The sequence below is a fragment of the Gorilla gorilla genome, chromosome 6 (assembly GCF_029281585.2).
Source record: "Gorilla gorilla gorilla isolate KB3781 chromosome 6, NHGRI_mGorGor1-v2.1_pri, whole genome shotgun sequence".
Lineage (NCBI taxonomy): Eukaryota > Metazoa > Chordata > Mammalia > Primates > Hominidae > Gorilla > Gorilla gorilla.
The window spans coordinates 61301293-61373381 of record NC_073230.2 but is presented as its reverse complement, the minus strand read 5'-3'; the positions used below and the strand labels follow the sequence as shown (position 1 = coordinate 61373381).

Sequence of the window (72089 nt, the reverse complement as noted above, 5' to 3'; positions counted from 1 at the left end):
GATTAGGGATTTTGAACACCACTCCCTGAGGTGGTTCAGAGAATGACCTTGTGGGACAAGATGTGGAGGTAGTGATAGCAGTGAGAGTATGACCGAAATATGCCAGGTGAGAAAGAATGCAGTCATACTTGGGGCAAAAGTGAATGGACTCAATTTAAGCAAAGTCTGGGAGCATAATTGGTTCGATTTGGTAACAGTTTGTATATAAGCATCAAGGAGAAGAAGTAGGGGAAGTTACGAAAGATTTATCTCATCAGCTGCATGGATAGTAGTGCTGATAACCAAAACTAAAAATATAAATAGGGACAGATTATAAGGGGGACAGGTGAGTGTCCCATCCTCGAAAGCTTATTTTGGAGGCTGAATATTGGGAGAGAAATCTAGGCTTCAGTATAGATTGCACAATCAGGATAGAGACTCATGACAGTAAACTCAGAGGCTGAACCTTGGGAATACAAAGATTTAGGCCACACATAAAACTTGTAAGATGGAAAGGCCAGCATAAGATAAACATACTAAATTTGACATTACAGGAACCAAGAAGAATGTTAAGAAAGCAGAAATTTTCACATAAAGCTAAATTCAAGTAACTCATAGTAAAAATAAAATAGATATTATTTTTAATGTTTTCTAGATTAAGAAAATGAAAGATCATAGAATGTACATGTTTGTATAACGTTATACTAATATATAGGAAATGAGCTTTTAGAGTAACCTATTTTAAACTTTAATATGTTGGCATTATCTTAGATTAAGTTCTAATTTTCTGGAATGAGAATTCACCCAGATTTGATCTTACTAGGATACAAACTTTAATGACTGGACAACTAAACATGAAGTAGCCCTTGAGAAAACAGTGATTTTCATATAATTTTTTAAAATTTCAAAGACCTTTAATAGAGTGAAATTGACTCATACACAGCAAAATTGATTACTTTCCTGTGACTCTTTTTAAATTTTCATTTATTTTGAGGCTAGTGGGAGATCAATGTCAAATTATATAATTGTATGATGTAAGAATGTCATCTCAGCACTCCTCAACCACTTGTCTGCCCAAAATTTTGTTAATTAATCATGCAGACTTTTAACTTAGTATTTAATAAATGAACTATAGTTTAGTAGCCTTAGGTTTGTCCAGCTTCATGCCATCAGCCACTAAATATGTCTTAAACATCTGCTATTTGTGAGAAAGTACTAGGTGTCAAGGTACAAAAAAATAATACACAGTCTTGGAACATAAGGGGCTCATAGTGTAGTGTAAGACATAAATGGAAAAGTGAATTAAAAAGGAATAATAAGTAAAGTATATTTTCATAGGAGAAATGATAAAAGTAAATAAAACAGCAAAGCCTAAGAGAAAATTATGAAGACTACCATTTTTAAAAGGAGAAGCCTTTATAGTGATGATAATTTTGGGGTTGTAGAGTTAACCTAAAATGTTAGCAGGTATCCACCCAGCACATGTGAGGGTGGTAGTGGAGGGTGCTGGGCAGTCCAGCTTTCCAGGCAAACAAGCAGAGTAAGTAACTCAAGGCAGAAGCAGGAGCCGCCAACACTGTCCAGGTGGTCTGACCATCAATTATGGCATCCAAGAGAGTCACCAAACAATTCAGAAGACAGGAAGAAGATTCACTTTCTTCATTTTCAGATATTTGCACTGTTGGTTTTGAACAAACTTTCTGTTTATTATTATGTCCTGTTATATTCTGAATGAATAAGACACAAACCTGCACTGCTTAGTACATCATGCTTGTCTTGAAAATAATATGAAAAATGCTGATTAAAGAACTTTTGCAAATATTAGAGAAAAGCATAGCAAAATTCATATGTGTATACTTCAGTTCTTTAATCTAGTCATGATTATTTCATCCTTACTAAAATCTTTCTTTCCCTGTTTAGAATACATGATAACTGATATATTAAGGACATCATTAAAATTTTATTTAGTTTGATACAAAGTAAGAAAACTTTTTGCAATATTATCTTTATTTACTCAGGTATTTGCTTTCTGAAGAAATTATTATTAGCCTAGTAATTATATTCACAAACAAGAATTTTTTGTAGTACTGACCTCATTGTACTATTAAATGGTAAATCTTTTTGGTTTTAATAAGGCGATTACAGTGCAAATATAAGGCTTCAGGAGTATAATCCCTAAAGAAAATATTATCCAAGAGCACCAATGTTTTCGTGTTGAACTAGGAGTTTTCCTGGTTGCAATGGTAAGTGAATAGTAACGTCCTGATGCCTTGATCTGTAAGTCAGCAAATTTTCCAAATCTGATTTTGGCACATGCCATTACCAAATTTAATTAGACATTTATTAAACCATGCCTAACAAGAGTGCAGAAAAGAAAACTAGTTTGAACTTTGCTTCTGGTGCCAGTAGCATTATATAATGTGGTAAACACTGGTAATTGTGTTTAGTTCAGTAACACTTTTAATTATGATTGAGCTCTCCTTCAGAGTCTATGGATTTTACTGATGCAAAATAAACAGCAGAAAGCCAAATGAAGGCAGTCTCATGGATTTCCATGGCCTAATTCAAGTACAGATACGTTGCTTCCCCATGGTGGCCTTAAGCAAAATAAGCTACGTGCTTGTAATTTCATAGTCAGATCCCTTTTTGCTTTAAATATGAAACTAATACAATGATATCTTTAGTCTCTGTATATCCTGTGAACTTATCTTTGTGTCTGAAACATAATAGACACTTTATTTTTGTTGGCCAAATGAAGAAAAATATAGTAAAATAAACATATAATGCAGAGAAAATAGAATGTGTTGACTTGGGGTGATTTGACTACTTATGAGGTATAGACAATGATGGTTAATTACTCAAATATTTAGAACTAATTTCCTCCATGTCTTTCCATCTTTAACTCATTAGATTTCCCCACACCCTCGCTCATGTTCATTCTAAAATGAGAAATGGAGAGCAGTATTAATAGCCCTGGGTCTGCGGATCTCCTGCCTTCTGACAACGTTTATTTCCTTTAGAACGTTTTGTCCATATTTGCTAAATACCTAGTGACAAAGTAAATCAATGACACAATTAACTGGCATCAATCTTGAGCTTTTTTAGTTCATCCTCCAGGACTCCTTCTACTTCCTATGAAAAAGGCCGTTTCAAAGGGAAAGACATCTGTCATGTGGGCTTATGTTCTCGCTTCAGTATTGCTGAATGAAACATGACAAAAGAAATGATGTCAAATCAATTAAAAGATAATAGTTGCACTTTTGTGTCCTTATCATGCTTCAGGTTTGGGTTTAAGCATCTCTGGCCAAGAGATATAGGCTCATTTATAGAATGTTAGCTAATGGAGTCAGTTAATGGAATAAGGATCTGTATAAACTAGATGAAAAAGAATCAAGTGTCTGCACTTTCTGAAGAATTGAGAGATGCAGAGCATTTAATTTTGTGTTGCTGATGGGATCTTCTTTCTTGAGTTCCTCCCATTTTTACACAAATGAACATTAGGATTGTCAGGATATCCCCCCAGAACATAAAATGCCCTGAATCTGCAACACTCTTTACTCAATAGGAAATTACCAATAAAAACCCACAGCAGCATGACAGAAAACACCCAGATAATGCTGGTGGAAATAACATTGGAATCAATAACTTTATTTTTTTGTGAACTCAGAAATTGCATAATCCCATCTGCTGTCGGGTGTCTCCTTTCAGTGCAGCTGCTGAGAACTGTCTGCTCTCAGGTTCAGGGAGAAGCTTGTATTTGCTCTGTTCTTTGATATCTATTTTCTCAGAAATCAGCCTGGAGACTATGTGTACACTAGCAGATGTCATTCTTAAATGAATCAGAGCACATCCTATTTTGTATTTAAAACATTTAAACATCAAAATTCAGAGTTTTGTCTACATCAGAGGAGGGTTAGGCGAAATATTTACTATAGGTTTATAGATGTAATTATATTATCCCGGTGGCTGTTTAAAGTTAAGAGGCTTTCTACTTGCATCACAGATTAACATTCTAAGGTTTTGTAACTGAATAACAACAATAAAAATTGCAAATGAAAATACTGCTTTTTAATTCTAATTTGAGAAATTCAAGAAATGTGTCATTTTGATGGTGTTTGCTTTTGCATAAAATGAGCTTTATTTAAAAATAAATGTCATTTTTATTCTACTGTTTAGGTGAATTATATGTACTCTTCTTTTTCTTGCTAAAATCCAGCAAGATTTTACAGTGTTCCAATGTAATAAATATTGTACTCAACATGTGGCTCACAATACAATCTGTTAAGCAGTCTGTGAGATGGAAAAACTGTGAAATGAAGAGAATACACACCAGACATTTAAAAATTGGCTTAAATGAATCTTTTCTATCTCAATGCAGTGACAGCAGAGCACAGATGATTTGGCTTTGGGCGAAGTAAATCAGCAACAGAGAAAAAGTCGCTCATTTGACCTGAGTCCAATTTTGTCACGTGTTCATATATCACTACTGACTTCTACGTTTCCATATTAGCAGAATGGCAGTCAAGAATAAAAGGATGTGATGCTTGCCTTACGAGATGAGTCCGAAGGAAGAATTCGTATGTCAACTATATTTTAGAGTCAAAATTTAATGAATTCCTATAAGATTATGTTCAGGAATCGATGAAAGAAATTAAAATTGTATGAATCTAAAACTGCCTGTTACAGGTGATTTGCAGGGATTCCATGAAGGCACATCTTACTCAACATTTCAGGTGATATCAAAAGTAAAATGTTTTCAGGTAGGAGGTGCACCAGGAGCAAGGAGGGGAGAGGAATTTTGTGCTAATTCCTGAAAAGCGAATTTACAGGTTTCAAGAGCAATCCTTGAATCTTGGCCCACTGTGGCCCAAAACTCCATGCTGTAAAACTTCAAGAATCCATAAAGAACAATGTGTTCATGCTGAATCAGAGTAGTATCTGGTAAATATATTCACTTTTCCTCTGGACAGTAAAAAGTGAAATGTGGAAAATGTTTAGCTAGGAAGGTTATAAGAAGATGTGTGTGTGTGTGCATATGCATGTGTGTATGTATGTGTTTGTGTGTGTGTGTGTGTGACAGAGAGAGAAAGAAGGGAAGGATGGCTCCAATAAGTAGCCAAAAGAGTAGAACTCAAAACTGAGTAAAACAGGAGGAAAAACCTTAAGAGATCTAAAATGTTGGTGCAAATGGAGTTGGAAGAACTAGAACCTACCATCATAGCTCACACAGGTTGAGGAGAAAAAGAGCAGGGGAATCACCAAGTAAAAATAAGTCTTTAAAAGAAAGAACAGAACACATGTCAGACATACACAAAGACAATAAGAATATTTTGTTCATTTTTGTCTGCAAAAGACAGAGAGGCTGAATGGTGCTCTGAATAGAAAACTGTTTTCCTCCAAGATGGTATTTAAACCCAGGATTGAAGAAACACTTGAGTCAACGTCAGTGTTTCTAAATATATGTCATAACTAAGAAAGTCAGGTTCTCAGTTAAGCTCAGACTGTTCATGATTTTGACACCTGGCTTTGATGCAGTATACACCTGAAGCCAGTGCAATTATGTAGGACGGAGAACAGTAAATTTCAATATATTTTCTTTTCCTTACTGAAACTTCAGTAAATAAAGGCAGATAGTAATTTTAAAATACATGCTGGTATCCCCAAGAGAGAAATAATTTCAAGCCTTTTAATTAATCTTAAATGTTGCAGAGATTGTTTATGATTCTACCATATAACCATTTTTTAAGTATAATAATATATCATGCAGTGCACTGGGTACTCCAGGGAGGTGTGTCGTGAATATGGTGTGGTTTGAAGGCACAGCTCAATACCCCACGTGCCTAGGGAAATTCCGATCCAATTGGAGAGAAAAGATGCTTGTCTGTAATTAATAAATAGTAGGTTACTACACTATCATTGAAGGGATATTGATTAGAAAGCAAGTGTCCTAATTTGACTCTTCCTGGTTATTTAGCTAATCTAACATGAATTAATCTTTCTAGGTTATGGTTACTTTGTTTTACCTATAATAAGATTTACTTATAGTACAATTTACTTGTTTAAGGCCTTCTGACATACAGGGCACACATTTTCTCTATTGTAGTGGCTACAGGTACAGCCGTGCACCAAAACGCCTTCTGCCACTCTCTACTCAGAGACCTCAATCAGCAAGGCTTCCACAGAGCAAGCAAGTCTATCCTCCAGGCCAGTGGGACTTAAACCAGGTGTTCACCTTAACGATGTCTGTTTTATACCAGTTTTGCTGATGAGGTCACTAGACTGCAAGTGGTGGGACGGGCAATGAGATTTCACGCAAGCAGGGGGATTCCAGAGCTCTCAGTCGAAAACACTAGCTCTACTGAGATCTCCAAGGTGCTTGGAAAAAAAAAAAACAAAACAAAACCAAAAACCAAACAACAACCAAAAAAAACCTCTATACAGTAAGCATCCATTCCCCCAGAAAGATAAGGTCCCTCAAAGTCCAAGGCTCTACTTTTAGCAGTGTGTGTGAGTGCTTGAAGTCATTTCAAAGTCCACAAATGTGACTGACAGAGAGGACTTGTATGGCTCTGCCAAAAGCCTCATTGGCCTCACTGAGCGAGAGCACATGCACACTCCGTATACCACCGACAGCCTGCTCCTCGTCTTCCTGCGAAGAGACTTCCTTTCACCTCCCATCCAAGTTGGTGTGCTCTCTAGACAGATTTCAAAATGTCTTGTATTATCAGTTAGGAGCTCACAAGAGTTAGAATTCAGGGTGAAATTCACAGATGCCTGGTTATGGAAAACAGTGTGGGTTGTGAAGGCAGGAAAAAGCTGAAAGTTTGGCTTTCTAACTGCAGATGAGTCTCACAGGTGTTCTGTGACCTCAGCCTGGCGTGAGAGGGGAGCAATGAAGGGCAAGTTTTTTGTCCTTTGCCAGACATTGAGTATTGAAAATCAGGACAGATGGATTTTTTTCAAAATAAAGATTTTTAGAACTCTAGAGTTTTATTCCAGAGGTTTTGTAATTTGGGAAGGCAAGGTTGGAAAACATTAAAATAATTTTTTAAACACTAAGTTTTCTTTACACAAAGGATAACAGATCTGACATCAAATATTTTCATTACAGGCATTTTATTGTGCATCTGAGATACTGCATTTGTTTACAAATTGAAGGTTTGTGTCAACCTGTGTTGAGCAACTGTGTTGGCACCATTTTCCCAACGACATGAGCTCACTTTATTTCTCTGTCACATTTTGGTAATTCTTGCAATATTTTTTACTTTTTCATTATTACTATATATATTATGGCATTCTGTGATCAGTATTCATTGATGTTAATTTTAATTGTTTAGGGGGGTCATGACCCACACCCACATAGTACAGTTAACATAATACATTAATGTCATGTGTGTTCTGACTGCCTCACCAACCATCTGTTCTCCCATCTCTCCCTCTCCTTGGGCCTCCCTATTCCCTGAGACACAATAATATTGCAATTAGGCCAACTGATGACCTCTAAGTATTCAAGTGAAAGGAAGAGTCCAACATCTCTTACTTTAAATCAAAAGCTAGAAACGATTAAGCTTAATGAGAAGGCATGTTGAAAGCTCAGATTGGCCAAACACTTAGCATCGTGTATCAGATAGTTAGCTAAGTTGTGAAGGCAAAGGAAAAGTTCTTGAAGGAAATTAAAAGTGCTACACTAAAGAAGGCATGGATGATAAGAAAGCAAAACAGCTTTATTGCTGATAAGAAGAAAATTTTAGTGGTCTGGATAGAAAATGAAACCAGCCACAACATTCCCTTAAGCCAAAAACTAATCCAGAGCAAGGTCCCAACTCTCTTCAATTATGTGAAGGCTCAGAAAGGATAGAAAGCTGCAGAAGAAAAGTTTGAAGCTAGCAGAGGTTGGTTGATGAGGTTTTTAAGGAAAGAAGACATCTTTATAACATAAATGTGCAAAGTGAAGCAGCAAATGGTGATGTAGAAGCTGCAGCAAGTTAACTAGAAGCTCTAGCTAAGATCATGGATGATGGCGGCTACACTGGACAAGAGAGTGTGAATGTAGATGTAATAGCCTATAATGGAAGACTTTGACATGTGGAGCTTTCACAGCTAGACAGGAAAAGTCAATGCCTGACTTCAGAGCTTCAAAGGACAAACTTATAGCATGATGTGCTGATTATTTTAAGACAACTGCTGAGACTTACTGCTCAGAAGAAAATTTCTTCCAAAATGTTATTTCTTATTGACAATGCACCTGGTCCCCCAAGAGCTCTGATGGAGATGTATAAGAAGATTATTGTTATTTTCATGCCTGATAACAAAATGTCCATTCTGCAGCCCATTGATTAAAGAGTCATTTTAACTTTCAAGTCTTATTAATTAAGACATACATTTATTATTTAAGACATACATTTCATGAGGCTATAGCTGTCATAGATAGTGATTTCTTTGATGGATCTGAAGAAAGTAAATTGAAAACCTTCTGGAAAGGATTCACCATTCTAGATGCCATTAAGTACCCTTGTGATTCATGAGAGGAAGTCAGAATATCAACATTAACAGGAGACTGAATGATGTTGATTCTAACCTTCATAGATGACTTGATGGGGTTCAAGACTTCAGTGGTGGAAGTATCTACAGCAGCAGAAATAGAAGCGAATCCTGAAGATGTGACTGAATTGCTGCAATCTAATGATAGAACTTGAATGGATAAGGCGTTGCTTCTTATAGATGAACAAAGAAAACGAATTATTGAGATGGAATCTACTCTGAGTGAAGAGACTATGATCACTGTTTAAATGATAACAAATGATTTAGACTATTTTATAAACTGAATTGATAAAGCAGCAGCAGGGATAAAATTGACTCCAACTTTGAAAGAAGTTTTGTGGGTCAAATGCTATCAAACAGTATCTCCTAACACATAGAAATACTCTGTGAAAGAAGCAGTCAATTGATGCAGCAAACTATACTGTTGTCTAATTTTTAAAAATTGCCATGGACACTGTAATCTTCCGCAACCATTATCCTAATCTGTCAGCAGTCATAAACACCAAGGCAAGACCCTCCATCAGCAAAACATTACAACTTGATAGAGGTTCAGATGATCGTTAGTATTTTTTAACAATAAATTGTTTTTCAATTAAGGTGTGTACATTGGGGATTTTTTAGGCTTCATAGAATATAGTGTAAACATATCTTTTATACATTGGAAACCCAAAACATTGAGTGACTTGCTTTATTGTAGTATTTGTTTTATGGCTATGGTCTGAAACCAAGCCCATAGTATCTTTGAGTTGTGCCTGTGTATGATATTTATGATGTTAATGAGACTTATATTTTCATCATTATTCTTTTAAACGTAATAATTGCAGGCTAAATATTATTTAATACTTTTTTAAATTAAATACCAGTTAATGAAATGGTAATAAAGAAATAAACATGCTCATGAAAAGACATGCAATTTCTGTAAACTAAAACTTTTAAATGTCTGCAGGGTTATGTGGGGGAGAGTAGAGTCATTTCAGCTTAAAACACTGAAAGTCTGTGGTTAATACTTTAATTTCTCAATTTTTTTTCTAGGACATTTGAGCTGATTTTAGAGTGATCTATTATCAATTAAAAGTATGGCAAAAACTGCAATTACTTTTGCACCAACCTAATAGTAAAGAAGTGAATAAATTACAAAAAAAAAAAAAAAGTCCATTGGTTTTGGGGTTAGAAATTGTGTCTTTCACCCTGGCTCTAATTCACAATGTGGCCGGGGACAAGGAAATTATCCACCTTGTGCAGGGCTCCATCTCCACCTGAGAGCCTCTGATCTAGGCGAGCTTACTCAGGTTAAGTCCTGTGGCTGGTTCACAGCTCTTCCCTCCGACCATGGTACAATAAGAAGCATTGCCTTCTTTGCCTTATTCCAATTCTCCTATTTCCTTTCCTTTACAGTTCACTGCTATAGCTGATATCTGTGAAATGAAACTGCCCAGCTATTCAGTCCCCATATCAGTTAATGCTGCAATTAGTTCTCTGATGACGATGCTATCAAAAGTCAACAAATACTGAGTATTGCATTTGGGTAACACAAAATGAGCTAGGACGTCCCCTCAGATTAAATGATGGTTTCAAACTCAGAGGATTTTATTTCTTCTTCTCCTAGTGCTTTTTCTGTACTTCCCTTCATTATGTTTCTTATTAAATATTAAGGGACATGCCAGCCTACTCTGATTTTTCTGCTCATTATGTTAATGCCACAGAGAATTTCAAAACTTTTGCCTGTATAGTTCAACGAATAAGCATTTAAACTAAACTACTTGATAACTAAAACATAATGGCCAGGCAAGACCAAACTGAAAGAGTGAGCAAAAAAAAATCACACTTGAACGGAAAGCAAAGATACTTGCTGGGAAGATAGTATTGGCAAGCACTATAAAAATCCTCTTAAGATATTCATTGTACTTATATCTCATTTATATAGATAACAACTCCAATAGACAAATGTGTAAATTATATGTATGAAATTAACTCAAGTGATTACTAAATACTTTTCATCAAAACATGTTCAAATATACTCTTGATTCTTAAACTGCATATATAATTATTACGTGCTATTTTAATTCTTTAAAAATATTTTTGGAAAGGAGATCTTGCTTTGTTGCCCAGGCTGGAGTGCAGTGGTGTGATTATAACTCACTATAGTCTCCAACATCTGGACTCAAATGATCCACCCACCTCACCCTCCTGAGTAGCTGGGACTATGGGCACATGTCCCTGCAGTTGGCTAATTATATTTTTGTTATTATTTCATATGGAGATGGGGTCTTGCCATGTTGCCCAGTCTGGTCTTGAACTCCTGGCTTCTAGTGACCCTCCCGCCTTGGCCTCCCAAAGTGCTGGGATTATATGCATGAGCCACAGTGGCTGGCCCCATTTGCTATTTTCCTTTTGTAAGTATACAAAAAAATGATTTTGAGCTTATGCATTGCTTCTGTACATTGACATTAAGTGGACTGCTGGGCTGGACTTCCAAGAGTCTGTTTAATGATGTGGTGATCAATCAGCTAGCTATTCCCTTGAGAAAACACTTCTACTCAGCAAACGTATTTGTTTTCATCACAAAGGATCTGTGTAAGAAGCTCCCTCTCTGAGGTTTTCTTGGAGCATTGCAAGTGAATGAAGCCTTACTTTCAAAGAGACGATTGAAAGAGATGTGATAATATGCAAAATGTATTTCACTAATTTTTAAGATATTGAAAGAACAAGGCTAAGTCATTTAAATAACAGTGATTAATGACAGGAAAGGGTGAAAGTTTGAGGGAGAAAACTGTCAGTGTTTGATGGATCATGTGAAGTTTTCCTCTGGGCAGAAGCAGATATGTAAACAACAACATCACAGTGCAGGGGGTATTGGCGATATGTTGACTGTGCTGAGCTTGTTTCCAGCTTATGGCTATATTACAAACAGTGATGCTATTACAATATTTGTACAGGTTTTCTGGTGAAAACATACATGCATTTCTAGGGTGTGTGCTTAGGAGTAGGATTTCTGGGCAAGCGAGTATATGCACTTACTCAGCTTCAGTAGACCCTGCAAAACAGTTTTTCAAAGTAGTTGTATGAATTTGAACTCTCACTAACATAAAACTCCTTCCTCCAGACCCTCACTAAGACTGGTGTTTACCTTTCTAGCCTTCTACATGGGTAGATAGCCGTATCAGCTGCTAATTTAAGTTTGGGTTTTCATGAGTAACCAGAGCTGTTAAGAACATCTGCTTTTGTTTATCTGCTACTTGGATATCTTCTTTTTCTTCTCCTGTTGGATCCTTTGCCTTTCTCTTATTCATGTGAAAAGGGTAGCTACACATTCTGAATTTGAGTCATTTGACAAATACCTGTATTGCAAATGTCTTCTTCAATCCTGTGTCTTGAAACTGTCAAGCTTAATCCTATGATCCATCTCAGGCGAATGTTATGTGTAGTGTGAGGTAGGGGTCAATACTCACTTTTCATTTTCCTCTGGATAGCTGACTGTTCCAGCACATCTTCTGAACATTTATTCTCACTGTAATGAAGTGAAACTCCCCCATGTTTTTTCTGTCGTTATTGTTTATTAAATTAGGTGAAATCACATGTGTAAGCTTATTTCTAAAATCTCTATTTAATTTTATTTTTTACCAATACTTCATTGTTTTAATTACATTCCATTTCAATAGCTATGATAAAAAATGTATAAGTCCTCTAAATTTCTTCCTCAAGATTTACTTAACCTTTCTTAGCTATTTTTTATTTCCATAGCATTTCTAGTATTGGTTTTTCAATTTCTACAAAACTGGATATCTTGCCTTTAACTTTTGCTTATTGTTTGAAAAATAAAACTTTAATTTTATATTTGTTACAATCTACAAATCTTACTCTTAAAATGCCCTCTCTTTCATGACATTAGACAGGCTATATAAGTATTAGAGAAAATATTTAATAACTTAGGGTTTCTTAATTTGCTTTATTTATAAATCCAACCTTGTACATTATCTCTAATTCATGTTGGCTTTCATGGATAATAGAGTAATTAATTTATGATTTTCTAAATTTTTATTCCATTTTCCAAACAAATTATTAAATAAGTTTTTTACATTACCTATATTACATATTCTGTAATATTGTGAGGACAGGAATTTTTTGGGGAAAGAAATGAGAGATGATTTTTTTGTTAGGGATTATATAGTGGAACCAGCGAGATGACTGTGGTGGTCACTCCTAAATCTAATCTTCTATCACTATTAGTTTAATGTGTTACAAAATTAAGAAAGTAAGGAATATTTGGCTTATTCAAGGTCGTAGAGATTGTAAATGCTGAAGAAAAAATGTCCTATGACTGTAATTCAGAAACTTTTTACATATATATATATATATATATATATATATATATATATGTGTGTGTGTCATTAAAATAAAGTTTCAGGTAAAATTGACTATCTCTTCATTGCAACTGATAACTTATTGTCCTAGAATGCCTTAAAAATAAGAAAAGTAGAATTATGTTAGTATTTGAACAATTTAAAATGAATAATTTCATGTAGCCCATTTAGATAAATGGAAACTTTAAAAAAAATCCTGTGTCAGAGTTCTTGTGCCTGATTTTGAGTGATTTTTTTCTAATAACTGTTCACTGTACTAGTATGTAGTAAATAGTTACAACTGAAATTTCCTATTTTCGCATTCCATAGCCCCTACTATCATGGAGAAGACCCAGAGAGGGCTGTTTGTTTTTTTAATAGCAAGATGATTATAATTCAGATTCAGAATTCCTTTTTCAGGAGACTTCCACTAGATAAAGAAATAAAATTAGAACCTTATGAGAATTTATTTTATCAACAAGTAAAGAGATGGAAAAAATAAGTTTTCAGAAATGAGAACAATACCTGTTTTGAGAGTGTTACATAAGGTTTGTCAGATCTACTTTTTTTGTATTTATTAAAGTTAAATTTGTTTCTTGCAAGAATGTAACAGACAAGTCTTTGAGACCTTTTGCTCTAAGGAATAACTGCTGGGCTGATCCTGGTCTTCTGCTGTCACACTAATGGCCTGCGACTCGCTCCCTGAGGAAAATGTTCACTTCAGAACAAACTTTGATTAACCCCCTCAGCTCAGAAATATCAAAAGAATGAAGAGCAGCAGAGAAAATCAAATGTTTCTGTGGGACAAATACAGGGGCAAAGATCAAATTGACAGGGCCTTAGATTCTCAGATTCATCAGGCTTAGGAAAGTTGAAAGTCATGAACCTCTCAGAATCGTGTTGCTGAAAGTGGAAGGCACATTCTTACAGGAACTGTTGAGACTTCAGGGACTGCAGTTTGCCACTCAGGTCCATGAGGAGCACGTGAGTTCTCCATAATCCATGACTGGGTGATATCATGCCTCTTTTCAATTTGTAAGGCACTGACATGTTTTATTAACACACGTCTTACTCTTCACCCAAGATATTAATAACATGAGAAACTCGGACATGGTAGTGATCCCTGCTGCACCTGGCTTGATGAACTAATGCAATGTGGGCTATAAACAGTCTTTTAGATAATGTTTAAAGCTCTTCTTCTAAGGCTTATTTTTGGGACAACATGTGATTTTTTTTTAATCCGAAGACACCATCCCGAGTGCTACACTGAAATATATGTGCTTCTGTTCTCTTTATTTTCTAAATGTGCTCATTATATTGCTAAAACAAATGCGAGGAAATAAAAATAAAATAAAATAAATTAAAAAAATAAATGTACTTATTATAATTAAGAAATGAAAAAAACTATAACACTAACTCATTGACTTGCTATTGTTGGCATGCTATTCCATCTTATAGACACCCTCACTCAGCAAACAAGGGTAAAGTAAGTTTAATAAAAAGAGCAGGCTCACATTTTAGAAAAGTTGCATTAGAGGGTAAATTAAAAGCCATTGAAGAATGTGCCCATTATTTACTCTCAACCCTAGTATAATCATATATCGTGGTAATATGAAATCATTTATAATTATTTTGATTGTTATCTGATGAATCATTATGTGACAAGTTAACTATTTAATGTAAAAGAGAAACATGTAGCTCAATAACAGTCATAATTACCCCCAGATAATCTTATATAAACTAGAAAACCCAGTGATATGAAAATCTCTTTGGATACACTAAGGTGTTGGTTCTTTCACTAGGTAGATTATAAAATACAATTAATTATGAAATTACAACTGCCTTAATCAGTGCATACTATGTAATTCAACTTAACTTATTTATTCGGTATATTTTATGTCTCTTGATGTGAGAGTTACATAACACATTCCCTTTAAAGGTTATATGTGTTGTTTACACACATTATGACAAGAGCATCTAAGCTGATTTTTCATTTTGGGGTTTGAACATGATAATCTGTTGGCTTAGTTATCATTAGTCTTCTAGGAGATAAAAAGCCGTAGTTTAATTTATCATAACCAAATCAAACTTATTAATAAATTTTGCTGCTCTGTAGCTTACTTTTCATATATGGAGTTAAAATCCATGTTTCCAAAATCAGCAAACATTCTCTTCAGTGACTAATAACAGTAAAATCACATTGTTAACTCACATCTGTCATATCCATTCAACTATTTGCTTGTTGATTTTTCTTTCCTGACAGCCAAGGTCACTGTTGCACTTATTTATGCATGAAACCCCCAAACTGCCTCTACATCATGCCCTGACTTTACTGGTAGATGGGTGGCTTCTCATTTTAGGAGCATATATTAAATGCCCAAGCTTCTCAAATTTTAGGTTGTATCTTTAAAAGATACAAGTACTTACTACTCCATTTATTGACTTTGTTGTTACCTTGAAAGAACCAATTTCTATTTTAAAATTTTAGGCTTGCGGCTGAACCATGTCTACCTAATGGTAAATATTTCTGAAACTACCTGCCTGATTATTTCTTTGTAATTTGTTTTTACTTGTTTTTTTCTTCCTCTTACAGTAGAGTGTGAAAATAGTAAAACAGTAAAATAGTATAATGCCTGCCTTCTAACATCTTCTCTAGCTTGAAGAAACACTGTAAAATAAGTCAACTCTAATTTTATATCTGTGTATTTGACTTGTTTATATAATCAGAACTTTCACAGCTACAGCTGTCAATTAAACACTGGCTATTTCAAAACACCAACTTGTGTGTCCTCACCAAGACACATCCAGAAACTGATTTCAGAGATACATTAGCTGCTCTACCTACATGCTACACCTACATGCAAACATACAAAAAAATGAGGTTCTATTTGGTGCTACTTTTAAGCAGGCATCAAATAAATAACATTGCTGCAAAATAAAGCAGATTGTTAATAAAGTCCACATGTGAAATCTGAACAATTTTTCCATAGGCATTAAATGTATAGACTGAAATATCTAAAAACATCACTAGGTACAAACCTATCTTTTACAATTGATTGTGGCAATGCCATTAGCATTATTCTGTGCTGGTGTGTGACACCATATAGAAGAGAAGAGAAGAAAGTAAAACTACAATATATCTCCAGTTCAGTCAAACTCTGACACTAAGGCAGCGCACTGCTATTTTACACTCTGTGCTGTCAGTTTGGAAGATGCTTAGTCTGCACTGGGAATTTATATTGCAAATATCATTTGCTAGGGGGTTTTTGTATGGTTGCTAATGAAATCATTACAAAGTACCTGCACAAGGGGCTGACTTCATTAACTTTGTTTCCATGAAAACCTCACAACATTGCCATACGAGAATAATAAGAAATGATTTTTTTCCAGCCATAGAAAAAGGATAGTTGGCAAACAAAACCACTCAGTGAGGCTTGGAGAGACTCAGTCACTAAGACAAAGCAAGTAGAAAAATGAAGAAAAAAAATTAGAGTGTCAAATGTGTTCACTTTTTGTTACACCCTTTATTTTCCTCAAGGCCAGTCACAAAATGCAAAAGGAAATGTAGGTAATGCACACAAAACTGCCGGACCAGAGTAGCAGATCAAAAAAGGACAGATTCCTTTCTCCTCATAGCTACTGATTTTTGGATTTCCTGATCTTCTCCCAAACATCATACTGGTTGTATCAGTAATCAGAAGAGAACCCTTAAAAGAAACGTGAAAGCTATCTCTTAAATACAAAAATATTGCTGTGACTTTATCCAGTCCTCTTTGGTTTCCATTGAATCTTCTGATTTGCAGATAAAACACATGGCGTTGGTTTAATGCATAATACAGACCCTTGACATCTCTTTCAGCACTCAAAACAGTTTAGAACACTTATGTAGAGGATACCTTAGCCAACCACTGCTCCACCATCCTGTCTAATGTGTTCAGGCCTTCATAACAGCATTATCAAATGGCCCAGTCTCTGGAAAAACGACTGCTTCCAGATTTAGAACATCCCATGTGTGCCAACCCTAAATATTTGTATTAATCTCAATACAAGCAGATGGGAGAAGAATACTTTGATTATGAAGAAACTTCTAAGGTTTCATGCTCAGGGAAATATTTTGAAAATATGAATATAAGTTTGCTCTTCACCAGAAAAGCTTAGGCAAAATAAATTTCCCAATATAAATTGTAGAAGAGAAATACAACAATTAGTGATTTAAATAGAATTTTCCTTATTCTATACATTAATATTAATGGATGCTTAATTACAACTAAAGGAATAAAGAATAAAAGAAAAACTATGTTTTCATATATTCATAGATATGATCAGACCCAGAAAATAGTTATATATTTTAATAGATAATATCCCTTTAGAATTCGTCTATGTGAATACATATTGTCCCCATGAATGTGTTTTAAGAGTCGGGTTGATCTCCAGTCATGTTTATTTGTCAACCATCTCATGAATAGTTACTATTATTTATGCCTTCTATTCTACGCCAGTAGTGCAGTTAATGGGAATTACATCATAAATACGGAAAAATGAGGGCCATCGAACTCATCTCACTTGAGTTTTTAACAGGATTAAATGATGTAAAGAAGAGAACAAACACAATACATACGAACAGTCTCAGTTAATATTATTATTACATGCATGGTAAATTTAAAAGCTGATAGCAAGTAAACCACTAAAGGTTAACATTAGAAAACTGAAGAGTCAAGTATAAAATACAGAACTTTCTAATATCAGATTCTATGACTTCAATGATTCGAGATAGCAAATTTTTTTTCTCCTACCTACACTATTTGAACTCATAGCCAGTGTGGGTTATAGGATATTGGGCCACCTCTTACTGTGCAATGGGAGATAGAATAATGTGGCAGGAGAAAAAGGCAGCAGGTTTTTATATTTGAAGCTCCAAACTATGAGGTCATTAGTAAAGTGAAGCAATTTAAGAACTAGCAGTGATAGCAAATGAAAGAAGTTAATCATTATCTTTCAAATTATTTAAACTAAACGAAGACTATGTCTACTAGGGAAGGAAGCAGGAGAACATGAGAAAAGAAGCTCAATGTACTAGCAGAATGAGATCCCTGGGCATTTGCTAGCTTTCGTGGTGAGTTCTGGTGCCAGGCACCCCAGAAATGGCTCTGATTTTCGGGATGTGTGAGGGGCCTTACTCGCTGGATTCTCCGAGATGAACAGGCAAGAGAGGACATTCCTTGTGCATATGGCCTTTCAGACAGAGTGTGAGGCCTGGAGGCAGCCAGCTCATTTAGTTGTGGCCAAGAGTTAGTGCAGTAAGGTATTGGAAGCTTCCTTCCTTTGGCTTCTAACTCCAAGATTGGCAAAGTCACAGGACACAGTTATGTACATGGTCTGTTGACATGGACAAGGAAGGATATTATAGATTACTTCAGTTACTCAATTATCTCTCGAGAGATCCTGGTGATACATGTAAGGACAATATAGGACAAGTTCTACATGGAGGAATAAGGTAGCAGAGGATTAAGAGATCATACACAGGGAAGGACGAGATCAATCCTACAAATGAGGTGTCATGGAGCCACGCACCTGGAGAGTGGGGAGGTGCAGGAAAATGTCCTCTGATGATCAAAATAGCAGAGGAATCCAAGTTTGAATCAATTTACTTAGAAAAGACTAAGTACAATTTTAGGACTAATACAAAATGGAAGCTCATGACAATCATTCTGGTTATAGAGATAAATGTATCCTGCTGCATAATTGAGTTCTAACTATGAACCACATACCCACTTTTTCCACTTATTATTTCTTTTTCTTTTCCTCCTTTTTTTTCTTTTGTAACTGTGACTAAAGTTAACTCAATAGGATTTATCAATAACAATCAGTAAAAATCACAATATTTGCGGCTTCACTTTAAAGTTTCTTCTCTGTCCTCAGGCAGGAGAAAAATAATTCTACAATTTGTTTTTTGATATTTTTGATATGGTAATTCACAGCTGCCAGCTTGGAACATTTCACCTCTTCAAAGCTTTGAAGCATGGAGGATCTTTGAATATTTCAATATTTTGTCTCTTGCAATACAGAAGAGGAAAATCTGATTCCAGGAATCAAGAAAAAAAATTCCTTCAACTCTCAGCCAAAATTTAATGTCACAGAAACTAAAAGAAATATTTATAGCCCTTGGAAAAAGTATCATTAGGTTCATGAAACTCTACCTCATGATCAGTCAAATATAATGGCTTTTTCGCATATGTAGTTGGTAAAAGCCAACCTCTTTGTTGATGAAAATGCTGACACTAATTATAAACTCTTATATTAATTAAAATTTCAATTAATACTTTGGCCTTCTAATTTTTAAGGTCAAGTAATTGGGAAACTTTTCTTTTTCTATTTTCATGTTTATCTTTGCTTGTATTATGAGTTTTTGTATGAAATATGACACTGACATGAAGAAACATCTGTATTTTGAGATAGAAAAATAGGGGAGCGAGAAGGAAGTGAAACTCTGGGAAGTTGAGAGCTAAAACTGATTTTCAGCTTACTATGGATTTTCCAGGACCCTGGTAGAGAATGTATTGATAATCAATACTCAATAAGTAGATTTCAAATAACTAACTAAAAAAAGGCTCCACATAGTTGTACTTTGAAAGGAAGCATTTTATGTTCACAACACTTTAAGAAAGGCTATCTTAAATAAAGTTAAGCAAAAGCTTTCATTGGAGAACTTCTAAATTACCAACCAGGTTATTAAATACCTGTCAGCATTAGAACTTCACATTTTTTTTAACAATAAACCAATTTTTTTTTCGGTTTTTGAATAACAGCGTTTTTTGAAATATAATTTGGGGCAACACTTGCTTGGAGGAAATTGTAAAAATGTACTCTGAGAAAGTGACTTTTCACAAATACTATTTCATTTTTCACAATTTTTCTCTAATGAGTGAAAAAAGAGTGAATGTTATTCTTGCAATATATATCATTGATAGTAAATAAAAGCTAAATGGAACAAAAGACAGCTACAAAATGAAATTTCCATTCCCAGCTGGAGTTCTTAACAATCTACCTCTAGTCTCCTAGGATAATTCTTAACATTTACAAATGAGAAAACGCTTTACAGAAACGTATTAAAATATGGCATGTTTTTGAGACACACACTAACGATGCAACATTTTTAAATGAATCTGTAGTGGAAATAGCAAGGGACTAGCGCACAATTTTCATAATCAGGAAGACATTTACATTTTCATAGCATTGCTATGGTTGGATAGGTCAATATGCATATCTTAACCCAATGTAAATTCATTTCAAACGAGTGAGGATAAACACGTTGTAAAGAGTAAATGAGCAATAAATGTGTGTACACTATCTGAGAAAGTTATAGTGATAACTGATATGATTTATAAATGTAAAACTTTATAAGAACACTTTCTAAGTACATGATTAAATGATTTTAACCCAGGGGTACAGATTTGGAATATCAAAATGAACTCAACTCAGAAGTTTCCTGTGAGTCAGGAAGAATGTTTATTTTTTTCAATTAAAAATTAAGAAGATATAGTAGATATCCAGTGTCTATTTTTGATTTAAAATAACTTTAATGATAAATTTAAAAATAGAGATGATTCAAACTAAATTTTCAGCCATAGGGCCAATAGTCTTATTGGTGAATAGAGACACTCCTACTGTAAAGAGGCACAACACATGGAAAACAGTGGCATGTGTGTGAGACTGAAAGAACCAAGAAACCTAGAATACTGTTTATCTGTGAAACAAAACATGCAGTGTTTTCCATTGCAGAATTGTTTGTAATAGTTGATATTTTAAAACAACCCATGAAGCCATCCAATAAAGGACCATTGAATGAGGCAAGTGCATCTTTACCATGGAGTACTCTACAGTCTTCAAAAATATGAGGAAGACTTCCATGCAGGATATTTCATTAAGTGAATTAGACAAAGTGTAGAATAGGATGAGGGTAAAGAGTAAATAGTAATTTACCTTTTCTGGGGGCATTGGGGGGAGACAGAGTCTCGCTTTGTAGCCCAGGCTGGAGTGCAGTGGTGGATCACTACAACCTCTGCCTCTTGGGTTCAAGCAATTATTGTGCCTCAGCCTCCAGAGTAGCTGGGATTACAGGCGTCCACAACCACATCTGGCTAATTGTTGTATTGACAGGGTTTCACCATGTTGACCAGGCTGGTCTTGAACTCCTGACCTCAAGTAATCCACCCACGTCAGCCTCCCAAAGTGTTGGGATTACAGGCCTGAGCCACCATGTCCGGTCAATACTAATTTACCTTTATATAAGAAACAGAAATAAAAATGTTCTTGTATAGATTTGCTTATTTTTACTTAAAGTAATGAAAGTTTTGTAAAAACTAAAGACTATGATTACACACTTGGGGGAGGATGAATTAGAGGTGACAGACCTGGAAGCCATACTTTTCTGATTATTCCAGTTACTAGGATTTTGCCTTTCGAACTTTGTGATTTTATGACACATTCAAATCATCAAACAGCAAATCCTGAAATAAACAGAAACACATGAGCCTAATGTTTTATCAAATCAGCAGTATATTTACCCATGAAAGAAATTATTTCAAATAAATGAAACAATATAATGTTTATTCTTAGCAGGTACATTTCAAGCATAAAAAGAACTTCAAATGAATTTTCAACTACATTCAGAAAGTGGGTATTGATAAGAGTTATATTAGTGTTGTGAAATATGCATATTGAAGGATAAAGTCAATGTATTATTGTTGTTAGAAACCAAGATCTCATCATAAGAAAAAAAGCTGAAAAATATAAAATCAAAAGGTTAGCCAAAACACATAGTAGTAAATTTAAACTACACATATAAATATGAACTCATGATTTTTAGTATGTATTTTCTTGCACTGCTCACTAAAAGGAACTCAAAGATGAGACATCATAGTACCTTTGAACATGCCTAAAGCCTCTATTTCTTATCTTAATTTCTAAATATCACACTCCACTAAAAGAAGCAGGCCTCCTTGGTAAATAGGCTGGTGCTTCTTTATTCATTGCCACCTGAACTCAAATTATACAATGGTAGAAGGAAACTTAAACTTAGCATTGCAAGTTAACTAAGTCATTTTCAGATGTTTCTAGTTTCATAAGACTTCCCTTTTTTCCTTTTTCTATTAAGATAAAATGTAACTATATAAAATGTTACATGAAAAATGAATAACGAAGATGTTTCAACAAAAAGTGTGACAGTCTACCCTTTAAAGATACTCTACAATACTTAAAAATAAATATCAGGTAGATGAAATATAAAAGAATAAAAAACCTGTAAAAGTATTAGTTGAAAATATGAACATTTTAAAATAAATCTATGGATGCATAGAGCTTTCTGAAGCCAGGGACAACGCTGAGGAGAAACAGCAGAATTATTGATGAATTTAAATTATGTTAGAAGAACTTGTTAACAAATTTACAATATTAGGAGAAAACATATGCAGTAGGAGGAAACATGGAAATAATCAATATACAAACTATTCAAGAAAGCCTTAGATATTAGTAAAAAAAAAAATTAACCAAGGAAACAGTGGGCAAGGGACCCAGCCTTGCAATTCACAGAAAGAAAATATAAACGATAACAGAGGATGGATGACTTACCGCTCCACTGATCAAGGCAACGCGTGTTAAAATGATGAGAAATTGGGGTGTTTTTACTTAATCAGTGACATGGTTTGTCTATGTGTCCCCACCTAAATCCCATCTCGAATTGTAATCCCCACATGTGGAGGGGGGACCTGGTGGGAAGTGATTGGACTATGGGGGTGGATTTCCCCCTTACTTTTCTCCTGATAGTGAGTGAGTTCTCACAAGATCTGGTTGTTTGATAGTGTCTGGTGATTTTCCTGTTCTCTCTCTCCTGCTGCCATGTAAGACATGCCTTGCTTCCCCTTTGATTTCCATCAGGACTGCAAGTTTCCTGAGGCCTCCCCAGCCATGTGGAACTGTGAAACAATTAAACCTCTTTGCTTTATAAATTACCCAGTCTTTGCTATTTCTTTATAGCAATGTGAAATATGACTAACATAGTCAGTTTTTTAAAAAGATTAATTACAAATAGCATTGAAGAGGATGCGGAGAATCAGTCATTCATAAATTATTGATAAAAATTTGTTTTGGAAATGTAGTTTATCAGGATATTTTGACAATATTTAACAAAGGTAGAAATGGATATATATTTTGAACCAGTAAAAACCCCTGCTAGGAATTTATTATGCTCATCCATGTGGACAATGAAGATAATATACATTAGTATGTAATAAGTTTGAAACAAATAACTTGGCACAATCTTGTAAATTTTAAATTATATATACCCTAGGAAGCATCAGGGACAATTACAAGTGGATATCCTAAAGCAGTGGTTCTCAAAGTCTGGCCTTTGCACCTCTGAGAATCCTCAAGACTTTTAATGAGGTCCATTAATTCAAAGCTGTTTTCACATCTGCACTAAGATGTTTTACTTTAGTTCTTTCACTGTGTTGACATTTGCACTGATGTTGCAAATGCTATGTGATTCACACTGCTGGAGTTCTGTTAAAAATGTCTTCATGAAGACACATGAGGACACACGGCATCATCAAACTGTACTAGCACTTTTTATTATTCACTACCTATGTAAGTTGCAAGCTGAACTAGCCACTTTTTAATGAAATATTACTTTTACTTGTAAGACTGGCAGGAAAACTAATGCTTTAGCAGATATTTTCATAAAAATTAACAGGGAGCCAGTAATTCCAAGGAAAGGATTTGATGGCCTTTGTTGCCTGTGATAAAATGTGAGCATTCAAGTGATAATTAAAATTTTTAAAAATGTGTCCATCTATCATCATGAGCTTGATAGTTTCCCTATCTTAAAGACTTTTCTTATGAGAGGAGCAGTGACACTTCTCTCATACTATGTGAGATCAAATTTGATTTTTGTGAAAATGTAAACTCCAATTTGATTTTTTTAAAATTTTTCACTGGAGGTATTACCACTTGGAAGAGCCACGTAACTTGTTGAACCAATATTTTCCAAATGACCAGTGTCTGAAGTTACAAGGTCATGGATGAATAAAAGGTCCATTCAAAGTTCAAGATAGAGCAGCAGATTTTAATGTTACAGAGATTAAAATAGTCACTAATCCAACATTGCAAGTAAATTTTTAAAAATTACCGTTTGCTAAGTTTAATGTGTTATCAAATAAGAATATCCATAATAATCTAAAAAGGATTTTAAAATTGTCTTCCACTTTTCAGCTACATATCTGTGTGTGTCCCAACAAATTTAATGAATAAGTAGCTATCAGATTTCAGTTGCTTTCAATTAAGTCAATCATTAAAGAATTTATAAAAACGTAAGCCAATTTTAATTTACCCAGTAATTTCGCTGTTTTTTTGGGGAATATACTCATAGTTTTCATTAAAAGTGATATTAATTAAGTAATTGGTTGATTTAAGCCTACTTGTTTTATTTGGCAAAGTAAAATAATACGTAAATACTATCCAGCAAAAAACATAATATGTTGATATTAATAATTTCAGATTTCTCTTTGGCCCATTATATGTTTTTATATTTATAAAATGACATTGATTGTGATATATACCAATAATGTTTTTAAATGGATAAATAATAATTCTATATATTTATTGTGTACATGTTTTGAAATATGTATACATTGTGGAATAGCTACGTATAGCTAATTAACATACTCTATAATGCACATACTTTTTTTATAGTGAGAACACTTAAGCCCTACTTTCTTATCAATTTTCTGGAATACAATATAGTCACCATATTGTATAATAAACCTCTCTCGCTTATTCCTCTTTTCTAACTGAAATTTAGTATCCTTAGACCAACATCTCTCCCCATTTTCTAGTCCCTGGCAACCACATTTTACTCTACTTTTGTGTGCTCAACTTTTTAAGATTCCATATACAAGTGTGATCTTGTGGTATTTCTTTATAGGAAATACCACATGGCTAATTTCACTGTCAACACAATTTCCTCCAGGTTCTTCCACATTGTTGCAAATGACAGTATTTTCTTGTCTTTTAAGCTGAATAGCGCTCCATTTTGTATATCCACCACATTTTCTTTCTCCATTCATACAGTTGATGAATGCTGAAGTTGACTACATATCTTGCCTATTGTGAATAATACAATAATGAATGTGGAGTGAACATATCTCTTAAAAAATTTTATATCAACATAAGTAGATTTATTATTTTAAATGTACTAACAATTTTAATGATAATTTTTAATTTCTAATATGCAAAAATTGGTAAGATAGAATTTAAACAGACGCTCTTTGAGGTCTTCAATAATTTTTAAATTACAAAAAAGTTTGAGACCAAAATGTATAAGAACCACCATCTTAGAAAAGCTCATGCAGCCTGTAATCCCAGCACTTTGGGAGGCCGAGGCAGGTGGATCATGAGGTCAGGAGATCGAGACCATCCTGGCTAATACGGTGAAACCCCGGCTCTACTAAAAATACAAAAAATTAGCCAGGCATGGTGGCGGGAGCCTGTAGTCCCAGCTACTCGGGAGGCTGAGGCAAGAGAATGGCGTGAACCCAGGAGGTGGAGCTTGCAGTGAGCCGAGATCACGCCACTGCACTCCAGCCTGGGAGACAGAGGGAGACTCTGTCTCAAAAAACAGAAAAACGCATGCAGTTGTGCAACAGGATAGATATTAATAGCAATAGTGAACATAAATGTTAATAATAATATTCTTTGTAATCAATGAAAATTACCTAAAATTTAATATTCATTAACAATTGGATAGAATAAATTGTAGTTATTCATAAAATAGTATACTACGAAATGATGACAAAAATGCCAGAGGTTGGGTGAAAAAAGCAAAAGTCAAATAAATTAACCATAATCTATGGATGGTGAAATTATAAAGAGGAGAGAGAATGTGATCATGAAAAAGGCAGACGGAGTGACCGTTACTTTGGGGTGAGGGAAGCATTTGGGATTGAGGTGGGACTTATGAAAATATTCTGTACTATTAAAATTCTGCTCCTGACCTCTGTGATTACATGAGTAAACACTTTATAATTATTAACAAACTCTCTATGCTCTTTATTGTTATAAAACATTATTTGTTTAGCTACTATTGGAGAAATATTTTCTCATGGGTTAGTTGGTTTCATTCCTGAATATAATGAAATCATTGCATAACGAAAAGAAGGTGGATTTAGAAGTGAACCAGAACTAGATATGCAGTCTAGCATCACAATTTACTGGGAGAGAAAAGTTACCCAATTTATTTCACTTCTCACAGTTTCATTATTCATTCTCCCTAGGGATGACAAAATTGGTTTCATAGGGTTGCTTTGAGCTTTAGTGAGATCTATAATGCAGCAATTGGTTGGCAATGCAATAGAATGCACTTCTTCCATTTCTGTATCTGTTATTTCTAAGAAGACATCTCTGAAATCATTGTATTTTCTGGAAGCCAGAAGTACTTTGTTCAGGAGGTATAAGGTGAAGGCTTATGTGAGCTTATTGCTTTCCTCATGACAACAGCTGCTCTCTGCTGTTTGGACTGAGTGAAGTGGATAGACAGTTATTACCAACATGCAGAGAGTTTCTTAAGAGGAATTACCAGATAACTATAAATTGAAGTATTGAGTCAGGAAGCCAACAAGAAATTTGTGTATAAGAAATAGCAGTGAGGAGACAGTCTTTGGTAAGCACTTTTTGAAGTTCCAGGTGAGCAAAAAAGTCTCATTTATCTTCCTGCAAAGCAATAAGTACTTGGAATTAGCTTTTTGGGATTAGCAGCTGCCAGGATTGTCAATGTCTGCAAATTAACATACTTATTTTAGAAATAGGAAAATGGCCTACACACTGAAAATCAATAATGAAAATCTTAATCTATACATAGATGCCTAATGTTAGTTCTTCTTGGACATTTTGATGTGAGGAATCCTTTGCTATCTTAAAATTCACAGATACATGTATCAATGTTAACCATATTAGAAATTAAACTGAGAAATTTAAAATGTATGCATTAAATGATTTATTTTAAAATAAACTCATTAAAGGTTAGTATAAATATTTTATGATAAATAACTATATTTTTAAGTAAAAATATATATACTGAGAAGAGTTGCATTGCTTTACACTTGGCAAATATGGCTTTAATGCAAGATAGCTTTATTGCCAAATGAGTTTCTCCAGTCAATCTGTTGTAATACTATGTGTAGTCTCTGGTGAACTACTACTCTCCACTTATGAGAGAATGAAACTGTCCACTTATGAGAGAATGAAAAAGACAAAGAAATAAAATAGTATTTTGAAAATAGTTCTGCATAGCAGACTTCCTGAAACATCTTGAAGATCCAGGTACACTTTGAAAACTGTCAGCCCAGAATATTGATGAAGCTCAGCAAGTAGGGGTGTGAGCAGGCCCACAGGTTGGCTCTGCTTGGAACATCAGCCTGCTACAAGTACTGCCAGACTGTGAACTCCTTAAAGGTAGAAGCCGTGGTGGATAGGGAAAGAAGTAAGGAGAAGAAGAATCAAAGGACATTACAGGTTGAAATGGGATTCTAGGCTGCTCAGGTTACTTTATAGTGTGACATGCCGTGAGGCCACCACACAGGATTTCCTGCATCTTTCCAATATTTGGAATGTGCTAGAATATCAGCAATACACAGACTAGAGCAGTAATCAAAATAAAGCATTTGCAACTCACTTCTTTGTCAAGATGTCATAACCAGAACTAAATATCATAAGGGATACAAGAATACCTCTTCCCTCGCACCCATTTGTCATGGCGTTAGACATAGATTTAAAGATGTCATAGAAATAAACTACATATTGTTAGTCTTTGACTCTAGGAGTAATACATGGGTTTTATGTTCTATTTGGGGACGCAGCAGGAAAGAGCAGGATCATTACTGGCAGAAAAGCAACTGCTGCTGGTGTTATCTTCAGGGAGGGGCAATAGGAAAGAAGACAGTGTGCTAGTTCATGTTACCTGAGGAGGCAACAAAAATCACTACCCATGTTACTCTCTCTCAAAATTATTTTTCTTTTGATTTTTTTCTGTTTCAATATAAAAAGAGATGAAAATCTGTGCGTGGACCTGCCAATTTTAGTTTATGTCTTCTCTAGATGTTTTCATACGAGGAAAAGTAGGTAACTTTTTTTCATACCTGGAAAAATAAGTAGCTTAAAATGTTCTCCAAGAATGTTACTTTATTCTTACTAATCTTACACTGATTTCATGAAAAATAAAATGAGCGTAGAGTATACTGATAGCTTCTATTCTCCCATGTTGAGCTTCAGAGACCAGATAAACCTTGGTAGTGCCGATTTCTAAATAGAACAGTCCCCTAAAGTATAGTATCATTTACATAACAACTAAAGAGGAAATTAATTCTTCAGTTTTGAAATTAAGTTAATGACTAGAGTTGTTGGGTCTGAAGCTGGACCTCTCTAACCTAAATTCATTCTTTTTTCAAAATGAAATTGTAATAGTAATAATAGTATCTATCACATTCTGTTGCTAAAATTGTTAAATGCTAAGCACCTGGCATGTAGTAAGTGCTTTTTTTTTCCCCCGAGACAGACTCTCTGTCGCTGAGGCTGGAGTGCAATGGCACGATCTCAGCTCACTGCAACGTCTGCCTCCTGGATTCAAGTGGTTCTCCCACCTCAGCCTTCCGAGTAGTTGGGATTACAGGCACACACCATCATGCTCGGCTAACTTTTGTATTTTTGTAGAGACAGGGTTTCACCATGTTGGCCAGGCTGGTCTTGAACTCCTGACCTCAGGTGATCTGCCTGTCTCAGCCTCCCAAAGTGCTGGGATTACAGGCGTGAGCCACGGCACCCGGTCATGTTCTTTAAATATAAGTTGTATGAATAGTATTAGCTCTGCAGTGATTCCAAGTAGCATCAGTTATAGTTACAATAACAAGAGCAGCAAGCTCTTTGGGGAATCACAGCACTTCAACAGATATTAATTGGCCTACATGGGCAATGCTGCCTCATGATAAAGGGACACTACAAATGTTTCACTCTCACTTCCAGGCTCAGCAAGCAATATGCTAGGACACAGACCCCAGATTTCAGAATAAGATATCTGCGCTAAGTGCTAGTATAATGCCTATTATCTAATTCCCTAATTCTTCAAAAATAAATAATCTAAAAGTGTTTACTTAAATCTAAATCCCAGTGTTGCCTCACAGAGATTAGTTGAGCTATGACATTTCACATTTAACTTCTGTTCTAATGCTAGCCATTGAAGAGTTTAACTATTAAAGTGCTAGACATATTCTCTGTGAACAGGAAAAATCCAGCCGCCTGACTCAGATGGGTTTTTCCAAACCAGGGGCTCTTGACAAGCAGCATCTGCATCCCCCTGGTGCTGATAAGAAATGCACATTTTCAGTCCCACCCAGCATGTAGAGAATTGGAAAATCTAGGCTTGGGGCACAGGAATCCGTGTTTTATCAAGGCCTCTATTTGATTTTGATTGACTCTAAAGTGTGAGAACCACTAGTCTACACATCAGCCCCCTCCACAGGGAAATGTGGCAAAACATGGCCAGTGTGTGGTCGTGCAGCAAGTTTGGGAGATAGTTGAGGCTGCCCCACTTTGTCTCGAAGGCTCTGCACACAAGACATACAGCGATGTGGGTCCTTTGCAAAGCCCAGCCACACAGGCCATCAGAATTGGTGACATGTTTAAAAGATCAGACCTTTGGTGGGAGAATTGAGGCATGCAGACACAATTGTGCAGACAGTGTGAATTTGGCTGAAGAAAAGTTATACATGAAGGAAGCTAGGTTGGTCAAAGGACAAGCTGGGCATGAAAAGAAGTCTTATAATTGAGATAACTCTAAACTCAATCCCATTAAAATAATAATTATGATAAAAACAATTTAAAAAAACAGTAATCGGACATAGCTAGAAATATCACAAATCCAGGCTGTACTGACTCAGAAAGAAGACGTAGGCAATAGTTCTCAAATAGGACAATTTTGTCACTCCACCCCAGGGCATGTTTGGAGACACTTCGGATGTCACAACTGAGGGAAGAAGATGCTACTAGAATTTAGTGGGGTGCTGCTAAACATCCATAGTTCATCAGACTGTGCAACAGAGTACAGGACTGTACAGCAGAGAATTATCTGGCAAAAAAATATCCACAGTACTGAGCTTGAGAAGCCCTAATCTAGACGCACGTAGTAATAGATACATACATTTAAAGTTGCCCCATGTCCATCCAGTCCATTTACATTATTCCAAGAGTTTTCCATTTTAATTCACAACCTATTGTGAATTTGATAGATGAATTTCTATGAAGTTAATCAATATAATTAATCAGTAGAGGCAATTTTAATCATTAATACAGTAAAAAGAAACACTTTTTTTGGCTGTGCAAATCGACCTGAACTCAGGGGCTTTTCTATCTTTTCTTTCATTTTTTCTGAGGAGTAAAGATATAGCCCCAGCAACCCTCCTCATGGTCCAATTTATTAGTTTCAGAAAAAGAATAGAATGACATGGAGAATATAGTCTGCACATATTTGACTTTTATCTCTTGCTCATTTAGCTTCAGCAACGATAGAAAAAAAGCAAAAAAGCATTCACTAAAAGCTGTTTGGGACTGCCTAGCTTCCTCTTTATCACACAAATTGACTTTTAGCCAATGTTTTACTCCTGTTGGCTTCAATTACATAAGAATTAATTTTGCCTGGCACAGTTAGTCAGTGCATACTTAAGGTATAATATTCTAAGATTTTGGTAGTAATTCATTTATACCGTGTCTATTAAATAGACTTGAAGCTATCTTGAATTTAATTGGTAGGCCAATTTTTTATACTACTGGCCAGTGAATCACCATATCCTTTTTTAAATAAGTTGAGACCTGTCATATCTATGTTACAACCACAGATGACATTCTGCAGGTGCACTATAAATGAGAAAGAACTTTTACAAAAGGCCTTAAAAGGGGACTTTCCTCAAATACCAAACCAAAGGTAACAAAGTCTTTTTAGGTGAGACTTTCTTTACAATCAGAATATAAATGTGAGACATTGGTGAGGTATTTGTTGCATAAACCATATGTTTTCCAGCTATAAAATGTGTCACTTAAACTACATGTCTGATGTCACTCCTCCTTTGGAAGTGAAATTTGATAACCCTTTGATTCTATGAATCTTGCATATATGTATAAGAGTCAAGTATGGGTAGTATTTGAATATTATTCTATGATATTATGTTTTTATATAATATACATGTTATTTATCCCATAAAAAATTGAATAATGTTATCTCGATTTAAGTAAAAACATAGACTGACAATTTTCTATAGTACTTCTAAAGTCTTCATTTGCAGACATATCTTCAAGGTCCATTGTGTACATACAAATATAACCTTGGGTTCACTTATTTATTGATGTCCCAGCTAAATTCTACAAATTTGTTGGTAAAATAAACATCTATGTGTTATCCATGCAATCCCTCAATACACACAGAAAGTATATATTTATGTGCTGTATAGAAGAATATTATTTCCCTGACATATTTTGGCTAGTACAAACTAAAATATTCTACACAACAAGGGACAGACATTTAAAGAAAAAATCATGGGTAGCAAGCTTTTTTTTTCCTTTTTTTAAACATTATTACAAGTTTCAGTAAAGCCTTCCCCTTGACTACATAAAAAGTAATCATTTGCCCATGTGGTTTGATGAAAAGATTCCTCAGCTGCAGCAGTCTTCCTTATCCTCAAGCTTGAGCAGAGCAAGTATGTAGCGTGCTGGAACTTTATACTAGGTGTGAAGCTGAGCAAATAGCACTGAAAAATTGTACCAGAAGTTATTTGCAAATATGAATGTGTCGAATAATATTGAAATATGTCAGGATTTTCTATTCACCTTTGCTATTAAATTATATCTTAATCTCTCTATGGTTAAATAAAATACTGAGAAGCCATGCAATTCTTTGAAGTTTATTGATATTTGCTTTATACGGCCCATATTTGGTTAAAATTAATAATGTACCTTGTGCACCCAAAAGAATATGTGTTCTGCCATTGTGCAGTAAAATGTCATGGTTAGTTATATAGGTGTAGATAGATAGATGGTAAACAGTTCATAGATAGATTGGATTTTATGCTATCTTCATAAATAACACACATGTGCATATTAATATGCCACTCATTCTTTGACCTCTATTTTCATGCTAACACTTTTCTCTCTCTTTAAAAACTAGCTGTTACTTCCAGATTATTGTTTTAGTAATCTAATAAATTACATTTTTGTAAATAAAACATTAATCAGATTAATAAATTTAAAAACTAAATAAATAATCCATATAGTCTGTATTAGTCAGGGTTCTCTAAAGAGACAGAACTAATAGGACAGATACATAAGTAAACAGGAGTTTATTAAGGAGTATTAACTCACATGATCACAAGGTCTCACAATAGGCCATCTGCAACCTGAGGAGCAAGGAACCCAGTCAAAGTCCCAAAGCTGAAGAACTTGGAGTCCAATGTTTGAGAGCAGGAAGCATCCAGCACGGGAGAAAGATGTAGCCTTTGAGGCTAGGCCAATCTAGTCTCTTCATGTTTTTCTGCCTGCTTTATATTCTGGCCATGCTGGCAGCTGATTAGATTGTGCCCACCCAGATTAAGGGTCTGCCTTTCCCAGCCCACTGACTCAAATGTTAATCTCCTTTGGCAACACCCTCAAAGATACACCCAGGATCAATACTTTGCATCCTTCAATCCAATCAAGTTGACACTCAGTATTAACCATCATGCAATCTTATAATCCATGAATAATTTCACTGTGAAATCCTTCCTGAGTTTTGTTGTAAGTGAAATGGTTTGGATCTGTGTTCCCACACAAATCTCATGTTGAATTGTAATCCCCAATGTTGGAGGTGGGGCCCGGCAAGAGGTGATTGGATCTTGGGGGTGCTTTCTGATAGTTTGGCACTATCCCCTTTCTGCTGCTCTTGTGATAAGATTTTCATGACATCTGGTTATTTAAAAGTGTGTGGTACCTCCCATCTCCCTCTTGGTCCTGCTCCTTCCATGTGAGACACCTGCTCTCCCTTTGCCTTCTTCCATGAGTGGAAGCTCCCTGAGGCCTCCCCAGAAGCAGATGCTGCCATGCTTCTTGTACAGCCTGCAGAACTGTAAGCCAATTAATCACCTCTCTTATAAATTCTTGTATTTCTTTACAGCCATGCAAGAGTGGACCAAAACAGTAAGTATTCACATATAAATATATAAATATATATATATATATTCAGTAAAATGAAATCATAATAGGCATCTCTTTTGAAACATTCTTACCACAGATGTAATTCTATGAATATATTTCCATGACAACCTAGACTCATGTGGTCATTTGTAATGGATGCATGATATTATATTAAACGAATTTAACACCCTTTTCCCTTCCTCAAATGTGCATGAAGCCAAAGATGGTACTATTTTTTTTTCTCTGTGTGCCTGTGTGTGTTTCTTGAGTGTTGGTTGCATTGAAAGCTACTCTAAAATCTATCTCTCAAAATTATATTAGCTTATATGTCAGTTTCCTGATTAACCTTAAGAAAATGTTACATTCTTAAAAAAATTCATGTTTATGTGAAATGCTCTTTCCCTATTCATATGCACATTATACTTCCACATCTAAATAAGAACATATTTTCTTCTGACACTTTCCTTAAAATCATGCAGCTCCCTTTTCCTTCTCCTGGGTCTGAGGTGAGCCCAGCTCATTTCAGAGTTAGTACCACAGGGAAGACAGCTGAGGAGGAGCAATGGTAAGAAAAGCAGCAATGGAGGATTTCTTCATTTTTGATACTCTCTAGCTGAACAGTAATTCTGCCCTGCCTTGCCTCACAACTCTCCTGGCCTGGGAGTAGAGACATGTGTCCCTAGAAGAAATTGAATATGACTGACTGATGGGAACACAGGTGACTCCTTCTTATAAACCATGAAACAAATTTGCGCTTTTTATTTTCTTATAGTTAAGAGAGAACCTTATATAAACTGGCATGTGAATTACAAGAACATGGCAGGGCATGAAATTTCTTGAAGAAAAAGTCTTTCTTTTGTCTTGTAACATATTATGAATTACATAATAAAATTCATAACATATTATGAATTTTACTGAGACACTAATATTTATTTTGTCTATTTGTTGAAATTTGGGTATTCTATTGGCAGTGGAAAAACATGCACCAAGAACTTATAAACTAAAAATGCTAAATTGCCAATTATTAAAGAAGAACTCTCTGTTGGAGTGATAGGAGCAATCTAGGAAAAGTGTACGCTTAATATGCATACATGTTCACATAAATATACATACCTATATGTGCATGTATACATATATGTGTGTAGATAGATCTATCTTACATAGCTAGTATTAGGACTAGAAAAAGGTTGATAAAATTTTCAATCATTAAAGATTTCATAGAGCCCCAACCCCAAGTAGAACATATTGTGTCCTAATTGAAGTTATTCTTAAAAACTATGACTGCTCATTTACATATCAAATTAAGGATTTTACATATCAGTTGAACTACTTTTGTGAGAACTTTAATGAGGAGCAAAAATGATATTTATTCTCTAGGAAATCTTGATTGGCATTTTAGGTTATAGAGTATCAAACACATATTTCAATGTATTTGAGAATTTATGGCGTGTCTCAAGTCCATATAGAGACTGATGAATAGTATGGTAATTATTTAACTGAGAAGGCATTTGTTTTATTTTTTTATGTTAGAATATCTTAAAAGTGTCTTAAATAGTTCCATCCTAGTAAGTGTGGATGTGGATTTAAATATGAGCTAAAAGCCGAAGTCTTTAAATTCCCAATAGAAAATTTAAATCTTAGATTCCTAAGTCCAAACACAATAAATAAAAGTTACCAGGCACGAGAGTTTTATGCCAGTCAAACTTAAAAATAATATTCATATAAAGCAATCCAGAGTGTGGAGGCTCTGGATTGGTTTTCAAATAAGGAGGAATCATACAAAGTTGCAGCTTGAGGTACAAGTAGATTTTGTACAAACTCAATTTTTTCCCTGCACTATTTGGCACACACTGTAGTTTGCTCTTTTAAGTCAACTTTTTCTCAATTCTGATAATGACAAAGTATCATCTTTTTATAATGTATTTTCTGCTGAGTACAGTTTTTAATATTTCAGAGAAAAAGATATTACTGATGCAGAATGTTCATTTGCATTGGGAAAATGGACAAGGACTTTATGAAAAGTTGATTCAAATCTAGGGCTTGCACAGTGCCCAAGCTTTTTGAATATTTATATTTTTGGCCATGCCAATGGCAAGACAAACATTATAAAATGAAAGATTTTACAAGGAAAAGAAGAAAACTTGTGTGCATGGGATGAGAACTTAGAATGGAATAGGAAAACCTAGATTGTAGTGTGTGCAAGAAAGAGTAAACTGGGCAGGTCTAGATGTTCAAACCCTAAACACTTTTAAGAAAGCCCTGTTTTCTGAACTGGACTTTGGTTGGCTCCAAGGGACCAAGCTGTTGGAAAATCCTGTCTGATAAGAGTGTTTTGGCATGCCTGAAACGTTGAGCCACACTCTTCCCATTTGTCGAGATAAATTATGGTAAAAATGTGATTTAGGATGAACATCTGCTTTTTCTATGGGGGTTTGAAGCTCGAGTAACTGAAGTCAATCACACAGGTGCTATATCCCTGTAAAGCTAACTCTCAATGAAAACCCTAAACACTAAGGCTCACCTGAGCCTCCCTGGTTGGCAGAATTTTGCATGTGTTGTCTCACATCATTGTTGGAAGACTTAAGCACATCCCATGCTTCTCTCCTTGGAAGGAGCACCTGAAAGCTTAGACCTGATTTCCTCCAGACTCCACCCCATGCCCACCATATGCCTTTTCCCTTTGCTAATTTTGCCCTCCATCATTTTCCTGTCATAAACTACGACCATGAATATAACAATTTCAAAGTCTTATTAGTCCGTCTGATGAATCCCTGATCCTCAGGGTACTGGGAACACCGCATGAAGGGTGTATAGAGTTTCTCTGCTCAGTTCTCTTGGGCCCCTCTCCATGAATCTAACAATTGTTTCTCCCACTAAAAGTGTTTTTTAAAATCTTGGAGGAGTGAAAATTGTGGATAAGAGACAGGGTTAAGTTGCAGCTCCCACTGGGACAGACAGAGCAGCGTGTGGAGACACACATCATGAATGTTTGCTCCAAGAACTACTGCAGAAACATACCAGGAAAGCTGAGAGAATCCACAGACCCTCTGAAGGAAGTGGATTGCTCCTGCAGGACCCAGAAAGCAGCTCAAATACTGTGAGTGCCCAAACTGTGAAAATGGGAAATGGAGATCATCCACACTCTCACTGGGGAACCTGAAGGTCTGGATCACATGAGAAGATTCTGACCTTACCTGGAACTGTGTCAATTTAGAAAGCTGAGTGAAATACAGGGGTAGAAGAAGCAGCAGGAAAAGCCCTGTCAGCTCTTTGGGCCCCAGGGAAGCCATTCCTCATTTGTCTCACAGGGGTCCTTGGGGAGGGCTGCCAGAAGAACTGGAAAAAGACCACAGTGAGAAGGAAACATCCAGCTAAACTTTGTAACAATTCCAACCAAATGTGATGTCTCCTAGTCAGAACTCTGGGGAGGGCACGAATCCAGTGTGCAGACTCAACAGGCATGGAGGTGCAAAAGCCTTGCTTGCTTTCTCAGCTGGGACTCTGGTGGCCTGGGGCAAGTTCTTAGCCTCACTAACCCACTGTCTGGAAGCAAATTCCTTGCTATTAGGTGGGGTGCGGGGGGCATGGTGGGAGTGAGACCAGCCTTTTGGGTTGCATAGGAGCTGGTTAAGGCCTGTAGCTGCCGCCTTTCTCCGACTTCCCTGACAAGCTGCATGACACAGCAGAGACAGCCATAATTCTCCTGGGAACATAACTCCATTGACTGGGGAACCACAACTGCATCCCCCACAGCAGCTGCAGCAAGCCCTGCCCAATGAGAGTCTGAGCTCAGACACTCCTAACCCTGCCTCCACCTGATGGTTCTTCCTTACCCCCCATGGGAGCGAAAGACAAAGGTCATATTCTCTTGGGCGTTCTAGGGCCCCGCCCACCCTCTGATTCTCCCTATACTACCACAGCTGATGCCCTCTTGAAAGCACCACCTTCTGACAGGAGGTCAACCACCATAAAACTAGCGCATCAAACATCTGCAGGACCCTCACAGAGTCTGTTTCACTCGCCTGCCACCTCCACTGGAGCAGGGGCTGGTATACATGGCTGAGAGATCTGAAGATCTCAGGATTCTGTGCTTCACATCACAGGATTCTGTGCAGGCACCAGTACCACCCCCGAGCCTGGTAGCTCTGATGAGTGGCTAGATCCAGAAGAGAAATAACAATCACTGCAATTTGGCTCTCAGGAAACCACATCCCTAGGAAAAGGAAGAGAGTACTACATCAAGGGAACACCCCATGGGACAAAAAATCTGAACAGAAGCCTTGAGCCCCAGATCTTCCCTCTGACATAGCCTACCCAAATGAGAAGGAACCAGAAAAACAATTCTGGTAAAATAATGAAACAAGGTTTTTTAACAACCCCCCAAAAAATCACACTAGCTCACCAGGAATGGATCCAAACCAAGAAGAAATTCCTGAATTGTCTGAAAAAGAATTCAGAAGATTGAGTATTAAGCTAATCAAGGAGGCACCAGAGAAAGGTGAAGTCCATGTTAAGATAATCTAAAAAAAAGATACAACATATGAAGGGAGAAATCTTCAGTGAAATAGACAGCATAAACAAAAAACCATCACAACTTCAAGAAATAAAGGACACAGAGAAATGCAAAATGTACTGGAAAGTCTCAGCAATAAAATCAAACAAGCAGAAGAAAGAACTTTAGAGCTCAAAAACAAGGATTTCTAATTAACGCAATCCAACAAAGACAAAGAAAAAGGAATTTAAAAAAATGAACAAAGCCTCCAAGAAGATTGGGAGTATGTTAAATGACCAAATCTAAGAATAATCGGTATTCCTGAGGAAGAAGGTCATTCTAAAAGTTTGGAAAACATATTCACGGGAATAATCAAGGAAAACTTCCCTGGCCTTGCTAGAGACCTAGACATTCAAATACAAAAAGCTCAAAGAATACCTGGGAAATTCATCGCAAAAAGATCATTGCCTAGGTATGTTGTCATCAGGTTATCTAAAGTCAAGATGAAGGAAACAATCTTCAAAGTTGTGAGGCAAAAGCACCAGGTAACCTATTAAGGAAAATCTATCAGATTAACAGCGGATTTCTCAGTAGAAACCCTACAAGCAAGAAGGGATTGGGGCCCTATCTTCAGCCTCCTTAAACAAAACAATTATCAGCCAAGAATTTTGTATCCAGTGAAACTAAGCTTTATAAATGAAGAAAAGATACAGTCTTTTTCAGACAAACAAGTGCTGAGAGAATTCACCACTACCAAGCCAACACTACAAGAACTGCTAAAAAGAGCTCTAAATCTTGAAACAAACCCTGGAAACACATCAAACAGAACCTCTTTAAAGCATAAATCTCACAGGACCTATAAAACAAAAATACAATAAATAAGTAACCAAGGTATACAGGCAACAAATAACATGAAGAATGGAATAGTTCCTCACATGTCAATACTAACGTTGAATGTAAATGGTCTAAGTGCTCCACTTAAAAGATACAGAATTTCGGAATGGATAAGAATTCACCAAGCAAGTATCTGTTGCCTTCAAAAAGCTCACCTAACACAGAAGGACTCACACAAACTTAAGGTAAAAGTGTGGAAAAAGATATTTCATTTATCTTTTGTAATTTTTTTTCTGTTTCAAATTCATTTAGTTCTGATTTGTTCTTGGTTATTTATTTTCTTCTGCTGGGTTTGGGTTTGGTTTGTTCTTGTTTCTCTGGTTCCTTGAGGTGTGACCTTAGATTGTCTATTTGTGCTTTTTTAAACTTTTTGATGTAGGTATTTAAGGCTATGAACTTTCCTCTTAGCACCACCTTTGCCGTATCCCACAGGTTTTGATAGATTGTGTCATTAATGTCGTTAAGCTCAAATAACTTTTAAATTTCCATCTTGATTTCATTGCTGACCCAATGATCATTCAGGAGCAGGAGAACTGGAACAAGACAAGGATGCCCACTCTCACCACTTCTATTCAACATAGTACTCAAAGTCCTAGCCAGACCAATCGGACAATAGAAAGAAATAAAGGGCATCCAAATCTGTAAAGAGGAAGTCAAACGGTTGCTGTTTGCTGTGATATGATTGTATACCTAGAAAACCCTAAAAACTCCTCCAAAAAGCTCCTAAAACTGATAAATAAATTCAGCAAAGTCTCAGGATACAAAATTAATGTACAAAAATCAGTAGCTCTGCTATACACCACCAACGACCAAACTGAGAATCAAATTAAGAACTTAACAGCTTTTACAATTGCTGCAAAGAAAGTAAAATACCTAGGAATACACCTAAACATGGAGGTGAAAGACCTCTATAAAGGAAACTACAAAACACTGCTGAAAGAAATCATAGATGACACAAACAAATAGAAACACATCCCAAGCTCATGGACGGGTATAATCAATATTGCGAAAATTACCATACTGCCAAAAACAATCTACAAATTCAGTGGAATTACCATCAAATTACCACCATCATTCTTCACAGAACTAGAAAAAATAATCCTAAAATTAATATGGAACTATAAAAGAACCAAAGGAAGACTAACCAAAAGTCCTTTTGCATAACCTATCCTTTGGCATAGCCAAATAAAGACTAACCAAAAAGAGTAAATCTGGAGGCATCACATTACCTGATTTCAAATTACACTATAAGGCCATAGTCATCAAACAGCATGGTACTGGAATAAAAATAAGTACATAGACCAGTGGAACAGAATAGAGCACCCAGAAATAAACCCAAATACTTAGAGCCAACTGATCTTCAACAAAACAAACAAAAGCATAAAGTGGGGAAAGGACACCTTATTCAACAAATGGTGCTGGGCTAATTGGTAACCCACATGTAGGAGAAAGAAACTGGATCCTCATCTCTCACCTTATACAGAAATCAACTCAAGATAAATCAAAGACTCAAATCTAAGACCTGAAACTATAAACATTCTAGAATGTAACATAGGAAGAACCCTTCTAGACACTGACGTAGGCAAAGCCTTCATGACCACAAACCCAAAAGCAAATGCAACACAAACAAAGATAAATAGGTGGGTTTTAATTGAACCAAAGAGCTTCTGCACCGCAAAAGGAATAGTCAGGAGAATAAATAGCCCAGAGAGTGGGAGAAAATCTTCACAATCTATACACCTGACAAAGGACTAATATCCAGAATCTACAAGGAACTCAAACAAATTAGCAAGAAAAGAACAATCCCATCAAAAACTGGGCTAAGGACATGAGAAGACAACTCTCAAAAGAATATAAACAAATGGCCAACAAATATATGAAAAAAATGCTCACCATCACTAATGATCAAGGAAATGCAAATCAAAACCACAATGCAATGCCACCTCACTCCTGCAAGAATGGCCATAATAAAAAAGTCAAAAGATAATAGATGTTGGTGTGGATGCAGTGAAAAGGGAACACTTCTACACTGCTGGTGGGAATATAACTGGTAAAACCACTGTGGAAAACAGTGTGGAGATTTCTTAAAGAACTAAAAGTAGAACTACCATTTATTCCAGCATTCCCACTACTGGGTATCTACCTAGAGGAAAGAAGTCATTATAAGAAAAAGATACTTGCACACACATGTTTATAGCACCACAATTCACAATTGCAAAAGTATGCAACCAACCCAAGTGCCCATCAATCAATGAGTGGATAAAGAAACTGTTATACATATATACACACACACACACACACTCATATATATACACACACACACATATATATATATACACACACACACAAAAGGAATACTACTCAGCCATAAAAAGGAATAAATTAATGGCATTCCTAGCAACCTGGATGGAATTGGAGACTACTATTCAAAATGAAGCAACTCAGGAATGGAAAACCACACATCATATGTTCTCACTCATAAGTGGGAGCTAAACTATGATGATGCAAATGCATAAGAATGATACAATTGACTTTGGGGACTTGGGGTAAGACTGGCTTGCGGGTGAGAGATAAAAGACTACAACTTAGTTTCAGTGTATACTGCTCGGGTGATGGGTGCACCAAACTCTCACAAATCACCACTAAAGAACTTACTCATGTAACCAAATACCACCTGTTCCCCCAAAACCTATGGAAATAAAAAAATCAAAGAATAAACAAATAACAAAATAAAATGCCACAAAGATACAAAAGAGAAAAAAGTCTTTTTAAAAACCTTGAGCTTTTTCCTTTTTTTTTGCATAGGTTCTTATGACTACTACAGGGTCATAAGAATCAAAAGGAAATACCCAAAGCTGGCTAAAAGGCGCTGAAAATAGTGCTACCATACTCTTTGCATGGAACTCTAAACTGTTAATTTTTTTTAAGAAATTGGTTAAAAAAATTATAGTTTCAACAAGAATTAATAATAGTGAAAGCTACCTACAACTTGCTCTTTATCGCATATTGTTTTTAAATTAAGGACAAACAATACGAAACTTTATGTGGTAACTGAAATGTTATATCTCTTTGCTAATGACTTGTCTCATTCAGTTTAGGGGGAAATTGAACACCTTTTTATATTTTTAAAACATTTAATGCTTTTTTTCTGTCAATTGCCTATTCACATTTTATGCCCTATCCATTGCTATTCTACTTATTAATATTAGAAAAAATTCTTTATATATAAAGAAATTTTATAATTTTCCACAAAGGTCAAAAATTATTTTCCTAAATGTCATTTGCATTTGAATTTAATTTTTTTAAAAATACAATACAGAAATGTTTTACTTTCATTTCTATAATATGATTTTATTTATCTATGGTTTATGTGGTTTATATGTCTTAACACCTTTATAATAAAGTCTTCCATATATACAATATCTCAATTATTCTAAAAGTTTCACTTATAGTTTGGATATGGCACTTCTGAAATATAATTAGGTATAAAAAAGGAATAAGATATTCTGATTATTTTCTTTATTTTTATAATTTTATATTAAATGGACAAATTCTTTGAAAGGCACAAACTACCAGTGTACAGTCATGAAACAAAAAACCTGAATAGTTTCTCTATATATTAAGTAAGTTGAATTTGTGATTGAATACTTTCTAGCAAAGAAAATTTCAGGTAGCTTTATTGGCAAAGTTAACAAAATTTTAAAGGAATAAATGATATCAATTATGCACAGTCCTCCAAAATATTAAAGATGAGGTTTTGTTTCCTAATTTATTCACTGGAGGCAACATTGCTGATGAAATCAACCAACACACACACACACACAAAGATATTGCCAGATAGTAAATGTAGTCATAAATATCCCTTATAAAAAAAAACAATGAAATATTAACAGATCACTTCTAGCAATATATAAAGAGAATAATATACTGTATTCAACTGGAGTTTATCCCAGAAATGCAAAGTGAGTTAAACATTCAAAATAGCTAGAGGAGAAGAACTGTAATGCTCCCAACACAAAGCAAAGGTAAATGTTTGAGGTGATGTATATCCCAATTACTCTGACTTGATCATTATATATTGCATATAAGTATCAATCTATCACATGTACCCCAATATATGTATAACTATAATATATTAATAAAAATACACAAAAATAAAAATAAAATAAAAAAATTCACACACAAAAAATGCAAACCATGCATTATTTTAATAAAAATTTGTTAAATAAATAAAACCATAAAAGGAACTGTGAATTAATTTCATTATATCAAAACTTTTACAATCTGTACAAAAGAGAGTAGCATGAGAACAAAAGCAAGTCGCAAGCTGGAAGAAGTGTTTTCAGCATATATTAATAACAAGAAACTATTATACAGAGTGTATAACAAACCCCTACAAATATAAAATAAATAAACAGAATAATGGGCAAAGGATATAACATAGCAACTCTTAGAAGAGAAGATGCAAGTAAGTAATTATTAAAGATTAAAATCAACACAACCTCACTAGTTATCTGGAAATACAATTAAAACAAGGAGCTATTATTTCATGCCATCCAGTCAGGGAAAACCAAAGGGTCTTGAAATGTCAAGTCTTGGAGAGGAAGTAGGGAAACAAAAACTCACAGAAGTTGCTGCTTGATGCATAGAAATTCAAGAAGAATTTGGCAATATCTAGTATATTAGACAAAACCTACAGACTACACCAATCTCTTCCTTAGTATCTTTAGGTGCAAATGTGAGAAAATGCATGACTAGGTGCACAAGGGTACATGCTTAAAGGTAATCAAAGTGTCCTATAACAGTTCAAATTTGAAGCAACTAATATGTGCATAGTCATACAAGTAAATAAATGAATTCTGGTTTATTTTGAAAAAGAAAATAAATGTCAATTGATGCAATTGCCCATATATACAGACTAAAGAAGGAATCCACAGGACCATCCTAATGGATAGAGATAAAACATTCTTAAAAATTCACCTTCTAGTCAGAACAAAAATGTCAGGAAACTATAGATAAAGAGAATGTCATCAAACTGAAAAAGAGCGCCTGCCAAAAAACAACTCACATCATATACTGTGGTCAAAGTCTGAGTTATTTTCCCCTCAGAATGTAAACCATCAAGGATGTACACCATCACCATTCCAACTAAATTCAAGGTCCTAGCTTGTATAGGAAGGCAAAAAAGAGAAATAGGAAGTATATAGGTAAGAAAGGAAGAAATACAGCTGTCTCTGCTCACAGATGACACAATTATTTACATAGCTAATTAAAAAAATGTCAGACTCATACTACAGAGTTCAGCTTATGAGATATTCTGGAGAAATTAAAACTACTTAGATGAAACACAGATTAGTTGTGCCTAGGAGTTGGGAGTGAGAAGAAGGTTTGACAACCAAGTTGTATGAGCAAAGATATTAAGGTGGTGAGTCTTGTCTCTCTGGCAACTACACAACAATATATATTTGTTAAAACTCATAGAGCTGGGCACCAAAGAGGAGATTTTACTGTATGAAAATTATATCTGAATTTTAAAAACATTTTAGTTTACCTAATAGCACATTTCTCTCTGATAATATTTCTCATCGTAGACTGAATTATTGTGTTATTTGTATCTGTTCTATTCCTATGATCAGTTTCTCAAATAACATGCTAATCATAAGGTATTTTTCTTACAGCAATTTTTAATACATGTTAACAAATGATGATAGTACTCTGTCATTACTTAACCTTTTTTCAGAATGTTTTTGGATATTGTGAAACATTTAAATCTCTATATGATCTTTTAAAAATTATCAATATAAAGAATATCTGCTGTCACTTATTAAAAATAATTAAATTTTTAGATTGTCATATCTATAGAGAAATATGACAGCTCTACCATGTTGCCTTTGTATCCATAAAAAATCTGCATTTATAATGATGTCTATGAATCCAAAAAATATATGTGTATATATGATTATTTTAAATACACACTTTGCTCAAATACATACTTTACAAATACATACTTTGCTCAAGAGAATAAAGTTTTCTTCATTAAATTCACCGAATTTAGATCGTTTGAGTAGATACAAATTTAGGTATTATGTTATAAATTTTCCTTTTGTTCCATATTTTATAAAACTTTAACCTATGAACGCCATGCTGAAACCAGAATTCAAAATGATGGTAATGGAGTGGTGCTAAGGCCCTAAGCTTTGCTCACACTCTCATATAATTGACAACTTGACTGAAAGAGGGGAATTGTTAAACAAAATTATGGGAGGCCATTGTTTTAGATTAAGCTCATGCACTAGTTCTCAACAGACAAGACCAAACCAAAACGGAGTCACATGTAAATGTGACATACTCAACTAAAACATTAAGGAAATGGATAGATTTCAAAACAGATAAGGTTTTTTTCTCTTCTCGAAATAGGAGAATCCAGAACAAGGAAGTCCTGTCTACTATAACCCCTTAAAAAAATAACCTAAAGATCTTGTTTCCACCTCCTCAAACCCACTTTTTTGCTATTTCCCAGTAGGATTTGAGACTGAATAAGTACATTATGATGATGACAGAGAGATATATGTTCCTCACATTTTGGTCTCTCAAATTGGAGGAGATAACCAAAAAGATGAAATTGTTCAATTAAGTTTAGCCCAGAGCTATCCCTTATATATTTTAAGTTCGACCTGAAGGTTTCTTTGTACATAATCAACCATAACCTAACTGAAGGTGTAAACAGACTGTAGTCTACTCTTGTGCCAATCACTGAGTTTCAGCCAATCAAGAGTGGCCAACTTTTCAAACCATATTCAAATAAGGGAAACACCAAGCTGTAACCAATCCAGCAGTTTCTGTACCTCAGCTTCATTTTCTGTTCAACACGTTCTGTCCTTAAATCTTCTTCCATCATGCAGCTGCACTGGTGTCTCTCTAGACCTACTTTGGCTTGGGAGGCTGCCTGATTCACCTGTCATTCTTTGCTCAGTTAAACCATGTTAAATTTAATTTGTGTAAGGTTGTTCTTTTAACACTCTCAAACTCTTCCACACTGATCCTCCAGCCGTTTGTCAAAAACAATTGAGTTTTTCTTCCACAATACCGGTGCCCATGGAGGTTTCTTTCTGTGGGTTCAGCTGCTCTGGGAAGTTGTTATTCTATATTTCTACCTGTCTGTTTCTGCAATGTGGGGGGCAGTGATGTGCCCTGCTATCTCCATTCTCTCATGGATGTAAGAAGGGTTGTTGATTTTCAGTTTGTTCAAGTTTCCTCTTGTTATGTAGACAAGAGTAATGATTTCCAAGCTTGTTACATGATGGACTGGGAACTAAAAGTCTAACTTGTTTTATTAAGACAACTTTATTAGTACATATTTATGTACAATAAGCTGTACATATTTGTGTGTAAATGAATACAAAAAAACTTTATCCATTCCATTACTATTTCCTGAAAGTATGGTCTTGCTTTATAAATTTCTAATTTTAGTTTTTTCTCTTTCAGGTATATCCTATCAAGGCTACTTATTTTATGGGATTCCTTATTCTTAACTATTGGATTTGGTAAACATTGCTACATTATAATTTAAAATGGAATATTACTCCATGGAAATTTGAGAAAATCCTGTTTTTCCCACTCAAAGTTACTTTTTAAATGGATCTCTAATTTCTTTTTCTGTCTTATTTTATTATCATTATTTTTAAAATCTTACACTAATCACCAGGATATATCTCATCCTTGATGCTTCAGGAATGAGAATATACACTGATTATAGATTATCTTTTTAGGAAACCATCATTGGTTTCACCTTCAATTTTGTGTTTGTCTCTTTTGTTGCCCTGTCCGTAGGAAAGCAAATGCCAAGGTGTCCACCTTTTGTCTCTCTCATGTTTATTCTACTCCTTGACCATTTGCTTCTCTTTTCTACCCCTTACGCCTGAGTCTAACAAGGTCATCTTTCATGTTCCTGACTTTATTTGCATCAACATCTATTTTCCATTTCACTTTGTCCAATGTCCCTTTCATTTCTGTACTGGAGTTATTTTTCTCTTCTGCTTTGTTTCTCTGCTCTGCTAGGTCCGTTTTCCTCTCCTCCTGTCTGAGTTTGTAAAATTTCTGTTTCTCTGAGCTTTTGATTCCGAGATGCATCATTTCTCACCCTGGGAATGGAATTGCCCAGCACCTTTTCTTTCCTGAGTTTTCTTTCTCTGTTATTTGTTTTTTAAAAAAATGATATTTGTTACCTGCCCTTTTCTTATCATATGCACTCATAGGCCTGAAGTCAGGATTTTAAGTCCTCTCTATCTGAGCCAAAAAATTACTTAGCAAAAAGATGTGAGGATGAGTGGAGAAGGGGATTGGGCAGAGAAGTCACGTCAGGACAGTGGGCAGTGGGTGTGGAGTTAGATGTCAGAGCAAAGCTTCACTCTCCCCTGATGAGTGTGGCCCCAGTGGAGGCTCAGGTACTTAATAGTGAGAATTTCATTAGTGTGTTTTCCTTCAGATGACTCTAGTTATCAGCTGAAAAGATGATTGTCTGCAATATTTCTACGACCCTCCAAAACAGGCATCGGCTTCTGCCCTCTGAGCTCTCACTGTCCCTGCAGGATGCACAAGCGTAGGCTAAGGGAGAGGCTGTCAGTTGGGCCTTCAAATCCCGGCAGAAATGTGTGTGCTGCAAGAGAAGACTGATACCCTAGCCACCATTCTGGGCCACATTTTACCAATTTTGTAGCTATTCTTTATAGCCTGGGACCTATGGTTTTGGCCCCTGAAGATGGACTTTCATCTCTAAGTTATGTCTTTCATTGTTCTCAAGGGAATATTAGAAAAGAAAAAGGCTTTCTTTTTTCCTCCTTTAACTGGAAAACTGTACTATTTTATAATCAATAAAAATAGGACATATGTGCAATAGAAATTCTTGAAAACATTAATCATAGATCAGAAATTGCTGTTACATTTTTGGACTGTTAGAGAAACGCATTCTATGGGCTGGCAAGTAGACATTATAGGAAAGACAGACTTTTATTGTTCTTTTGAAGTTCAGTGAATGTTGTAGTTAATCTGACTCCCTTCTCCATTAGCCTTATATTTAGTTGTCATTCTAAGAAGATTATATGTATATGTTTATAGGTATGTTCACTTTAATTTATATATTCCTAGATTTTATAGACATTATGCTAATTGCTTTATAAACATTACCTTCCCTCTCCATAGCTAGGTATTTTTACCTCCAAACTCCCATTCACTGATAAAAAAAAGAAAAGCTAAGTAATTGCTCATGCAGCAAAATACGGGCAAACTGGGTTTAACTTCCATTTTCTCTATTGTATAATTTTATCTTCTTTTGCATTTATGTGTTCTATACTGAAAAGTTGATGAGGCTGTATTGGGGCTGTTGATCAGATGGCACCATAATCCAAAAGTTAATTTTTATTTTATATTAAGAAATTTAATTTTATTATTTCTAGAAATATACAGGGAAGATGGCAACACAGTTACCTTATATAGAGAAAACTAAAAAAGAAAGATGAAAGAGAGAGAGAAAGTGAGAGAGAGAGGAGGCTAAGAACAACATAAGAGTAAAAGGTCTAAAATTTTGGCAACCTTAATTAATATTAGGAACACAGTGTGTCTATTCCCTCCAATTTGCTTTCACTAAACATCATTTGAGATGTTTAACCCCAGAGGTAATTATCTAACTTAACTGCTCCTGACAGGAGGAACTCTAGGCAAATGAGTTCAGACCATATTCCTCTAAGCCAGTTACATCTAAATTCCACTCAGAGCAGCTCTACCTCCTCCCTATCTTTCCAAATATCTACATAAGTTCCAGGACTCTGCTCTTCTTTAGCAACCAGGAGACAAGAGTTGCTCCTCCTAACAGATTGTGAGAATGACAAAGAGCAAATTGTGACAACATTAGCATATGGTGAAACCTGATGTTATATGAAGTCTCCAAAAAATAAAAATAAATAAAAATGAAAACCTCTTTTTCAAACACACACCCTTGACAGATAAAATAAAACTTGAAAAAGTAACAGAATTCAAAACAGTGAGCACTTATACAGTATTTATTCAGTTCTTTAAATGATTTTACTTGGAGTTACTCATTCTGTTCTCCCCATAACCCCATGAGATAGGTCTTGTGAATATCCCTAATTGTACAAAGAAGGAAACGGAGATCTATCAGTGCACAGCTGAGATTAGAGCTCAGGGCTCCGACTACAGATGCCACAATGTTCCATTTTCCCTGCCTAACTAGGCAGAGGTGCACAATAAACATAACATTTAAACATAAAAGCAAGAATACTTTGGGAAGAACTTTGAAAAACCACATTCTTAATTCATTCAAAAAATATGTTTTGAGCACGCACTAGGTGTTGTAAACTATTTGAAGTATGGACGACTGCAGTTAAACACATACAAAAAAATCTGCTTTCACCAAGTTGACATTATAGCACAGAATCAGGTGGCAAGCTGAAGAAGTAAGTTAGGGGTGCTCAAAGGTGATCCGTTTAATGAGGAAAGATGAAGTCGACATATCAGGAAACGTTGCAATAAAGGTGGTTGGAAACATTAATTTAAGAAGGTAACATTTCAGCAAAAATTTGTGTCTCATGGACTTCAGAGGAAGACTGTTCCTGAACGAGGAACGTGCAAGTGCAGAAGTCCAAAGATGGGTTCAGGGCTGGCATGTTTGCAGAAGAGCCCAGAGCCTGATGTCCTGGAGATGAGCTGGGGAGGCAGAGAATAGCAGAGATGGAGTCAGAGGAATATTGGGCGCCTGCCTGTCAAAGGCCTTGCAGTCTCTTCTAGATGAGTTGCCCTTTCCACTGAGTGATGCAGCAAGCCATGAAATGATTCTCAGCAAAGGTGTGCATGCATTTTGGAAGGCTCACTGGGCTGCTGCGCTAAGCATAAACAATGAAAAGGAATGGGTAGAACGTAGGGCCCTAATAAGAGACAACTGCAGTAATCAGTCAATCAGAGTCAGGGCTTGAGTGAGGTTAATGACAGTGGAAGTCATGCAGAGTGATCACCCTCAGGTTGGACTTTGAGTGTGGAACACAAATGATGAGATAGCTGTGTGTATGAGAAAAACAAATACATACAAGGAGGCAGAAGTCTCTTTCGTCAGTTGGAGGTATTTAGTATAAATAAACTGAAAGGAAGACTGTAAGTGCAGCAGACATTGATGCTGTTTAGGTTTGTGTTTACATTGTGGTGTCTGACATGCAGTGGCAATGCAGCGAAGGCATGTGGTTCTGTGGATCTGTTCTACAGTGGAGTGGTCAAGTCTGTAAATTAACTTTCCAGAGTAGAGAAGATATTTCAAGCAGCTCACCGAAAGTGTGTCTGAGAAGAGAGCTCTCAGAACTGAGATCTGGGACAGTTCAGGTTGTGGCATAAGGAACAAGAGAAAGAGACCAAAACCAACAGGCCAGGAGAATGTGGTATTCTGGAAGTCTGTGAATGATGGGTTTCTAGAAGAAAAAACAAAACAAAACAAAACAAAACAAAACAAAACAAAACCATGATCAACTACTACCCCAGCTGTTTTTACTTGACCACATCATAAAAGATTGAGAATTACCGAGCTCTGGCATTAGTCAAGCAGAGGCAGTGTCTGTGAATGGTGCTTTTAAGCCACTGATTGTAGTAGAGTTGAGAGGAAATTGAATGAGTGGGTGTTAAAACAAAAGTCACCGAAACAGGGTGCATGGATACTGGAAGTGGAGTCAAGTGAGACTTTCTTTCATTATAGGAGTAGTAGCACAATATTTGTATATTGATGAGAATTAAAAGTATACAAGTGAAGAACTCACGTTTCACCAGTTTTCACCAGAAAGAGGGGTTGGGAATTGCTGAAGCAACACCTGTTGGTAGGGAGGGAGGTTTGGGCCCTAGTGCATGATTGAGGGTCTGTTCTAGGCTTAGGAAAGAGCTAAGTGCGGATGGCTGGGGTACCTGCAGGTAGAAGAGGCAGTGGTGAAAATTTGCTGGAAGTTCTGTTGTGAATGAGTGGTTCTGTTATGAATGAGTGGCTAAGGAGGGTGAAGGAGGCCTTGGAGCTGCAAGATAGAGGAGAGAGCATGAAATTTGAATAGACTGGGAACATAAATGGATTAGGAGAAACAAAATCAAATACTGCATATTCCCACTTATAAGTGCATGCTAAGCAACCGGTGCACATGGCCATACAGAGGAAAATAGATACTGGGGACTTGAAATAGAGGCAGGATGAGAAGGGGGTGAGGATTGAAAACTTACCCGTTGGGTACAATGTTCATTATTTGGGTGATGGGTATAATAGAAGCCCAAACCTCACCATTTCACAATATATCCACATAACAAGCCTGCACATGCACCCCCAAATCTAAAATAAACAAACAACTAAATAAATACCTGGATTAGGAAAACAATAATGAAAATTGTGTAACTTTAATGTCAATGTTGCCTTTTACCTTACTATATTATCTAGAGGCATTTTATATGAAATATTTTAAATCTTCTGTTAGAAGTTATCAGATTTGCTTTATTATATTAACTTTTCTCTATAACAAGAATTTTAGGATTTCTGTGATTTCAGGCTATCATTAAAATAATAATTTAGCTCCTCTCATCAACCTTTATATTCCATTAATGTTCCATAAAAAGTGTTAATAATAATTTTTTAAAGTAATTCAGATATTCAGCCATCAAAGCAGAATAAAATCCTAGTCAATACTCTCCTGTCTACTTTGCCTTTTTATGATTTTTTTTTCCTGAGAGGAACTGTTCGTGGTAATCTTTATGCCAGGTGTCTCATTCTGAATCTCCCGTGAGCACATTAGGTATAATAAAATGAGAGGAAAGGACTATTTCATCTCTTGGGGGGAATTTTTAAATTAATAATAATTGTTCATGCCTCCAACACAGATTATTGGCAGCACACTGAACATTGGTTTTGAGAAAGAGAGATTTCCAAAGATGATGTTATTTAAACAACACTCGATAATCAGCCATGTCTTCCTTGATGGGAGCTTGCTGGCAGGGAAGCATATGTCTCATATCTGTCTGCAAAGCATGAAATGAAATAACTATAGCGGGCCACAGAAGTTCTGTAAGATGTTCTTAGGGTAATTTGGAGTCTGTTGGAAGGCGTAGCGGTTGGAAATCTCATCAAGATTCTTTGCAGTGGTGAAAGCACGGTGAGGAAATCCTTTTAACTCTTACTGTAACTGTTTTCCATAACATAATTTTATGCTAAAATGATGCAAAAGATGAGCAAATATTGTCAAATAAAATTTCTGTGTAATATGCTCTTTGACTTAAATAAATACCTATCAACATAAATAGGTATGTAATATTTTCTACCTGGTAATATGTGGAAAATCCGATAAAATTTTGAATTGCTGGTTATAAAACAACTAGATGAAGTCAGTATTAACAGCTACACAAGACTTTTACATAATTGAAATTACATTGTATATACGGCTTTGAAAATGGGTCTTCTCACTCGACAATATATGGAATATACGGGGCATGAGGATTGTGCAATCTATTCTCTCACCACCTATGCTCTTAAAGCCTCATGGTAGATGTAATCCTTCCAGAAGGATGTAGCACGTGTTATTTAATCAATTTCTGTGTCTTGAATTTTAGAATATTTCTAATTTTTATAATATCAAATGCTACATTATTGAACACTCATATAGGAAACTTTTTCATACATTCAAAAAAGTGAACTAGGTGGTTCAAATATTTTTAAAAGAAAAAAAATAATTTCATAGCCATTGACAATTTTTTTTTTTTTTTTTGAGACAGGGTATTGCCCTGTTGCCCAGGCTGGAGTGCAGTGGCACAATCTCTGCTCACTGCAACCTCTGCCTCCCAGGTTCCAGTGATTCTCCTGCCTCCGCCACCTGAGTAGCTGGGGTTACAGGCACCCACCACCATGCCCGGCTGATTTTTTGAATTTTTACTAGAAACAGGGTTTCACCATGTTGGCCAGGCTAGTCTTGAACCCCTTACCTCAAGTGATCCTCCCACCTCAGCCTCCCAAAGTGCTGGGATTACAGGCGTGAGCCACCGCGCCCGGCCCAGCCATTGACAATTTTTATTTTAAATCTGCCAATTTAAACTCCTACTGAAATGGGAAAAGTTCCCTCACCCCCTTCACAGGGTGTGTGATGGAGTTGTGGCTTGCTTCTTCAGTGCCCCGTTGCTCATACCCCTAGGGGGAGGATGCAGACGTGCAGGTCTTGGGACTCCAGCATCACGGCAGCCTCCAGGGTTGAGTGTTTACAGCTCCTGAAGCCCCAGTGGGTGCATGTCACAGTGTGCCCTTTCCGTCTAGCCACCTGCAGGTGGATTGTGTTAAACAGCTCAATTAGACCCTCTGCCTTATTGCAAGGACAGAGAGCTTTCTGTATTTCAGGTTCTTGACTTAGTGTACCAGAAAAATCGGATCACGCATGAGCTTGGAGGATGGGTGCAAGGTTTTTTATTGAGTGGTGGATGGGGAGGCCTAATGGGGAATGAAGTGGGAAGGTGGTCTTCCCATGGAGTGGGGCCACCCAGCAGCCGGTCTCTCCTCCAACCAAATTCCCCTCAGTGTCTGTGTTGTTCCACCGTGGATGGCCTTCTTGCGTCTGCCAGTGTGTTCTTCTGCCAGTGTGCTCCTCTTGACATCCAGCCACTTCTGTCTGTGCCCACTACGGTCTCAGGGTTTTTATAGGCACAGGATGGGGGCATGAAGGGCCAGGGTCATTCTTGGAAAAGGCAAGATTTGGGTGCAAAAACAGGAGTGCCTGTCCCCATCTAGGTCCGTGGACACAGGCCTGAGTGTGAAGCCATAGCCTGGGACACACCCTTTTCTACCCAGCACTTCCCTGCCTCGGTCCCATATCACTACTATCAGCATAGAGAGTATGAGAAGGATTATTTCGCTAGAAAATTAAGATTCTTGCTAATTAGGACAGAAAATAAACATCGTCTTTTCCATGTAAATACCTTTGCTAGTGTTTGAGAATGATGTCATCTGGCTTATATGTGTTACAATTTAAAATTATCAGGCCTTTGACTTTTTTGTTAGGGAAAAGGAAATAATGGAGAAATCTAATATTTCCACACCCTAGTCCCCAAATCACTGAGAAACTATTTTTCTATCAGGGTTGCCCTGTATTTCTTAGTGATGTTTGCAGATTTATATTATATATAGAATTGCCATATCATTCTTACCATGTCGATAGAGTTAATTTCTCCCTGAATTCTATCAAGATTACAAAGACGTTTTCTATAATGTAATTCTTTTTCCTGAAGCAAACCTGTGCAGGGAAAGCTTTTCTTTATCTTTATCTTTTTATTATTTCAAATTCATTATATTTTGTTGGCTTCATGTCATTTTTCCCTGTTTGCTCACCTTAATAGAGTTTTAGCTAGTGCTGGAATTTACCATTAAATACCATTAAATGAGCTGATTCTAAAATTTCCCTTGGTTGTTGAGAGAATTCAATCTTCTTGGTTTTTAATTTGAGATTATGTTTGATGGGCACAGCTTGTAGCCAAGATTTTGTGGGCTTTGTACCTTTTACTGAGTTGATATATTTTTGCATAGTGGGCTGTCTGCTCTCCATCCTGATAAAGTACTCCCTCCCCAATGCTCCAGCTGCTTCTGAGGATCCTTATCATATGCCCCTATGCAGCTCTGCAGACCATTTCTTTGCAATGCCCCTTCTCCATCTAAGTAACTGCTCTTCTGGAACCATCACCAGTTCCCTAAAAGTGCCAGGAGATCTCTCATCTCCAAAGATTTGCACGCAAATTTGTACCTGACTGAAAAGCTCTTCCTACAGCTTCTCCTGATTAAAGCATAAATTCACTCAAGTCACTGTCAATTCTCCAATGCCATGTTGCTTTGTTTTGTTTTCTTATTCCAAAGTTCCAACACAAGACTTGATTTTCTGACCCTCCTGTATGTTCTCATACCACCATGTTTATTTAATACTTTTTCCTACTTATATTTGAATTCACTGTCCTGCAAATGAGTCTTTTCTTTTATGTATTTCCCACTAGTTTGGATTCTTTAAAATATTAATTGTGTTATTCTTCTTTCTCTCTTGTACTGATATATTAATGTGCCTGACATGTAGTAGTGTTCAATAAGTTCTTTGGGAATTACTTAATGGACATATGCCTTATTTTGAGAGAAGGAATTCATTTTTGAACAGTCCAGCTAACACATTGTGTTGCAAACAACAATATTTACTCTAACAAATTAAAGCAGAAAGTATGCACAGTAGGGCTGCTCATGGAAACCCTGGTTTGTTCAGGGATCAGGTTTAGAAGCTCTGCAGGCACATACAACATAATAAGTACTAGGCAGTGGAGAACTTCACTGCTTCAGCCTTGGGCACTGGTGCCTTGGCTTACAGAGACAAACTGTGTGCTTGGTGAATGCGCAATGCAACCTCAAAGACATTCTCTGCTACTGTCTCAAAATCCTTGATATATTCCCATCGCTCTTACTAGAATGAAATTTGCTGGTACCTTCTTCTCCATTTCTATTCTGAATAGAATTATTGACCAGGTACATTAAATTGGACAAAATTGCACCCAATCTCCACAGATATCTTCTCTCTTTTTTTCTAAGAGATGATCTGTGGCATGGTTTGGATTTATGTCCCTGACCAAATCTCATGTCTGAATTAGAGGAGGGGCCTGGTGGGAGGTAATTGGATCATGGGGGAAGATTTCCCCCTTGCTGTTCTTGTGATAGTGAGTTCTCAGGAGATCTGATGTTTGAAAAGTTTGTGGCACTTCCCCCTTAGCTCGCTGTCTCTCTCCTGCTCTGCCATGATAAGATATGCTTGCTCCCTGTATTAGGGTTCTCTAGAGGGACAGAACTAATAGGATAGATGCATATGTAGAAGGGAGTTTATTAAGAAGTATTGACTCACACGATCACAAGGTGAGGTCCCACAACAGGCCAGACTGAGGAGCATGGAAGCCAGTCTGAGTCCCAAAGCTGAAGATGGAGTCTGATGTTTGATGGCAGGAAGCATCCAGCATGGGAGAAAGATGTAGCCCGGGAGGCTAGGCCAGTCTAGTCTCTTCGTTTTTCTGCCTGCTTTATATTCCGGCTGTGCTGGCAGCTGATTAGATTATGCCCACCCACAAAAAAGGGTGAGTCTGCCTTTCCCAGCCCACTGACTCAAATGTTAATCTCCTTGGCAATACCCTCACAGACACACCCAGGAACAATACTTTGTATCCTTCAACCCAATCAAGTTGATACTCAGTATTAACTATCACATTTACCTTTCACCTTCTGCCATGATTGTAAGTTTCCTGAGGCCTCCCAGGCATGCTTCCTGTACAGCCTGGAGAACTGAGTCAATTAAACGTCTTTTCTTCATAAATTACCCAGTCTCAAATAGTTCTTCATTGCACTGTGAGAATGGACTACTACAATCTGCTTCCAACTGCACACAGGCCATTCCTCACTTTCTGGAGCAGCCACATATCCTTTTGCATAGATGATCTTTTTCCAACCAATGGTTATCTTGGAGAAGTTATACTTTGAGGGATGAAAGTGAGTGGCTGGTTTGGCTAAAGGGAAAGCATATTTTTGTGGTATCACTGGGTTCAAAACCCTTTAGTAGGCAAAATCCTAATGCCTGTGAGTTGGGCTTCTAGTTAAGTGTAGTCTGTGCAGCAAGTTTCTTAGTTTCTGCTTTTATCACTTACTATGTGATCCTAGTGAGTTAATTAACTTCCTATTACTCATTGGTAAGTTGAGTACATAACAGTTCCTACCTCTGTGTTGAAAGAGGATTGAATAAGATAATGCATTTAACATAATGCCTGACATATAGTAAGAATTCCATAACTCTGAGCTAATTATAGTTTTACTACAGGAAGCATCTGGATAAAAATTTTCTACCATTTCTCATTATGTGCCCACATTATATTTCCTTAGGACTGCATATAAGCCTTTATTCATGAATACATTTCAATAATTTGATGAATCACTTAACATTACTAGATGCTGTGGTCTCTAAATCCTTGTATATTGTCATGAATATTTCAGTGGGAATATAAGAAAATAAAAAATAATAAATTTTCACCTGTGATCTAACTCTTTGTACAACTGAATAACTACCCATTGATCATATTAAATCTACTCATGCCCTGAAATACTGATTTAATGTATGTATTTGTGGGGGTTATTGCTCTGAGGCAATTGGTGTTTCAATAAGAGTAATTCCTCATCTACTGAGTATATGACCATTTTGGTCAATGTTTACTGATGCTTTGGCTGGAACTGGACTATGCATGGATTCATTCCATTGTTGGCACAGTTGAAAGGACTGGATTGACTTTTATTCATTCCAATAAGATTTTGCAGATGCCACTCAGGAATACACTCATTGGACAATTAGAATGAAAATCTTATCATTACTAACAATTTCTTAACCATGAGTTATGCATTCGCTATTGTCACAAAATATCATTGTGACTCATAACACTCTATGGAGTATTGAGCAGACAGTAACACATCTTTACTGTACTACGGATTATTAATCAAGGAGCAATTGGAGAGTTTACTTTCATGCTCACCTGTCTGCCCTTTTCCTTCCTCTTGCCTTTCTCCAGGCCCCCCTGTGCCCCAAGAATACCTTTGAGAGTATTTACAAAGCAAGGTCAGATGGCACCCTGTGATCAGGGACAGGCCTGCCTCATCACATCGTCATACCAGACAGCAGGCCCCTGTGCTGAGCAACAGAGGCCCAGCCCCATGTTTCTCATTCAGACTCTAAAGGCTTACCCATTAAACATGTACTCAGCAAACTCTTGCTTGGAGACCCTGCTTCTGAGTTATCTACTCTTTTAGAGCCACCAGTCTTCGTCACAATTCAACATTCAGTACTCCAATTTGAACAGTTTCCTCACCACAGCATGTGTCTATACTGTCTCCTGATATCCTGCACTAACACCTCTATATACTTAATAGATGATCTGCACAAGAAAATATCACTTGTTATATCCTATATCTTGCATATAATTAATGAAAATTATTTCAAAATAGACATAAAAATAATCCTTCCCTCTAATGATCAATAAAAATAATAAGTCACTGGATTATTTTTACGTTTCATTTTCTCTATATTACGGCGTTTTGACATGTTACATACTTTCCTGTTAGGGAAGCAACTGCCCTTCCTGGGGTTAGCCAATTCTTCTATATAAAGGGCCCAGACAGGAGTGCCTCTCTGGTATGCAAACTAACAGATTCAGAGCCCTACCTCTTCTATCTCCCCTGGCACCCCAGGAGGCAATATTGCTTTGTTTAATCATGTCAGGGCCAGGTACCAGGTAACTGGAGATCATTCTTTCAGCTTAGAGCCCACTGAAATTATGCAAACCAGCCAGTCCTAAACTGCTCCCCTGCTCTGCCTTGACTTCCCTGCAGAAATTCCAATAATGGCCTGGCCTAGGCTCTCCCTGTGTTCCTGCCCCTCGGCCTCCTGACCAAGGTTTGTGCTTCCCTGTGTGACCCTGTAAAACATGGCTGCCTGCAGTATTGCTGTAACTAGGATGGAGGAGCATAACAAACAGTTTTCCTGAGCTTCTGCTATGTCTTCTCCTCTGACTGTACCTGGCTGACCTTCATATAAAAGAACATAGAGCAGTCACCAAATTCAATCTGGGCATATCATAGACAATTTCCCTTCTACATGTCTAAGATTTATTTCCTTCTCTCTATATCCAGTCATTTCTCCTAGAATTATCTCCTCTTCAATTTTGGCTGAGAGCAGTCCACCCAGAGCTCTCTCCTTTCAAGGGCATGTTCAATGCTGGGATAAGTCATGGAGAGGAAGTGGAAGCTCAGCCTCTGTGGGCAGGACTTGGCCTTGCAGCCTCTGCAGCCACCCTATTTTTGTCAATTCACATAAGAATGATCTCAGGTTAGGGCTGAGGGACTTCCTCTTCAATAGGCCCTCCCTGCAGCTTAGCTTTCAGGGAAAATTATAACCTGTTGGGAAAACATGAATTATTAGAGAAAAAATGAATTTCACAGGTTTTTTTGGGACTGTAAAACCTCAAGTGGGGTAAAAATAAGAATTTGACCTCCTGCTTAACTCTAGTTTTTATAAGAAAATATAGGCATAGCAGTAATTATTTACTATAGCATCATATAACTTTTTCCCCTAGTCTCATCTTTGCACTTGATTGGTCCATATAAGTGTGAATGGAGATGGCACCTCCTGGAAAATTACTCTTCTTTTTCCCAAATTGTTTTTAGCCTGAAGAAAATTCACACATAAAACAGTCAAGCTGAGAGAGTGTTTTACTTTAGGTGCAAAACTGTTAGTGAGTTCTGCTGAGGATCTTAAAATCACAGAAAACATTCCTTTTTTCATCAAAGAGAGATTCCTAAAAATATAATGTCTTAAAAATTTTGTTTGCCTGCAAAAATAATGTTGAGAGAAAACTATATTTAATCTCAAATAAACATAGTTTACTCAGAAATCATGCTTATTATTTTATACTTTTTATGGTATTTATTTGCTGCAATCCATATATTGTTATAATTCATTAATACTAAGTTGAAAATGAAACATATGCTTCATATTTTATTACGTAAATATCTATAATTAGTAATTCCTCAAGTTTTATTTTATTGCACCATCATTGTGAGTTATCTACTCTTACAAACAAAAGGATGAAAGCTATGCCTACTTAACCCCAGTTGTTCCAATCTTTTATCTCTAAGTAGAAATTAGAAAATACAAGTATTTGTATATATTTTTCACTTTGTCTTGCTCATGCCAATTGAGGATTACATTTTCCTTCCTTTTCCCAATTCTGCTTGGTCTGAAGCCTTTCTTTAAAATCTTACCTTTTTTCTGACACTCCAAACAAAAAATCAGAACAGGTAATACCTAGGTAAGACTTGGCTTTGGAAATCAACAGGAATAATGTGAGATTTTCTGCCATTTCACTGCCATGAGAGCAATTCAAGTTTGAGCTACCCTAGGGATTACCAAATTTGGCAGTTCAAAGAAAGGATACGAGCATCGTCATGTCTGTAGTTCCCAGAACATGATTCATTAGCAGCCTAAACATATTCACACCTGAGATGGATGAGCCACATGCTACCTGCAGAGTGGCACTTGAGTAGAATTGGAGCTGATGAAGAAAGCTTTGGGCAGATTCAGAGAGTTGGCACCAATAAAGTTTCCATGGACTGCTATGCAGACTTCTTGTTTATTGTGCTGAGAACTCAACATGAGATCTACTCTCTTAACACATCTTGAAGTGCACATTACAGTAGTGTTAACTGTAGGTGCAGTGTTGTACAGCAGATCTCTAGAAGTGATTCATCCTTCATAAAGAAAACTTTACAACCATTGTACCGCAACTCACCATTGTCCCCTCCTCTCATTCCTTGGCAGCCACCATTCCACTCTCTGCTTCTCTGAGTCTATTTCAGATTCTTCATATAAGTAAGATCATGAAGTGTTTGTCCTTCAGTGTCTGGTTTATTTCAGTTAGCATAACATCTTCCAGGTTCATCCATATTGTTGCAAATGGCAGGATCTCTTTCTTTTTAGAAAGGAAATAGTATATACAGTTCTTTTAATATATCCTTTGAAGTATGTATACAAATGAATAGTTTATATTGTCAGTACAGATCAAAATTAGAACACATGACATACATGTTTCAGCAACATCCTGTTTCTCCACACACTGAAACATTAGATGAACGTGTGAGGATATTCTAAAGTTATTTCCCACAGAGGCATCTGTCATTGCTCAGAGGTTTATGTTTCATGCAACAAATCAATAAACGAATGAGGGAATTACGATTTTACTGCATAGTTTACCACACTTGTTTTTAAACTGCTATTTTTGAGACATGTGAAAGAGTTCATTGGCATACACAGTTTCCTGGTTATGTACAGGACTTACAATCCCAATTCTAAACGAAAATTTGTATTGAGCATTTATATTAGGCCAAGAAAAGACCCAAACTAGTAAGACTGCATCAAAGATATTAAAGGAATGACTTATAAAATGTTATGACCATTACACATATCTGAAGTAATGGAGGCTTGTGTCAAATGTATTCATTCCTTCTCAGGTGCATTTGCTTAAATATCTCAGAAATTTCCCACATAAAAGCCAGTTTTAGAAGGTACATTCTTCAAAATCCATTAGACTGTGCTACAGGAAACAATAAAATAGTTTGTAATTTCTGTTATCAGCAATATTTAATCATGAAATTTTGGATCTAAACTTAGATTCACACTCTCTGATTTGATTACATTATATATTATCCTGGAACTCGGTCATTGATAGACTAAAATTGATTTTCCTGCAAAAATGGAGAATGCACAGCCACCTCAATGTTTATTTTGTTGCCAATTTTGTCTAGAAACAGTTCTGTTACTCTCTTCTAAGGTGTATAATGTCAGCATGTATACTTAGCAGTGAAGGATATTCACCTGTGTGAAGCCTTGGACCAGCAATAACAAATATTGACTTTATTGTTTATCTCTCTTTAAAGATTTCAGGTATTATATGTGTACAATCACATTTGAAAGTTTGCAGTCATAATGTCTCATTGGTTTTTAAGGATAGTAATGATTAAGTTGCAGAGTCCCTAATGATCAGGGTCTATAACTAAGTTATAAAAATAACCACAAACTTCATCTTCCAACAGTACTATGAAGTACATAGCCAAAAAGTCTTTCTGCTAAAAAATATTTAGATGTGGGCTGGGTGCGGTGGCTCATGCTTGTAAGCCCAGCAGTTTGGGACGCCAAGGTGGGCGGATCATGAGGTCAGGAGGTCGAGACCAGCCTGGCCAAAATGGTAAAACCCTGTCTCTACTAAAAATATAAAAATTAGCCGGGCATGGTGGCTCACTCCTGTAGTCCCAGCTACTTGGGAGGCTGAGGCAGGAGAATCACTTGAACCCAGGAGGCAGAGGTTGCAGTGAGCCGAGATTGTGCCACTGCACTACAGCCTGGGCAACAGAGAGAGACTCTGTCTCAAAAAAAAAGAAAAATATTAGATGCTATGCAAATGATGTGAAACATAGCTGAGCTTGCAAAAGTGATAAGACATATATCAAAGTAGGTAGGAGACTATTTGCTTCTTTGTTTGTTTTTGTAATTTGATCTTCAGATCCTTCTCTAGAGACTGGATCTAAACCTCAGCCCTGCCCTGATGGGGCTCAAGGAATTTGTTCGTAGATGTGTATAGTGTGCCTTTCAGGGTACTTCTTTATTGCAGCGGACAGCCTAATGCTGAAGTGTGACCAGGTGTGCCTCTCACAGGAAACTTATTTATATTGGAAGATTCCCTTGCGGCTCCTGTCTGACGTGTGTTCAGTTTATTCCTATGAAGATAGCCACTCTCTGTGAGAACAGGACCAGAAAAGAAATTAGGTTTTGATGTATTGGTAAGGTGAGATACAGGGGAAGCCACTCGACAAAACGCATGAAATAACAGAATCAGTTTAATACTCACAGATACCACAGAGCAGGGGGCAGCACACCTGGAAGCCCAGAGGAAAGCGGGAGCTGTCTGGGACACACACACTGATGTACTGTGTGGAGAGCAAGAGAGAGATGGGGGGACTTGTGAGCTGAAGCTTTTATTGGGTCCCAGGGTACAAAGCAGGTTTCCCTTGTGACATTCTGATGGGTGGGTTTCAAGCAAGCAGGCATGAGCTCTGTGGAGTCATGCTATGACTGAGAGATCACCACTGCACCATACCTGTGCAGTTCACACGGGACATGGGAGTCAGTAGGACAAGCCAAGTAGGTTGTAGTGAGCTGTCCCATAAAAAGCTGGTCACCAGGAGCTGGTTGTATAAGGCAGTTATCTGGATTGACAGCCTTGAGGAACTGGGGAGGGCAGAGAACTGGAAATTGTGTCAAGGGTGACTAAGCCTTGTGTCTGGTATGAGAAAGCACAACTTACAGTCAAAGAATAATGCTGAAGCAACATAAAAGTAAAGGAATTCACTCACAGATGGACACTAGTATGAAACTAGACACCTGGATATCTTGAAGACAAATGCCTTCCAAAAATAAGAATTTTAGTTGTAATGAGCAAAAACGCAGGGAAATGATCACCACATCCACATACAGCTGGGATATTTTGAGGAAGCTACATCCTGCAGGCAAAAGAACAGGTGGATATCAATCAATCAGTCAGCCAACCAATCAACCAACCAATCAACCAACCAAGCAAACAAACAAACAACCGCTCCCTTTTTCTGGGAGCAGAATGGAAATTGCCTGCTCATGTTTCTGGCTTAATAGCTTAGACATAGAATTTTTAACTATTGGCCTATTCTAGAATAAATCTTTAATTCAATTTTATATTAAATTTACAGTTATAAAATTTTCATGTAAAATTGTATTAAATAGTAATTTCTATAAAATACTCAATGGAAAGGTTAAATATCAGAGTATACATAATTTAAAAGATTTGTTGAGCTGGAGAATAGATCAAAAAAATTTCTCAATGCACACAAAGATATTAGGAGATGATACATCTGAGAAATAAAGGTTCTGAGATGTGGAGGCAAGGAATAGAAGAACAGTGAACATTTACACAGATCTGCAGAAAGGAAAAAAGTTATAAGAATAAAGCTTTGAAAACATAACGCTTTAGAAAGTTCTAAGATTGGTAGGCTTGCAGACACAGGAACCACAACATATTTCAGTAGAATAAATAGAAAATCTACGCGAAACTGAAAAACAGTAACAGAAAATGAGAAAGAGTGAGGAAGACTATTTTTAAAGTAGAGAGAAAATTACAATAAATAAATATGTGAGAGTGTATGTATTGGAAGTCAGAAGATAGTAGGAAAATATCTTCACTGTGTGGTGATGGAAAATAACTTTCAATTAAGAAATGCATAAGAAAATAATCCTTTAAAAATAAGGGTAGAGGAAAGATAATTTCAATTTAAAAATTAATTGAGAAATTTATTTTCAAAAAAATCTTAGTGAAGAATTTCCAAAAGCATATTATAAGAAGTAGCAAACTTCCAGACAAAAGATTGAAATGTTAAGCAATGAAAAATAAAATAATAAACATGTGAGTAAACATAAAGAAATATTGCACCAGGTGAGGTGGCTCATGCTTGAAATCCCCACAATTTGCTAGGCCTAGATGAGATCATTGCTTGAAAGCAGGAGTTTGAGACCAGCATGGTAAACAAAGTGAGACCTTGCATCTACAAAAATAAAATGAAATAAAATAAATTATCCTGTGTACTAGGCCATTCTTGCATTGCTATAAATAAATATCTGAGACTTGGTGATTTATAAAGAAAAGAAGTTTAATCGGCTCACAGCTCTACAGGCTGTACGGGAAGCAGAGTACTAGAATCTGCTCCTGGGGAGGTCTCAACAAAAATAAAAAATAAATATTGTTTTGACTGGGCTTGGTGGCTCATGCCTGTAATCCCAGCACTTTGGGAGGCCAAGGTGGGTGGAAAGCCTGAGCTCGGGAGTTTGAGACCAGCCTGGCCAACATGGCAAAATCCCGTTTCTACTAAAAATACAAAAACTAGCTGGGCTTGGTGGCACATGCCTCTAGTCCCAGCTACTTGGTAGGCTGAGGCAGGAGAATCGCTTGAACCTGGGAGGCGGAGGTTGCAGTGAGCCGAGATTGTGCCACTGCACTCCAGCCTAGGTGACAGAGTGAGATTCTATCTCAAAAAACAAAATAAAATAAAATAATAAATATTGATTTATAGAACAATACATTTAAATGCTAAATTTAGAAGTTAAGATAAAGATAAAATATGGAGCAACCATAGATTAAAGTGTACTGCATACCTTATACAACCCTCTGCTAATTTTAACTTCTTAATAGAGAAATTAACATTTTCAATTTAACCACTAAAACTGCAGTAATGGAGTATATAACTTCCAAAATTGGTAGGAGGTAAAAATGGAATGAGATGCAAAATATCATTAACATAAAGGGAAGGAAAGAGGTAATGAAGGAGGAAGATAAGGAAGGAAGAAAATAAAATAAAGTAAAATACCTAAATATATTCAAGAAAAGCTGGAAAGTAGGAAAATAGCTTAAAGCAAGCCATAAACAAAACAAAATAAAATAAGTTTCAAGTAAGATGGCAGACTAGAAGCAGCTCTTGAACCACTCTCAGGACAAGGAAACAAGGTGAATGGTGAACAATGGCCCTGAGTAATGACTGTGAGCTGATCACCCAGGAAACACTGCAGGATCCATCAAGGCAGCAAGGGATGCAGAGGACAGAGAAGGGCAAAGCTGGGCAGCATCCCACTAGGACCAGTGCAGAGCCAGGATAAGCTCCCAACATGAGGAAAGAGTGAGTGAGTCACAGCCCCCAGGGGATTCACACTTCCCACAGGGACCTGCCCAAGCCTGTAAATGAGAGGAACATCCTGAACTTCCCCAGGGCCTCTAAACTGATAGAGTGCCCAGAGTTTTTGAGGAGACAGCATGCAATATCCATGGAGACCTCCACAGGTCTCAGACCCGGAGCAGCCTGGCACCATTGCCATAGCCACAATAGAGGCCAAAGAAGCAATGCCCAAGAGCAGTAAATTTGCTCCACTCCCCTTCACTAGGCAAGGCTCAGCGCCAGATTCCAGCACAGTGGCCCTACTTCTGCCTGAACTGTGCAGCCCAGTGCAGTCCTGTGGTTCCCCCACGAAACATCTGGAAAACAAGGTGGGCAACTGCAACCACTCCTGTTGCTCGCAGCCCCATGCCTTTTGGGGCTACAAGCACAGCGGACCCACTCTGCCTGAACTCTGTGGGTGGGTGCAGCTCTGTGTTCCCCCTGGGAAGCACCCAGTTAGTAGATTGGGTGACCCCATCCACCTCTGCTCCTCCTAGTCTGGCAGACCACACCAGTTGGGGATTCCCACACAGTGGACCCATCTCTACCTGAACTTTCTGGGAGGTTGCAGATCCATGTTCCCTGGGAAGCACACAGATAGTGGATTGGGTGACCTCACCCACACTCACTGCTCTTAGCAGATGGGACTCACGAGCATGGTAGCACTCAAGCACGGCAGAGCCCTCGCTCTTGAAACAATGGAAGTGTTGAGGTGCCTGGATTCATGGGCTGGTGGAGGAGTGGGGTGTGCCTCCCTCCACAGGGCTGGCACAGAAAGCGTAGTGTCTGTCTGCCAACCACAACCCCTGCCTGCCAGAGCACCTAACGAAGGAAATGTGAGCATGGAGCCAATGATCAGAGGAGGCTCCTCCAAGGCTCAGGCACAGTTCAGGTGAGGGGTCATCTCTCTCTTCCTCAACCACAGAGAACTACTGCCAACTGTGCCAAAACACAAAAGAGCCCTTTGGCTGAATAAGAGTCTATCTGCCAGCCAATACTCTTAAGCATCAGCTACTGGGTCAGAACGCCAAAACAACACCAAAACATTTTGCCAATATACAGTGCCTGTGAAAACCAAGGAAAAAATTCGGCCAGAAATAGATTCTGTACAGAGTCCTGGCCTTCTCAAAACACCCAGAAATAGAGCCAACTGACTATACTCAACTTATATCACAGTTAAAGGAACATCAGCCCTCACACATGAGAATCAACACAAGAACTCTGGGAACTCAAAAAGCCAGGGTTCCCACTTACCTACAAACAAACACACTACTTCCCCAGAAATGGCTCTTAGCCACATTGAGATGTCTGAAATGACAGATATAAAATTCAGAATCTGCATGGCAAAGAAACTCATGGGAATCAAAGAGAAAGTTGAAACCCAATCCAAGTATCCAGGGTTGAAACCTAATCCAAGGAATCTGAGGAATCCAGCAAAACAATCCAGGAACTGAAAGACTAAACGATTATTTTAAAAAAGAATCAAACTGAGCTTCTGGAACTTGAGAATCCACTTCAAGAATTTCTCGGCCCGGCACGGTGGCTCATACCTGTAATTCCAGCACTTTGGGAGGCCGAGGTGGGTGGGTCACGAAGTCAGGGGTTCGAGACCAGCCTGGCTGACATAGTGAAACCCTATCTCTACTAAAAATACAAAAATTAGCTGGGCATGGTGGCGTGCACCTGTAGTCCCAGCTACTTGGGAGGCTGAGGTAGGAGAATCGCTTTAACCCAGGAGGTGGAGGTTGCAGTGAGCTGAGATCGCACCACTGCACTCCAGCCTGGGCAACAGAGAGAGACTCCATCTCAAAAAAAAAAAAAAAGAAAGAAAAGAATTTCTCAATACAATCAGAAGCATCCACAGCAGAATAGATCAACCTAAAGAAAGAGTTTCAGTGCTTAAAGACCAGTTCTTTGAATCAACTCAGACAAAAACAAATAAAAAAGAAATTTAAAAACTGAACAGAAATATGATATTATGCAAAGAGACCAAATCATATGACTGATGGGCTTTCCTGAAAGAGAAGGAGAGTAAGCAACTTGGAAAACATATTTGAGGATATAGTCCATGAAAATTTCCCCAACCTTGCTAGAAATGAGGTTATACAACTTCAAAAAATACAGAGACCCCTGCAAGATGCTACACAAGATAACCATAACCAAGGCACATAGTCATCATATTCACCAAGGTCGAAAATAAAGAAAATCTTAAAGGAAGTTAGAGAGGACAGTCAGGTCACCTGTAAAGTGAACACCATTAGGGTAGCAGCAGCCTCTCAGCAGAAACCTAACAACTCGGAAGAAACTGGGGGCCTACTTTTGGCATTCTTACAGAAAAGAAATTCCAACCAAGAATATAATAGTCTGCCAAACTAAGCTTTAAAAGCAGAGAAATAAAATTCTTACCAGACAAGCAAGCACCTAAGGAATTCATTACCCCCAGAACTTTTACAGGAAGTTCTTAAGCAAGTACTAAACATGGAAGCAAAATATTGAAACTTGCTACCTATACTCCTGCACATAGCCTACAGATAATATAAAACAATTACACAATTAAGTCTACAAAATAAACAGCCAACCACATAATGATAGGATCAAAATCTCATATGTCAATACCAATGCTGAATATAAATGGTTTAAACACTTCATTTAAAAGGCATAGAGTGTCAAGCTGGATAAAAGAATACCCAAATGTCTTCTGTCTTCCAGAGATGCACCTCACGTATAAGTAACACCCACAGGCTTAAAGTAAGGGAATAAAGAAAGATCTACCAAGCTAACAGAAAACAAAAAAGAGCAGAAATCACTATTCTTATGTCAGAAAAAACTGATTCTAAACCAACAACAACCAGGAAGAACAAAGAGGGGCATTATGTAATGATAATGGCTTCAAATCTGTAAGGGGACTTAACCATCTTAGATATATATGCACCCAACAAAGGAGTACTCAGAATCATAAAATAAGTTCTTCTTGACCTAGGAAAAGACAAAGACAGCCACACATTAATAGTGGGGACTTCAGCACCCCACTGATAGTGTTAGACAAATCATCAAGGCAGAAAACTGACAATGAAATTCTGGATTTAAACTCAACACTTGAGCAATTGGATGTAATAGACACTACAGAGTATTCCATCCAACAACCACAGAGAATGTATTCTTCTCATCTGCACATGGAACATATTCTAGGAATGGCCACATGCTCGGCCATAAAACAAGTCCCAATAAAATTTAAAAAATCAAAATTATACTAAGTACACTCTCAGACCAAACTGGAATAAAAATAGAAATCGATACCAAGAAGATCTTTCAAAACTACACAAAAACATGAAAATTTAAACACGTGCTTCTGAATAACTCTTCAGTGCACGTCAAAATTAAGGCAGAAATTAAGAAAATATTTGAGTGTAATGGAAATCATAGACAATATACCAAAACATTTGGGACATTGCTAAAGCAGAATGAAGAGGCAAATTTTTAGTGCTAACTGCCCTCATCAAAAGGGTAGAAATATCTCAAATTAATGACCTAACATTGCAACTAGAGGAACTAGAAGAAAATAATCCAACTCCAAAGCTAGTAGAAGAAAAGAAAAGAAAAATCTGAGAGGAACTGAATATAATTGAGATTCATAAGTACGTACAAAATATCAGTGAAAACAAGAGTTGATTTCTCAAAAGAATAAATAGGATTGACAGACCATTAGTTAGATTAACAAATTAAAAAAAAAAGAGAGAAGCTCCAAATAAGCACAAACAGAAATGACAAACATGATGTTACAACCAATCTCACAGAAATACAAAAGGTTCTCATATGCTATTATGAACACTTCTATGCACACAAATTAGAAACTCTTGGGTGAAATGGAAAAATTCCTAGAAACACACAACCTCCAAAGATTAAATCAGGAAGGAAGTAAAAACCTGAACAGATCAATAACAAGTCCAGATGTTGAATCAATAATAGAAAATCTACCAACGAAAAAGAGTCCCGGTCAAGATATCCTCACAGCCAGTTTCTACTAGACATACAAAGAAGAACTAATACCAATCCTATTGAAACTTTTGCAAAAAATCAAGAAGGAGGGACTTCTCCCTAACTCATTCTATGAAGCCAGCATCATCCTGATACCAAAATCTGGCAGAGGCAAGACTAAAAAAGAAATCTTTAAGCCAAAATTCCTTATGAATACACTTGGAAAAATCCTCAACAATGTACTGGCAAATCAAATCCAGTAACACAAAGAAAAGTTAATGCAACATGATCAAGTGGGACGCAAAGCTGGTTCTACATACATGAATTAACAAATGTGATTCACCATATAAACAGAATCAAAGATAAAAACTATATGATCATCTCAACAGACACTAAAAAGCCTTCACAACAAAATGAAATGAATCAATAAAATCTGCATTAAAATATTTATGAAAAAATTCAATTTTTAGATATTTTTGATGATTAGAGTCATATGTTAACTTGGCTAATCTTTATGACCAAGTGATGTAATCAAACATTAAGCTAGATGTTGCTGTGAGGATACTTTGTAGGTGTGGTTAACATCCATAGTCAGTTGACATACTTAAAAATCAATGATCTTATACATCTTTTTGGTTCTGTTTCTCTGGTGAGCACTGACTGATACAATTCTAACAGATCATAGTTTTATGACCCCCTTCTAAGAATCTATTTCATATAGAAGACACAGAAAAGTGTTACTCTAGGCAATGACTTCTTTATTTGAAGCTTTTAGAATGCACTGGCTTCTAAGAGAGAAGAGTGATAACATTAAATTGGGAGTATTGTCCAGCCCGTTTAGGAAAAACTGAAGAAAGCAGTGGCGGAGGACACTGAGGAGTAGTGAGTGGTCTGAACTTGGTGCGAAGAGCATGGACGGTAAGTGGTTTGTGATAAATATTCTAGCACAATACTGTCTACTCTAATGTAACTTTTTTTCCTCAATTCATAGTAGGTTTTTAGTTTTCAGAATTATGTCTTATGGTGGCTATTGTTACAGGAACGTTTACAGTGTTACTATTTTGGAGAGGACAACTGTCTGTCAATTTGCCATTCCCAGCTAATTACAAGATTGTGTAAAACAGAGAGTAATTATCATTTACTGAGGCCCTCCCATGTGCCTGGCATATGTTATCACATTTCCCAGTACTTTCAGAGTAACCATTGTACCCAGTGCCCCACTTATTGGTATTGCCAGTTCAAAAGCAAAATACAACTGTGACAAATGATAACATGTATAGGAAATGTGCAGACCTCAGATTAAAGATTAGAGAAATAAAGTTGAGAATACACACACACACACACACACACACACATTACTTCTAATCATTTAACGTATATTTCAATATTTGTAAATGGTTGGTAATTGTGTTATCAAGAGTTTGTTTTCTCTGAAAAAATTAATAATATCATTATTTTATAAGTAGAATATTTTATGTTGGAGACAATCACCTCAGTTTGTTCCTGATTTTAGCTATTTAAAGAGGTTGATTTTCTTTTTTTCTAGGAAAAGTTGTTTCCTGGCTCCTGAAAGCTGCTTAAGTGTTGAATTAGAAATCAGTCATGGCAATTAGAAATAATTTTACTGTAGATTCTATGAGAATAATGAAGTTGTTTCTATTTAAGTGTATCAAGTACAAGTGGCATATATGGTATGTCCAAATGATAATTTACATTTTCTCCTAATTTGATGCAATAGGCACACAGGAGGACTCCCTAATTCACAGATAGATTGCATTACAGAAGATTGTTTTAGAAAACTGAATATTTGGAGTTGCTTGAAGCCATTTCCCCTAGAGATACATTTTTAAATGATGTTTGATTTCTATATGAAGCATAAAATTTAAGAAGAAAACACTCTATCTATTGTGTGACTGAAACATAATACAAAAGAAAATGTGAAACTTTATTTAAGACCATTCCATCATAATACGAACAATTCGCTTACTTCGTTTTATTTGAGAATTGCAATGTATGTATGTGGACTAGTTTCTCAGGGGCCAGCCAGGTAGTCTGTGTGCACCAGTACAGTGTTCATCTTCAAGGAGGAACACTAGTCTGCAAGTGTTTGGAATAATTGACTTCATCCATCTTATCTCAATAATAGTGTATGACTCTAGATTCTCTTCTTGGCTCACTTTTTCTGGCTCAATTTTCTCAACCTGATAGTTACATTTACTTAGATTTCTTCTATATTAATTATTTCCTGCGGGAAACTGTTTACTGTTGTGTTTAAGAGGCAATGAATCCAACTGACAAGTGTCCAATAAGACACAGCTATGATTTTGCCCCTAATCCCTTTCTCAGTGAGAGAAAAGAATTGTCTTCAGGGGACACAAGTAGTAGCTCATAGCAAGGGTGGGCAGAGTCCTGAAAGGCAGAAGGAGGAGGAGTCCATTCCACCACTGCTGGGTTTCCCAGGCTGAAATAAGCTGAGGGTGCACTGAGCGGGGAGAAACCTTAAACGGAGGAAGAGCCTGGAGTCACATGATTGCTCAATTAGTCTTGATCTTTCTCCATTTGAGAGTGGCTAGAAGGCTATTTACATGCCTGATTGTGACAGAAAAATGTTGTGGCTTGTCAGAAAATCCATTCACAGGCAGAGAGAAGACTATCAACAGAACAATTTTAAAGCGAACTGGTAGGGAGAGTGAAAGCATTCTCTGCAGGGGGTGCAATCCAGCTCATTTAATCAATGCAGCTTTACTCCGATTTCTTACCTTTAGAGTTTAAGGAACTAAAAAGCAAGACCCTCTGGTGATTCTTCCATTGTGCCTTCTTTCTGGCCTCTTGGATTCAGCCGGGGCATCTGTCGATTGATTTTATTTAAGGCACGTTCTTGACTTGCTTCTTTTGCTAACATCCCTCTGTTTTCAATCTTCACTGAACATCTTTTATGTCTTACTAAGGAATTCAGCATCTCCTGCCTAAACCATTGTAAAAGTCATATTTGTGGATATTTTGTGATATGATAATATCCATACAATTTACCTTCCCTGGTAAGGTCAAAATTCTCTTCTTAAGAGTTAATCATAGGTGAGAAATCCCCAAAAGGTAATCACCCAAAATTTAAAAATAAAGCAAGAGAATATAAAGCCAAATAAGATATCTCTGATATTATTTTCCAGCTGTGTACAGGATCTTATTGTTGGGCATTAAGGTCCTTCTAAGCTTGCCC

General features: G+C 36.6%; 1 long non-coding RNA gene across 1 annotated transcript; it reads right to left on the bottom strand.

The window, feature by feature from the left end:
- Positions 1-26126: 26126 nt before the first annotated feature.
- Positions 26127-36618, bottom strand: LOC134758863 (uncharacterized). Its single transcript, XR_010134527.1, has 3 exons — positions 36311-36618; positions 30100-30195; positions 26127-26621 (listed from the first exon to the last, which is right to left on the bottom strand). It is a non-coding gene; the product is annotated as an uncharacterized lncRNA (long non-coding RNA).
- Positions 36619-72089: the final 35471 nt, after the last annotated feature.